At 36.4% G+C, this 71,942-nt stretch overlaps 4 protein-coding genes, 1 non-coding gene and 3 pseudogenes across 5 annotated transcripts; 2 read left to right on the forward strand and 6 right to left on the reverse strand.

The window, feature by feature from the left end:
- Positions 1-3,342: 3,342 nt before the first annotated feature.
- Positions 3,343-5,954, reverse strand: LOC120189958 (annotated as a pseudogene).
- Positions 5,955-7,543: 1,589 nt separating this feature from the next.
- LOC120190784 (anthocyanidin reductase ((2S)-flavan-3-ol-forming)-like) lies at positions 7,544-9,342 on the reverse strand. The gene is made up of 6 exons (XM_039193839.1): positions 9,156-9,342; positions 8,761-8,927; positions 8,472-8,672; positions 8,222-8,381; positions 7,905-8,118; positions 7,544-7,814 (listed from the first exon to the last, which is right to left on the reverse strand). The coding sequence occupies exons 1-6, from the start codon at positions 9,280-9,282 to the stop codon at positions 7,673-7,675; spliced, it is 1,011 nt and encodes a 336-aa protein (XP_039049770.1). The 5' UTR covers positions 9,283-9,342; the 3' UTR covers positions 7,544-7,672.
- A 1,216-nt stretch (positions 9,343-10,558) lies between these two features.
- On the reverse strand, positions 10,559-12,355 carry LOC120190552. Its single transcript, XM_039193616.1, has 3 exons — positions 12,281-12,355; positions 11,801-12,161; positions 10,559-11,549 (listed from the first exon to the last, which is right to left on the reverse strand). The coding sequence occupies exons 1-3, from the start codon at positions 12,353-12,355 to the stop codon at positions 10,924-10,926; spliced, it is 1,062 nt and encodes a 353-aa protein (XP_039049547.1). The 3' UTR covers positions 10,559-10,923.
- Positions 12,356-18,619: 6,264 nt separating this feature from the next.
- On the forward strand, positions 18,620-26,950 carry LOC120190785 (annotated as a pseudogene).
- Positions 26,951-45,811: 18,861 nt separating this feature from the next.
- LOC120190780 (transcription factor ILR3-like) lies at positions 45,812-47,804 on the forward strand. Its single transcript, XM_039193835.1, has 5 exons — positions 45,812-46,285; positions 46,612-46,674; positions 46,831-46,908; positions 46,984-47,146; positions 47,247-47,804. The coding sequence occupies exons 1-5, from the start codon at positions 46,122-46,124 to the stop codon at positions 47,511-47,513; spliced, it is 735 nt and encodes a 244-aa protein (XP_039049766.1). The 5' UTR covers positions 45,812-46,121; the 3' UTR covers positions 47,514-47,804.
- Positions 47,805-47,906: 102 nt separating this feature from the next.
- On the reverse strand, positions 47,907-49,964 carry LOC120190779 (sulfite exporter TauE/SafE family protein 5-like). The gene is made up of 4 exons (XM_039193834.1): positions 49,124-49,964; positions 48,532-48,666; positions 48,327-48,449; positions 47,907-48,224 (listed from the first exon to the last, which is right to left on the reverse strand). Exons 1-4 carry the CDS (start codon positions 49,928-49,930, stop codon positions 47,916-47,918), a joined length of 1,374 nt encoding a protein of 457 aa, XP_039049765.1. The 5' UTR covers positions 49,931-49,964; the 3' UTR covers positions 47,907-47,915.
- Positions 49,965-58,708: 8,744 nt separating this feature from the next.
- On the reverse strand, positions 58,709-59,603 carry LOC120190553 (annotated as a pseudogene).
- Positions 59,604-60,392: 789 nt separating this feature from the next.
- TRNAV-CAC lies at positions 60,393-60,466 on the reverse strand. Its single transcript has one exon. It is a non-coding gene; the product is annotated as a tRNA-Val (tRNA).
- Positions 60,467-71,942: the final 11,476 nt, after the last annotated feature.

Raw genomic sequence — 71,942 nt, forward strand, 5'->3', positions numbered from 1 at the left:
TTTGGATGAATTTGGGGTTAAAATTGGAATATTTAAAAGTTTGGGGACAAATTTAGAAAGGGGGATAGTTTATGGATGAAATTAGAATGTTGAAAAGTTTAAGGACTAATTTAAAATGAAAGTCGTAGTTTGAGGATGAAATTAAAATATTTAAAAGTTTAAGGACCAATTTAAAATAAAATATATAATTTGTGGACATATGATATAATTAACTCTAAAAATTTAAAGATATAAAATTCTAAAATTCTAAAAAATACGAACTTCAAACATCAATAAAAAATAAAAATAAAATATATAAACTATATAAAAATTAGAAAATTCCAAAAGACGTGGCCACGTCCAAACACTTATAGCTGCGTGGCAAGAACTCTCTCTTGAGCTTCTGATTGACATACCGAGTTTGATTCAATGAAAACCAAATATTCTAATTTTTAATGATATGATTCCAAGTAAGTTTAAATTCGAAAAGGTATATAAATTTAAAAATTAAAAAATTGAAATAGATCATATCTAATTATTATATTATATATTATGAAGTATGATCATGAGTCTGGTCGGGTTGAGTTTTTAATTTATTTAAATTCTACTTAAATACAATACTCATTTACCCGTCATCCAATCCGATTCAAATTTAAAAATGTTTCATCTGATCCAATTTTTAAGTTAAAGAAACACCCTACCAACCTAACAAGAGTATATATAAAAATATTTGGCAAAAAGGGTATGTAAGGCCTTGTATTTTTTTTAAAAAAACCAATGCGGCTTTAATCTTTTTTTTTTGAACCCAATATGGCCCTCAAACTTAGAAAACAAACTTAATGTAACCCTTTTACCAACGATTTCTGTTGTTAACCGTTATGATGCTGACGTGGTACTTTACAGTGTTGACATGGCGGTCCACAGTGGCTGGTGACGTCGCAGATGATGTGGTAGATGGGCTAAGTTGGTTTTTTTGGTCGAATTTGAGGGTCAAATTAGGGTTTTTTTCTAAAGTTAAAGAGATTATTTGATTTTTCAGAAGAAAACTATTTTAGATTTTAAATTTTAAATTTTAAATTTAAACTATACAAATATAGAAAAAATAAATATAAAATTACTAAAAATAAAAATCAAATTACTAAAAAAATTAAATATATTTATATTTAAATATTTTTAAAAATTACTAAGAAAATATTAAGAACAAAAATGAGCAACTTGACCCCTGATCAAATATACTTGCTCGAGAATATTTTTTTAAAATTATGATACTTAAATTATTTTAATCTCAACCTTTAAGTTAAAAATAATAAATTTACATGACCGTATTGAACAAGTATCAAGTCACTCATTTTTTTCATATTTCCTTAGTAATTTTATTTTTAAAATTTATATATATATATATATATATATACTTTTTAGTAATTTAATTTTTATTTTTAGTAGTTTTATATTTATTTTTTCTATATAGTTTAAATTCAAATTTTAAAATTTAAAATAATTTCTTTTGAAAAATCAAATAAGCCTTTGAACTTTAAAAAAGACCAAATTTGACTCTCGAACTCGACTAAAAAACTAATTTAGCCCATCAGTCACGTTATCAGCCACTGTGAATCGCCACATCAACACCTTGAAGCGTCACGTCAACACCGTAATAGTCAATGATGAAAACCGTTGGTCAAATGTCTATATTGAGTTTTTTTTTAGATTTGAGAGCCACATTGGGTGCAAAAAATGATAAGGGTCGAATTGATTTTTTTTTTTTTTTTAAAGTACGAGGGTCTCACAAACTCTTTTACCAAAAATATTTTTATTTTTATCAGGTAAAAGAAAATAATTGAATATAACAACTATTTCTAAATATATAAAAGTCAATTTTACTATTATTCATAGTTCATGTCAAGTCGAATATTTTTTATCCTAAATTCGAACTTGACCCAATATTATCTTTAAAATAAAAAGAAAACTAGAATCAAAATTCAATTTAGGTATCTAATTTAACCAAAAAAGTCTAAATACAAAATTAAATCTTGAAGTAAAAATCAAACACAATTAGACCAAAAGACTGCTAAATTAGACTTAAAAATCAAAATTTAAGTTCTAAAATAAATATTTATCCATTTATAGACTCAAAGCTTTGATTATGCTTTTAAAAATAAAATAACATATAAGAAATTCAACACCCGGATACAAGATATTGTTCTTGACATGGCATTCGTTAATGATCCCTGCATCATAGTGGTAAACTAAAAAAAAAGATCACAAATATCAAAATTGTTTGCAATTGTATCTAAAAGAGTGATGGCACTGCCTCTTTCATGGATGTTGGTCCAACCCATCACCAACCTTTGCATTTATGGCTCACAGTCACACAAACCATGGTTCATTAAGTTGCTGCATTTTCCTTAAAAAAAAAAACAGTACATTGAAAGTTGCATTGTATTTTGTCCATCTTTTGATGCCCTCGTTTATGGTTAATCATTAGTCCATTATTTAATTCTCATTCTCCAAGCTAAAGACAACCATGTTATCGAAACTTGAACTCCGAAGGCTAACTATTAGATGTCATATAGCTTACAAAAATCAACTCGGCGCATACTCCCTGGGGCTCCTAAATCAGCATTCCTGCTGCGAGCCCCGTAACCACGCGTGCACTTCGCCGCATACTTCGCAGCCTGCCTTGGCTGTGGGAGTGACTCAAAACGGATATTCCTTTAGAAACCTCCATTATTTTTCTTAATGCTTTCTCTCTCTTGTTCTATTCTTGGGTTAACAAATGACTTGGATATTGACATTTTCTCTATTTTTCTGGTATCTTCAACACTTCGTTTTTAATGCAGTTAGATGACGATGCAATTTCGATCATTCCTGTTATTTTATCATACCGGCTTATTTTGACTTTTGTTTAAGATGCTTTCTCAACTTCATAACAAGTACAATTGAACTTCCATTAAACAGTAATGGAAATGCTTTGCTCTGGTTTGCCACAAGCTGGCAGCAATTTTCTATCTGACGCAGTTGATTTTCTTGGAAATAAATGATAAAAGTGGCGACTGATAGAGTTTGAGATGTTCAACAAAGACTGCTTTGTTAACCACATTCCATTGACATTCTACAAACTGTTGTTAGTCGTTTGTTGGTAAGACCCTGAACCTAGAACTTCCTTTTTGACTTCTTTTCATATTTCATTTATATTTAATCTAGAAAAGAAACTAAATTGAACATCGTCGAATATAAAAAAATTCAATCCGCTGGTTACTCTTTTACAAAGAATTCTAACAAGAATAATCTGTCTTTACATTAATTGGCTTCAGGATGTACAGATATTTTCAAAAACAATTTAGGGGCAAACTATAAAAGACTTTGGAGCCTGGAGGCAAGGATATGTTTTCAAGAACATAGTTTTGGCAAGAATCTAGCGTTATTACCCAGGCTGGATAATCTTGTTCTTGGAATGTTTCCTATTTGAGAGCGTGCATTATTCCACAAAACTTCTCCCGTTCTGTTACCCTGCATTGCATTCCTTGCAGATGTACATCAAGTTGCTCAGCTTTCTCTGGAACACCGAATCGTTTTGCATACGCAAGGATTTGATCGGAATTCTCTCTCTTTGATACTTTCCTCGGTAGAGATGGAACCACTAAAGGTGCTGGTATGTTTTTGTCGTTCAAGTAAGTTTTCAAGCTTGGACTGCCGATTAAGGAAACCATGTATAGCTATTCTTGATGGAAATTTTGAGTTCCGAGCCAAGTCTCTCAATGCATCTGTCGAGAGCTTTGCGTAGTTAAGTGCACTACAGATTCTCATTTTCTGTGCTTCACATATTCCACCATGAATCTGTTCAGAAATTTCATCAGTCAATAAACTTTAGATATCAGTTTTAACTTTTGCCGTAATCGTTTGTTTATCCAATGAATTTACTTCAAAATTACAAGCCTGAATTAATTGAGCCCTAACAAATAGACATGCAACTTATAAGGGATACACTCAACCAATATCAATACTTCAATTGTAAGAAAAATAGAGAATCAGTTTTGCTATAAGATTTTACGCAAAGCAACTAATTTTATAACAAGGGCAAATATTTATAAGTTGATAGCAATACCTGTAGATAAATGTCTATGGCTTGGAAAAGCCTATCATGGGATTCTCTTGCAGAATCTGGCAGCAGAAGGACTAATGCTGCAAACTTTGAAGGGTTCAGGTACGAATCTGCTGAAACTTCCACAAGGTATGAGTCGAGTAAGCTAGCAACTTTTCTTAATCGAACCGAGGATAAGCGAGGACTTAGTTCATTGTGAAAAGCATTTACTAGCCTCAAAGAAGATTCACATCATACATGTAATTTGATAACAAAAGAGGAACTTAATTATTGTAGCATGATCAAAAGAAGATTCACATCAGTTGTAAACCAATAAGATTTTCCAAAATGGATTTGCAATGTCTGCTAATTTTCAAACTCGAAGCTACTCGGTATATATCAAATAAGAGCTTGCAAGAAAGGGAGCTCCTATCAAGCGAAGAAAGCAATTTGATTATGACCTCCATGATTCTGCACTTCTCGCTTGGGGTGGCAATAAGAAATCTCGATCTTTGATAACAAAAGAGGAACTTAATTATTGTAGCATGATCAAAATGTTGGGATACCATCATTTTCATTACCTTATCAATCAAATCAATATTCAAAAACAGAAGATCCTTAAACCACCAAGATACATGAGAGGGATTGCTTCTGATACTACAGTTGCTCCTTGTATTAGATGAACACCGGAAACTTGAGTTCTCTGAGGAAGATGTGTATGGACTTGCAACAACAGGAGAGACAAGCCTTCCTATAACACAATCCAGGACTTTATCAAGTATTAGCGAAGGTTTCGAAGGAGAAAGCAAATCTTGGCACTCTTTCAAAGCTACAAGGAGCTCAGACCAGGACCAGAAGCTAATGCCATCTAGAGACCTTTTGGTTTGGTTCAACAAGCTAGGCCTGGGGCCATCACTATCCATCTCCATAAATTGTGCTGCACAATTTAGTAAGACTATATTGGCAGGAGTTATCTCAGTTCTCCTGTTGTTATAACAAAACCTTGCTACGAGCTCAAACCCCTCGGCTCCCCCAGGACAGTCATCAAATACAACTTTCAGGTCCCTTTTATTATCCATCAAATTACCTAACAATTTGACGAATCTTTTTGAGAAAGATGCAAGAGTTTTCTGCTTTTAGAAACAAATTCAAGGGGAATTAATAGCACATTGTAGGATGATATGAAGAGAAACATTTTATGCACTTCATTTTTAACCCCAAAACGCCAAACGGTAACTAACTCAACAAAAAGCTATAAATGAACCTAAAAATGACAGAAATTTGTGTGGTAAGAAGTACCGTCAACAATAAATTTAAGAGTGCTCCTGTTTCTTCTGTAATCTAGAAGAGTGGCCAAGATCCTTGGTGATATTAATAACTTACAAGAAGAAGAAAAAAAACAGAAGAAATAAAGACGCATAGAGTAAACAAAACAGCAACACAATTGACTTCAAGTGAACACAATAAATCACAGAAGCTGAAAATTGGAGTTAAACACGCCGAAAGAAATTGATATTTATGATTTTCTCTACCGACAAAAACTTGAAGTTGATTTTACCTTGTCTACTATAAAAACCTCTCCACCGTCGACATCCACTTCAAGATCACAGCAGGCTTGCATTGTCTAGATAAACAAAAGGTGAAAATTGAAAACCAACAAAAAAGAAAGGTGGTGTTTTAAAAAAGGGGAGCACTTTTTTCTTCTTCTTGAGACTGAACCAAAAAAGAGAACAAAGGACGTCGAGAAGTTGCTTGTTGGAAGAAGATGGTGCTGTAGTAGTTGGTCAAATAGACAATTGAGCACAAGAGACAAGGTTTGTTAGTAGAGAGTCGATAGAGAAAGGCATGGAGGGAATCGGAAGCAAACTAGGCATTTTTAAAACAATATCGGAAGTTCTTATAGTTGCAGTTGCTATGGTAAAAGAAATTGCATGCTGCCATTAACTGTGCCACTAAAAAACACTTAAAATGTTTTTAGAAATGGGTAATTTGGTATAGGTTGGTATATGTTGTTTTACATAGTTGCATTGAAAGTGGGATATGAAATTTGGTATTTCCCACCCAAAAAAAGAAGTTGAAACCATGAAAGAGAAAGGAATAACATCCGATGACACTGTCAAACTAAAAACGTATAGATGCAATGTGCACGTCCCTTGTAAAAAAAATATTGCAAAAGTCATAGGGAAACAGGATATATAAAACTGGAGCTTGGAAACAATGTGAAGTATTTTTGATGAAGCACGCTATTCGAGGGCATTCTGCTTTCTTTTTCTTTCTTTTACATTTTAGTTGGGATAATTCTTGTTGACCAAAACCAAAGGATTGAGTTCTGTCATTTTCCGTTTCCATGGAGCCCGAGTGGGTAAAAAGAAGCCATAATGGGGCTGGATCTTTAATTTCTGTATCCCACCAAAAAAGAAACAGAGAAGTTGACCCAGACCAAGATTTTTATTATGCATAAAATCAAAGAAATCATAATTTCTTTTAGGATACTTTTTTATTATGTTTAAAGTTGAATTACTTTTGATAAATTTGAATAAAAAAAAATTCAGTTGCAGAATGAGTATGATAAAATTCTACATATTAATTTTTCTTTTTGTCATTGGTAAGCCCCTCGTCTCTTTTTTTATTAACGATGATATCAATTTTAATGTTAGTTGTCGATCGTCAGTAATTTTTATCATTCTTTTATTTTCTCTTGTTTTTTCTTTTCAATAAATCTGCTTGTATAATATGCTTTCATCTGCCTTTATGACATATTTTTTTTGGCACGATTTTTACCCGTTTGATCGTTATTTTCACTTATCTTTTTCAAAGAGTTGATTTGATATCGCTACGACTGATCAAAGTAACGCTTATTTGTTTTATTGTTGATCTTCCCTGCTGCAGACCTAGAATTAGATTTGGATACCCGTTATGCGTTCGTGGATAGCTTTTCACGTCACTCGAGTCTAATTTACGGTTTGCCTGTAGTCTTTTAATAACTTGATCCCCTTTTGTGGTTTATTTGCCGATGTGATTAGATATATTTGTATCTATTTTTGTTCGAGCTTTCTTTGTTAGATTTTATTCTTTCCATGTATGCTCCTTATATAATCTTAAGTTGTTAGTTTTGTTTCGATGATTATAGGAAACTGTCATATGTTTATTTACGATTATGATTATAAATATTTATTATAATTCAGGATATTTCATATTTTAAATAAAATTAACGATTTCTTTAAAAAAATTATTCTCAACCCCAAATTTTTAATAGTATTTTCTAGACCCAAATAAATCAATTCTGTTAAATCAATTAATAAACTAAATTAGATTAATTCAATTATTTTATTTTTTTCCTTAAAGTCGGTTCGTGTATTAGTTTCTCTTTTTCTTTTTTCTCATTATTATTAAGAACCGAACAGTTTATGTTTTGCTCTGAGCCCAGCTAAGTAATATTTTGTTTTGAGCCCACTAAAGAGTTGAGATATGCATGGAGTTTAGTCATAATAAAAACAGATGATACGATATTTGCTTAATTTGTAGGACACGAAGTTATTCCAATATCATCACCAAAACACAACATAGATCTCGAGCCACCAAACACCACAATCAGTAGGGAACTCTCACAACCCTTCACTTGAGCACCCCCTTCTCCTTCAAATATTCCACAGTTTGGTCGTAGATTTCCTCGATCCCAAACTTAAAGCTGAACCCTTCATTAATAAGCTTCTCCGAGGAAATGCTCAACTTGGCTTTGGACGGTAAATCTCCGAAACTGCAATCGATATAAAGTAAACAAACCATGTTAACCACAATTCTCCCTTAAAGAACTCAACTTTTTCAATGCATGCATATTGCCTCTTACTCAGTAGGGACTTTGAACTCGGGGTATCTCTTGTTGAGGAACTTAGCGAGTTCGGGCACACTGGAATTGAAAGAACAGCATATATATCGACCCGACGCGGATTCTTTTTCAGCCAGAAAGACATGGGCTCGACATACGTCTTCCACATGCGTGATAGAGATCGAACCCGACAGCATCTGCATACCTTTCAAGCCATTTATGAGGAACTCATTGCCTGCAATATGTTGAAATTCCATCAAATATAGTCTATGATGCTCCATCCACTTCTTTGTTTAAGCGGTTTTACAAAGCCAAAACATTAGGTTCTGATTTAGTACCCGAAATCAAAGCCGTAGAAAGGTTGATACTGCTGGGCACATCTGGGGTGAGGGAAGGACCGGTCATGAGAGAAGGGATAACTGTAATGAGATCGATGTTGTTTTCTTCCGCAAATTTCCAAGCTGCCTTTTCAGCCAGCGTCTTAGATGCAGGGTACCCCTGCATATATGGATACAGCTTACAAGTTACAACAGCTATCTTTTTGCTTGATCGTAAGATAGATATTATGTGTTAACATCAAATTGTTACCCAAGTTGGTGGCTTTGCAGATGATAAGAAGTCGGTATCGGTCCAGTCTTTCTCCGTCATGATCAGATCTGTCTTGGCTAAGGCATTGATTGAGACAGCCGCGGCTGACGATGTCAAGACGACACGTTTAACTGTTTTTGCTTTGGCACAAGCTTTCAAAACGTTCAGCACTCCTTGGATTGCCGGTTTTATCATGTCATTCTTAAAAAAAAAAACATAAAGCAAGCAACCTAGTTATATGATGAATGATCATCAATGAAAAAGCAGTTTAATGGTGTTAAGGTAACACCTCTGGATCTTGAGAAGCAAAATTAACGGGTGTTGCAACATGGAAGACGAGGTCACAACAAGCAACAGGGGCGTCAAAACTCCCTTCATCAGTTAAATCTGCAGGAAAGATTTTCAAGTCTCCCAACTTCTGAAGTGCTACAAGGTGAGGGATCTTCTTCTGGTTGGCTGCATGAAATTAACCCCATTGATGTATAATTAAAAACCAAACTAGTGTCCACCAAATCAAAGCAATAAATACAAGGGAGTTAGGTAGTTATAATCTGATCATAAGTAGTACAATAGTACTAAAAACATTACTTGTAAGAGGGACGGAGCAAATTTTCTTCCCGTAAGCAAGCCAAATGAAAAGGGACATGGATCAAAAAAGAAAAACAAAAATGAAGAAGATCTAACCAGGGTCCCTGACGGTAGTGTTGACGGCGTAACCCTTCTCAAGCAACAACTTGACTAGCAAAGATGCAATGAATCCAGTCCCACCCACGACACAAGCTTTCTTTGTTCCTACGATCTGGCTAGCCATTATGCTTTCCTATGTCTTAGTTTGTGTTATGTTTCTACTCCTCTCTTTCAGTTTATCGTGGTGGAGTGAGCTTTAGGCTTATATACACGTTGGTCTCTGGGGTGAAAGCGAGACTAGATATTAGGTGAGCATGTGACCTTGTGCATACCAAAGTCTCAAAAAGTCAACCTTTGTTGTAAAAAAAAAAAACTGTATCATTTGTTCATGTTGAAGAGAACTGAAATCTTAACCTCGAATCACTCTTTCCTTTTCCAACTTATAAAATTATAGAAAATAAATCCCTCTGACCTCTGTTGTAAAATAAGTACAACATGAAACATAAGTGGAAATTAACATTGGTGAAACCTAAAAATGCAAGTAGAAAGCAAAAGGGGGTAGCTGGGTGAATGGCTACCCAAAAATACAACCACCTCGATCTAACTTTCTTCCCTGGTTAGCTGGTTTACTGCTTTTAGTCACAGTAATTAGGTAAGGCACGAGTTATTTGTTTCTACGATTCGCATCCCCAATTATATCTTTCTTACGAGCTACATACTTGCTTGCACCCAAATTGTAACATTCCAAAAATGATAAAAAGATATAATGTCACAATTGCATATCTTTAATTGATTCTTAATATATTTTAAATCATAACTCCAAATACTATGAGATATAATTTTCTAAGTATTTTTTAGAGACATAAATATTATGATGAAATCACCCAAATCGCCTATTCCATATCATGGTATTGCTCTTTTATTGTGATATAACTTCTTCATACTTCTATATTCATGTCAAAACTTGTAGCTTTTATTTTTATGTTGAGCATCTCTTTGCTTTTTGTATCTTTGCAGTTTGAAGTTCTTCAATGATAATACTTGAAACATCTTTACAATCATTCAAAGAAGAAATTGTAGGTTCATAATTTTCAAGGTGTGTAACTAATTTCTACATTTTTGAATCCATTAAGTGGCCTCAGTGATCGAAGGGAATGTTGTTCTTCCTTGGAGAAAGGGAACCCAATATATAGGTGATTATGAGTTTCAGTTTCAGTAGAACACAAGTTGCGATCTTCATCAATCTCCATTCCCCTAACAAACAATCTATTCAGGGTTGGCAAACGATTAAGAATTACCATCCAAGCAACTAGCATGCTTTGGTACATGCAAAGGATACTAGACTAACTTATGGCAATCAACTTTGCTACTCTTCACACGAATACTCCCACAAAAATTAGCTTAGCCAAATGCACCCTTTTTCGTAAGCAACTTCTTTTATCAAATATTCAAGGGACGAGGGTTGCTCAAATAGCAGTATTGTTGATGTCCAAACTGACTTATTTGGCACCAACAATCCTCGAGGCAGTTTCACTATAAGAAACTACAAGCTGTTAAGCTGGAAATCAAAGCATGGCTAAGAATTCTAGAGTTGGTGCAGTATCATGACAATTCAGTATAATTGATGTTAGAGAGAAGAAAAATCTCAGAAAAGAAGAAACTAATAACTGTAAGAATGAATAATCACAAAGAAGGTTGAAGAAAGAAAATAGGCCTCAATGCACATAGATAATATGTTTAATCAGTCCAATATATTACTAAGATAAAATGAGCACTTATGTAGTGAATAGGGTTCTTTGAATATTTGAATGGGCAATCAATTTTTTCAAATGATTGCAACAAAGCAAGGGAGGAGAGCTTTAGGGCTTAGTGAATAGAGTTCATCGATATTCGAATGGCAATCAGATTTTCCAGCAAGTGAATCAAAGTTTGATTGACCTGCCATTTCCTGTAAATTTTCTGAAGGTTTAAGAACCCTACCGGCAATTACCCTGCACACGACCAGAGCTTTCCTTAAACTAAGGATTCCTTCATCAAGTTCAATAGAGTCCATAGCTCTTTTACTTGTGGAAGAAGTAAAAACACCCCAGTATCCCTTTGGTTCCTTCTTGCTGAAAAACCCACATCTTAGAATTTGACAGACACCACATTTCTCCAATGTGCATAGGCTTAGAGTGTTTTCCAAGCCAAGAGAGCATGCGACAGTTGTGCCATAGAACCTCAAAAGCTCATTCCCATCAGCCAGGCAGCGTGGATGTTGCTTGGATAGTTTATTTGCCTTGAGCTTTACCATTTCTCTGTAATCTTCGAATTGCGCAAGGGTTCTTTGCATGTTGTGAACCTTCAATATCCTTTCAATTTCACCAAATTGATTTTCAGATTCGGAAAAACCTGTTTGGCAAATTAATTCCACTATTTTCTTGGATGAGTCTCCTTCGGAAAGTGCTGTAACTGCACACATGAGATGACTATTAGGTTTTTCAATAACTTGAACTACATAATATAAAATAACCTGTTTGGTCTCAATATGAAAACCTTAAGAAATTAAAATACTAATCTAATCAAAGTGATAGAGGAAATCTACCCTTTAATTTCAGGTTTTTTAAAAAATCATTTAAACATTTGAAATTTCTTTCAGTTTTTCCTATAATTAACAGAGGAAAAATGCAGACACACATGCATACGTGAGTAATGAACTTTACCAGCATGCTTGGAGAGATGATGTGATTCTATGGCTTCCAAATTTTCAAAACTTTCGCTGCATTTCAGGCAAACATAGAATTGGTACTCCAAATCAAGGGATCTCCTGCTCTTCGAAGAGATGCCACAGCCACCTCCCAAAATGGAAGGACCCCTCGACCTCCTGCCACTGTAGGCTGCCTCCATAAAGCGGTCTCCAGGACCCGGTGTACCAGGGCTAAGGGTTCCCACAAAAGTTGAACTTCCCTTGCCACTATCATTACCAGAACCCCGAGTTTTAATCTCGAGAACACATTTAGAGCCTGTGAAAACTGTTTGATGTGTTATCGGATTGAGAATCTCAGCGCTCGCAATAGATATGGGCTGCCAATTGCCACAGGTGCCTTGTCCGTGTGTCTCTTGCTTCCATGAAGTCTATCTCTCAAATTTGATAAGGATCTTGAACACCCTGAACCGCATAAACTGCTGTTGTGGTTTCCAACGGGTTCCTTGACACCAGACAAGTTTGATTTACAGTCAACTGATTTCTTGAGACTAATTAACCAAGCTGAAGGCATCTTGTTCTACCTTATTTTAAACCCTTTTTTCTCTTTTCTCTGCCAAAATGCTTTTTTTTACGTCTCTAAAATTCTTAAAACAATCTCATCTTCAAACCCTATGGTTGTGCCGTCAGAATTACCATTACCAAGACAACCATAAAGGAAAGGTATATATTCTGTTTGCGCATATTGTTTCTGTTTTGGTGCACTACTCTCCATGTTTGGCTAATATTTTCTTGTTTGAACCAGCCATACAGATTACAAAATCTTGACGAGATTTCGCAAAGACCAAAAGAATTAGAAAAGGAAACTAATCTTAGCGAAGTTAAAAGATTGCAGATTTAGTGCCAAATAAATGCAGTCGTGAAGTTGCCATTTCCTTTTATTCTCCTTCGATTTCCCCCCTAAATAAACGACCCCGGTCAATGAAGAAGTAATTATGATCCGAGTGCCTTCATTGATTCTTAGGAATTTCAGACTTCTGAGAGATTTGACAGCATAATGATTTCTGGGAAACACGCAAAGAAACATTTGCCGTTACTCCCATGCCTTGGTTGGTCTCTTAAGCCTTTACAGTGCAACTCATTGAAGAAGAAACCAAGGCCTTTGTGATTTGATCCTAGGCTTTCTTCTTACGCGCTAAACGTAGCATGCGGGGGCAATAACAGCGGCAGAAATTCAGAAATGGAATTGTTGTCAGTTGTCACCCGACAACGTCTTTATTATATTTAGCATATGGATCTAGCCCGTAAGGCTTTTGTTTATAACTTGTTAATGTTGAAAAGTCAAAGCATAAATTGTTGAAAAATATTTGGCAGCCGGCGGCTAAATTGGTCCAAGTTAAGTAGTATGTTTTGGTTGAAAAATGGTATGGGAAAATTGTTTTTTAGTCCCTAGACTTTAGAATATTTATAAGATTAGTCTTTAAACTTCAACTATAAATATCCTAACCCATTTAGTTTTAAAACTATCATAAATTATTCTAGCTTTCTCTCAATACTAGAGAATTTAGAGAGTTTTTTTTAGAGTTGTTCTTTTTATCAAGAGATAATTTTCATTGTTTTCTCCTTATTAGATCGAAAAAAGTTGTAATTCCTATTTTCTCGTAGTGAAATTCTTCTACCGTTGTTCGTAGTTTTTACCCTATATTATTTAGGGGGTTTCCACGTAAAATTTGTGTCTTCTTTATCTTCATTTTTATTTTCTCAAATTATCAGTTGCAATTTTGCTCTATCCAATAGCCGTATTCCGCAACAATTGGCATCAGAGCCAGATTTGAGCGTGTAATATCTACTTATTGTCTTTGTGGTTGCCACCAAAAGGTAGATCCTCCAACATAAGAAAATAAGAAGTTATTACACATTCTTTGAATGTTCCAGAGAATTATTCATGATAATGAAATAATGGTGCTATTCGTAATAGAATCTATGGCAACGAAATTTGATATTAAAAAGTTCAATGGGAGAAATTTCTCATTGTTGAAATTGAAGATGAAGGCCGGTAGATTTCACAGATGACAACAAATGGAACGAGATAGACGGGAATGCTATGACAAACTTTCATCTAGCATTTCATCTAGCATTAGCAGATGAAGTATTGTCAAGCATTGAGGAGAAGAAGACAACTAAAGAGATATGAGATAAAAAAAAATCCAATAAATGCAAATTCTTGAGGTATGTTGATGAAATAAAGGAGTATCGCTTGTGGGATCCCACTGCCCGCAAAGTGATCATCAGTAAGATGTTATCTTTGTAGAAGATAAACTACAAAGAAAAGAAGACGATGATAGCGCTAAAAAGTCAAAGACTACACAGATACATGTGGAAAAGAAGTTTGAACAAGGAGATTCTTCTGAAGCAGAACCAACACATGATGAACAAGAACCAGAGAGTTCTGAAGCTCCAACAACTCGTCAATCAGATCATGTGAGAAGACGTCCCAATTGACACTCAAATTATGTTATAAAAGGAAATATTGCATACTGCCTTTTAACAAAGGACGGTGATCCATCAACATTCCAGGAGGCGATAAACAACTCAGATGCTTCACCATGGATGATGGCGATGCAAGAAAAAATTAAAGTCCTTCATAAAAATAATACATGGGACCTTGTGCCACCACCACAAGGAAGGAAGCCAATTGGTAACAAATGGGTCTTCAAAATCAAGCAAAATGGTAATGATAGTGGAGAGGTATCGTGCAAGACTGGTGGTCAAAGTATATGCTCAAAAAGAATGTATTAATTTCAATGAAATATTTTCTCCTGTGGTTCGACTAACAATAGTTCGAGTAGTCTTGACAATGTGTGCTACATTGAATTTACATCTAGAGGAGCTAGATGTTAAAACAGCTTTTCTTCATGGAAATCTTGAAGAAGAGATTTACATGCTCCAGCCTGAAGGTTTTGAAGAAAAAAAAAAGAAGAACTTGGTTTGTAGGTTGAACAAATCTCTGTACGGTCTAAAGCAAGCGTCGAGGTGTTGGTATAAGAGATTTGATTCCTTCATTATGTGCCTTGGATACAACAGACTTAATGCAGACCCTTGTGTTTATTTCAAGAGGTTTGGTGATAACGATTTTGTTATATTGTTGTTGTATGTGGATGACATGTTGGTTGTAGAACCTAACAAATATCATATTGAAGAATTGAAGGCAAAATTGGCTATGGAATTTGAAATAAAGGACTTGGGATCAACAAACAAGATTCTAGGGATGCAAATTCACCGAGACAGAAGTAATATGAAGATTTGACCTTCATAAAATAATTACTTGAAGAAGATCTTGTCACGATTCAAGATGCAAGATTGTAAGACAATTTCTACCCTTCTTCCTATTAACTTCAAATTATCCTCCAGTATGAGTCCTAGCAGTGAATAAGAGAGGATGGAGATGTCTCGAGTGTAGTATGCATCTATAGTGGGAAGTTTAATGTTCACTATGATATGCACAAGACCAGACATTGCACAAGCAGTGAGAATGGTTAGTCGGTATATGACGAATCCAGGCAAAGAGCATTGGAATACAACAAAGAGGTACAAGGTAGAAAGAATGGTGTGAAGATATGATTGTTCCAATCAAATCTTCAAGTGAGAGATTATTGAAAAGTCAAAGCAGAAATTATTGAAAAATATTTGGCAGCGCTAAATTGGTCCAAGTTAGGCAACATGTTTTGGTTGAAAATTGACATGGGAAAATTGCTCTTTTAGTCTCTAGACTTTAGGATATTTACAAGATTAGTCCTTAAGCTTCAACTATAAATAACCTAACCATTTAGGTTCAAAATCATCCCAAATCATTATAGTTTTCTCACAATACTAGAGAATTTAGAGAGTTTTCTTGAGAGTTGTTTTCTCCTTTTTATCAAGAGATAATTGTTATTGTTTTCTCCTTGTTAGATCGAGAGAAGTTGTAATTCCTATTTTCTCATTGTGAAATTCTTCTACCGTTGTCCGTGGTTTTTACCCTATATTATTTAGGGGGGTTTTCACGTAAAGTTTGTGTCTTCTTTATCTTCATTTTTATTTTCTCAAATTATCAATTACAATTTTACTCTATCCGATAGCCATATTCCGCAACAGTTAACATTAACAAATTATTTCATTTCATAATTTTAAATATATTTTCTAACTTTTGTATCCATTTTTTTCACTGTATGTGTATTCTCCGGTCCCCTAGGCAATCTTTCTAGAGCCTCAGCTATTAAATGTGAAGTTCACACTGTATTGTGTACTGTTCTGATAATAATTTTCCTTTTTAAAAAAGTTTTGTATTTTTAAAAGTTAAAACACTCGACACAAAAGAATGAAGTAGGTTAGAGTACTCCAAAAACATGAGAATAAAAATTTAAAAAGAATATATTAAAATTTTAGTGGTGTAAAATTAAAAAGAGAATGTTAAAATATTTTTCGAGTCTTTAATAGACTCTTTTACCCTTTAAGCCGCATGTTATGGAGTAGAGATGGATACAAGATCCGAACTCAACGGGTTTTGACTCGAAACTCGACTTGATTGAATTGATTTTTGTTTAAATTTTGGGTTCAAGTCGGGTCATATTTTTTTAGAGGAAAAGTTCGGGACGAATTCGGGTTTATGGTAAAAAATATCAAACCTAACCCAAAAATAATAGAATTATACATTATATATTATAGATAATTATAATAATACCCTTATTTATATTATTTATTTTCAATTAAGTTATTATTTTATTCAATAAAATCAATAATTTTATATTATTTAGAGTAGGGTCAGGGCCGGGTTTTATTTCAAAAGTTGAATCCAATTTCGAGTTAGATGAAATTACCCTAAACTAGGTCGGGTCAAATTTAGAGTGGAGAGTATACATTTTTTTCGGATCGAGTCAGGTTTGTCGGAAATCTAATCCCACCCTACCTATGCCCATCCCTATTATGGAGTGGGTGGTTGGAGGTAGAACTGGTTTTTGAATGGCAGATCAAGGTCTCTTCGCTCATCAGAATTTAGAGTTCTAGCCGCCAAAATAACCCATTCTTTGTGGAACATGGCCAACAAAGCAATCTCGAATTAGTAAAGTTGTGTATCTCCTTGTTTGTTTAACTTTGAAGATGTGTTTATGTTCCATTTATATTCAATTAAATTTTTAGTGTTGTATTCTTGTTCGTTTATTATTTTTGTAGGTATTTTTATTTGTTCATTTAAAGTTCACGAATATATTCGTTTAATGTTCGTGAACATGTTCGTTTAACATCTGTAAACATGTTCATTTAACGTTTGTTTAATATTTGATAATCAACATTCTCTTTTGCAAAAAATGGTGTAATTACTCCTTATATTTTATGGAGTTTATAATTTGAACTTCAAAGTTTACCTTATATTCAATTTAGTCCCTATATTTATCAATATTTAAAATGTAAAAAAATAAAAGAAAAAGGAGAACCGAATAAATAATCTTATAAAAGAATCGATAAACGAGTTTATAAATAAGCCAATAAACGATATTATAAACAAGATGATAAACAAACTTATAAATAAGACAATAAATGAGTTTATTCGTGAACATAAACGACTCAAATACACTTCTATTCACGTTTGTTTGTTTGTTTATTAGATAAATATAAACTTTTTATTTATACTCGTTTATTTAAATGCATAAAATATATAAATAAACATTACATTAATATAAAATAATTATACACCCCTATTATCGACTTAAGCAATCCACCTGATGAAGAGGGAGATGGGCCGACCTTGATACTTATTGAATCGAAAAGCACAGCATGAACAAAGGAACCTGTAGATTAATGGGCTAAACTACATGACCCAAATGGGTCCAATTCCAAAACACGTTAATTTTGTATTTTTTTAATTTGTGCTTTTCGAAGAGATGCAGCCAGATGTAATTTCATATCAATACAAATATCCAATTCCCATGCCTTACAGCGCTCTCTCCTTTTCGTTCTCCAAACCCTTTGGTTCGCTAAAATGTTTACGGAGGAATTGAAATCTGTAAAGTAATTAAAATCTGAATCTGAAACATATTTGGTTGGTAGAAAATTGAATTGAAATCCAATTTCATATTCTGTTTGGTTCGCAGACATGTCAGATGAATTTGATTTCAGTAATATAAAATGACATAATTGACCTTCTTATTTTTTACTTAATTTTAGTTTGTTTTATATAACTTACATGTAGTAATATATTATAAATATTTTAAAAATATTAAAATTTTATTTTATTAATTAATTATTCATTTAAATAAATTATAAAAATTATAAGTTAAAATCATTCTAATTAGGGATGGTCATGAGTCGGATTTTTGGTCCACCCGACATGACCCGATAACAAGAGAACCTCCACCCGAGACCCGACCCAACCAAAATAAAGTTTCACCCGACCCGACCCGAATATATGAATTAGAAACCTGATCCGACCCGACCCAAAATAATAAAAAAAATATTTTTATTTAATAAAAACAGTGACTTAATTGAAAAAAATTATATATAGATGAGTATTATTGTAATTATTTATAAATATATAAGGTAAAATTATATATTTTTTTCGGGTCAGATATTTTTCACACTAAACTCGACCCCGACCCGAATATCACACTTAAAAAAGCCTAACCCAAATATCAAACTTAAAAAACTAAACCAAAACTCAAACTATTTATAAAAAATCCAACTTAAATATCAAAAAATTAATAAGAATAATATGATCAAATTTCACATTATCTGTTCAAAAGTATTTCAATTCCATCGTTTTATGGATGATACCTTAAACCAGGGAAAGTGTAACGTTCCAATTTCTTTCCCCGTGACCATCCTCTCAAGAGAATCAAATCAAAAATCAAAATCGATTTTCTCTGATATCAACGGCCCATACGACATTACGAGAAACGAAACAACTCTCGGTAGCATCTTCGACTGAGTTTTTGATCGAGTTACAAATATGGCTTTCCGCAACCAGAACCGACCCCCTCGCAGCCCCACCAATGTAACCGATTTTTCATCCCTTATTTTAGCTCCTTCAATTTTATTTTGAATGTTTCAATCTGTTAGTTTTAATTATTAATACAAGAGGAAGGAACTTGGAGATGAAGCCCCGTTAGACAAACGGAGAAGGTTTGGAGCAGTAGGTAGAGGAGTGGGATCCACAGCAACTGGGCAAACCCGACGAGCCTTTTCCACTGTTAACAATCTCCAAGGAGATACAACAGCATCTAACGCTGAGGAATGTCATGAATTCACTAAAGAAGATTGAAGCAATACTGAATGAGAGGCCAAAAGCTAAAAAGTTCGATTTCAAGGTAGAATTATTATTGTAACTAATTTTGTTGTTTGTTTACAAATTTAATTTTGTCACTTATTTGTACTTTTTGGTGTAGGCTAAATATGAACACGCGGCTGAACATAATAAAAGGCTTAAGCTTTGTGTCAAATGGTTTCAACAGTGTGATGATAATCATGTACTTGATAAAGAGAAGCTTAAGAATTCATTAGAATCTGCTGAGAAAAAATGCACTGATACAGGTAATTTACTTCCGCCTAAAATTAATTTGCATTGCTGTGGTTTATGTTAATTAAATTTTGATTCTGCAGAGTTAGAGAAGAAAAACAAGGAGGAAGAACTGAATGCAATTATTTCCGAGTTAAGGGACAATAATGCGTCCTTACAGGAAAAGCTTTCCAAGGAAGTGTCTGAAAAGATGGTATGATATCAATCTTAAAAATATGTTGTGCATATATGCTCTTCTTTGATGGTTCTTTAATATACTTGTTTGGTTTTAATTACTAGGATGCTATTAACCGCCATAGAAGTGAAATTGAATCTAGGGTTACTGCTGAAAAGTCAGTTGCTACTTTGACAGAAGAGCTTCAAAAAGCTCAGCAGGATATAGCTGCTTCCAATGAGAGGGTATTATATATTGAATTTGTCGCTATTATTAAATTAGTATCTATTTGCGGGTTGACATTTATTGTATTCTGCAGGCTACCCCACTTGACAATACACAAGCGATTACAAGAGTACATCCTCAGTCTGCAACAGTACAATTCCAAATTAATCTCTGACCTTGAAACAGTCCGTGAGTCACTCAAACGTGTAGAAAATGAGAAATTGACAATAGTGGAGAATCTTAGCACTTTAATGGGCCATTATAGTTCGTTGCAAGAGCAATTAACCTTGTCAAGGGTATGATTTTTGTTTCAGCCTGTTGTAGTACTTTTCTTAACTAATACCATTTCAATAGATTTGAATCCTTTCATTGTTATTGTTTTCAGGCTTCTCAAGATGATGCTGTTAGTCAAAAGGAAACATTAGTTAATGAAGTTAAATGCCTAAGAGGGGAACTACAACAAGTGAGGGATGATCGTGAATGTCAAGTGTCAAAAGTGCAACCCTTACCTGCTGAAATAGAGAAATTTAAAGAAAGTGCTGGAAGGTCGTTTGCAGAATTAGATAACATGATTATAAAATCAAAATCCTTGGAGGTTGCTTGACTTTTTCCCCCTTCCAAGTAGTAATTCCATTTTGGCGAGCTTTACTACATTCTAGATTTCATTTGCAGGAGACATGCTCTTCTCAGCGGGAGCATATAAGAATACTGGAGATTCAGCTTGCAGCTGCAAATGAAAAGCTGAAGGTACCAAAAATGCCTTAATTGAAGACTGTTTTCTGTAATACTTTTTTCGCAAAAGATATCAGCAATCATCAATCTGTTTGTTGATGCCATAGTTTTTTCATTCTTTTCCCATCTCCAGATGACTGATTTATCAGCTTCAGAAACAATGGTGTCATATTTAGAACAAAAAAGAATCATACAAGAATTTGAGGAAAAAGCTGCATAATACTATTTTGGTACTGCTACTTCATTGCCCTTTCTTTGTTCATTATAATCATGTAATGATACTAAGTTATATTTAATTGCAGAAACTGAAAGGTAACATCCGAATTTTTTGTCAGGTACGTCCTTTAGTACCGGATGATGGTGCAAAAGAAGGTGTAGTGGTCTCTTATCCAACATCAACAGAATCGCTTGGCCGTGACGTTGACTTGATACAGAATGGTATGAGCGTATGCGTTCTTTCTTTGCTACTCAATTTCTGTTCAGTATCAAAAGCATCACCCTTTTTTATGTATATCTTACTGTCAACAGGGCAAAAGTATCCATTCACATTTGATACAATCCTGAGGCTTCATAGCTAGATGTTTTTGTGGAGATATCCCAATTGGCACAGAATGCCCTTGATGGATACAAGGTGATTTAGCTATTTTATACTCTTATTTTTGTAAATGTAAGCAAATACTTTTATCCTTTGAAGCTGAGTCTTGCCGTATCTGTTCTGATATTTGAATTATAAAATTGTCAGTGATTGTCTATCCCTCGTTGATTGCTATCTGATTTACATAATTGCTCTTTGAAATAAATATGAATTCATAGGCTGTTTGGTGGTTTGGTTTGTTTTCAGGTTTGTATATTTGCTTATGGACAGACAGGTTCAAGTAAGACTTACACCATGATGGGAAGGCCAGAAGCCTTAGAGCAAAAGGGGTTGATACCTCGTTCATTGGAGCAGATATTTCAAAGTAGCCGTCTCTGCAAGCACAAGGATGGAAATACAAAATGCAGGTGATTTAATATTTTATTTTGATTTTGATTTCTACTTGTTACGATGGCTAATCATGGTTTTAAATCACCCCTTTCTAAAAAAATTTAGGCTTCAATGTTGGAAATATACAACGATACTATCCGTGATTTGTTGTCAACCAATCGATCAATAGGTTCTGATCCTACACGTCCAGAAAGTGCGGTTTCTAGAAAGCAGTACACAATTAAACATGGCGCAAATGGTAATACATATGTCAGTGATCTGACCATTTGTCACAACCCCTTTTTAAAAATAAATAATTAAATATTATAAATTTATTTAATAAATTTAGGGACCAAATTATAAAGTTTCAAAATTGCAACCTAGTTTAGAATCTGGGGAAGTTCAGGGACTTAACCTTGGATTTTTCCTTTTTCTGTCGGCGAACATAAAAATAATAAAAATGCAGTTGGTGGCCTGTGGGGTTCGAATCCTTATCCCTAACATGGTCACCCATGCCATAACCGTTTAGGTTAGGTTACTATTGGTGATTTTTTTAGGTAAATATATATATGTTATTGTTTAAGGTCGGGTTAAACCCCCCAATTTCCCCAAAATCCCAATTTTTCCAAATCTCTATCCTTTAACTGCCTCGCCCCCCATCACCAATCTACCATCGTCCGGTCACCATTGAGAGCGTCGTCACCTCCCTTAGACTCCCCATCGACCGGCGACCAAGACCCGAGCACCATTGCATCGAGTAACGATGCCAGTTGTCGCGAATCGACGCTCGAACGTGCTACAAATACACGCCCCCAACACTCGGATTTTCATCGATTCCCGTCGATCCGACCGACCGTTCATTACACCGCTGCTTCCATTAGCCTTGTCGGCGTCATGCGAACAAAACCTGATCGGTTTTGCTCCTCGTCGTAGCGTCGCCATTGATTGTCGTTGAGGTAAGTTGTCGAACGCACTTTTAACGTGATTTTTCTGGCTTATTTTTTGTTGATGTGGGTAGATTTAAAGGCGTAATTGTTCAGGGAAAAATCGATCGCCTAAAACCACTCATGTCATCGTCATATGAGCCGCCAAGCGTCGGCAGTGCGCGTGGGACTCTTCTACTAGTCCAGGAGTCTTCTGGAACCGGTCCAGTCAGACCGAATCGACTCGATTTGACTCAAATCGAACAAAGTCAACGACTGACCGTTGACCTGTCCGTTAACTTTGACCAGAGTTTACTTTGACTTTTACCGTGTTAATTTTGACTTTGACAAAAAAGTCAAATTTTCTGAAGTCATTTTATGTTTTTGACGTTCTGAGTCTGAATTCGAAGTTCGATTTGTCAAATTCGAACATGGTAACTTGTTTTTCACTTATTAACCTCCCTATTCAATCTGTTTTTCTCAATTAAGCTGTTTTTGTTGTAATTTCTGTTGATATGTATTCGAGATATTTTTGGACGTTTAATTTCTGTTGGTATTGGCTAATGCATGCATGAATATATTTGGTCACACGTATGTAGTTAATCATCTCTAAACTCGATTCAAATACAATAAAAAGAATGTCAATTAATAAGACTCGAATGACTCTATCAGAAATTAGAAGTCTGGTAATAAATAATTCCAAGTTCAATGATTAATCAGTGCAACGATTAACCGTATAAACCTTAAATTCTGATTATCCCTTTAAAAGTTGTAATACTAAAAATACCTGGATAAGATATTACAAAATTGTCCTTGAGATGTAAAAAATGACATGAAATTGCTCTTGTTAGTGGATTTGGCATGAGAATTGGTTTTCCACCTGATAAAATTACTGATTTACTTGTTAATTTCATGATTTGTTCGGAGAATCATTGATAATCAGTTCATGACCTCCGTAAAGGCTCAAAACCTAGGATTCTCAATTTTTGAGCAGGTACTGAAAGACTAACACTATGGAAGTACTTCTTATGTTTAAATTGTCAGAAATGACTGAAATAAATGACAAGTCTGAATTAAATGAAAAAACTGGACGAAAGGAAAGGACAGAAATACCCTTGAACTGTAAAATGACCAAAATACCCCTGAATTGAGAAATAACCTAAAATACCCCCAAACCTTGGAATGACTGAATACCCTTAAGATTTGGAATGGATAATCTACCTCGAATACCAGAATGATCTAAATACCCTCATGACCTGGATTAAGCAAATACTTTTGGATAAATTCTGAAGATACCGATGAAGCTTTAAATGCTGTAACGCCCCTGAGGTTTTTAGAGTACGACCAAAAGTAGGTCAATCATCCCTAATACTATTACAATACGGGAAGTAAATAAATTCTGCTTAAATACCTGTTCGTCTCCTCAGATCACTCCAAAGAGGGTTCTAAAGGTGATCAGTTCAATTATGCAGTAATACATGTTCGTCTCCTTTTTGGGAATTGTACAGTGCGATTGGAATTGGAAACCTATTAAGATGCTTGAAATCCGCAAATTCTGTAAATCGCTGCATACCTTTATTAAATTTATTTATCAAATTTCTCAAGAATTAAATGGCTAAAATGCCCTTATAAGCCTGATTGATGGAATCACTTTAGGAATGTTTGAATCCTAAATAACTTTTGATGTAATAATTTTGGAATACCTTGTTGATATATCTGAATATTATATGATCTTGATAAATTACTTCTTTAATGACTGATGAATTCACTAGCTATCAAATCCCTTTTTTATGAGGATCTCGTTTATGAAATTCAATCAGTTTGCAGAAGTTTTGTGTTTCCCCTTCTTGATAATTGCTAAGTACTTCCGAAAAATAACTTGATCCTCTAGTATGTTCCTTATGTGCCATATAATTGTTTTACTTGTTTTAAAATGTGATTTTTCAAAAATTTGGATTTACTAATGTATTGATTTACTGTTTATGAACTATGGCTACATGATATGTGTTCTCTTGTTTCCTGTTTTTACTGGAAAATATAATCGTTTCTAATTTATAGATGATGGAATCTACTATTTACTGTATGAACCAATTATTATGATACTGCCCTGGGTAGGATTCTAGAGTATGTAGGTTCAGCTTCAATCAAGTTGGTAATTCCTCATGCAGGTTCAACACCAATCAAGCTAGTAATTCCTTATGGACCAAGGCAACCCTTGGGTGGGCTCCAAGGCCTAATAGGCCTAGTGATTAGACCTTATGGACCCTAAGGTGCTCCCTTAGGTGGCTTCTTTGCTGTGTGCATTAGGTAAGTTCTTATGGGCCTGAGGGCACACCCCTCAGGTGGGCACCTATGCTTCGGCTAAGGTAAGACCTTATTGTCCCAAGGTGCTCCCTTAGGTTGACACCTATACCCAATAGGCCTAGGGTAAGTCCTTATGGATATAGTTCTTGGGAACTGCATATCGGTGTTCGATTAGTGGGTATTACTGTGGTTTTAAAATATGTTTTAAACTACTAATGTTTTTAAAGGATCTATACACATCTATCTGTTTTGTTGGAACACACTAGACTCCTCAATTCAATCTTCTGAATCTGTCTCTCCCTGAATACTTCCATCAGATCGTAAATTCCTATTTGTAACTGAAGACTCAGCTAATGGAATCTGAATTCACCGTTATAATCTGATGATGTCTGTTCTGCTAAGGAAGTTATGTTTTACCATATACCTGATGACCTATTGCATTCATCTGGTAGTTTTGTATCACTGAGCTTTCCAAAGTTTACACTGTTACTTATCATTTCAGGTTAAAGAGTTTGATCCTGTACTTTTACCGACTTTAGTAAAGGAGTTCCACCGGCGTTGCTTGCAGAGTACGGTCCATGTAATTAAGGGGCATATAGTTTGTGTTCTGCTTTTATATTCGAGTCTGAAACTTGTGTTACTACTGAATTGGATTTTATTTTAATATATAAATGACTTTCTGAACTTGTATTTTATATATATAAATTATTTTACGTTTTAAATAGATTAACAAAAATTTTAAAGTTTTTCTGGATTTTTACCGTGGGTCGCTCCTGTGGCCCTAATGTGACACCTCGGATCGGATCGGGTCACCTGCATTGGTCCGAGGGTGTTACACCATTCTCGATGTTAGCACCATAACAGAGATTTCCTCGCTTTTAAGGCAGGTTGCTCAAAGCAGGTAAAATTGCTTAGATTCCTAAGATTTATGTCAATGTTGTACAGATTATTCTTGCATCATGCATCTACCTAAGTTTGATGAAGTTTCTAAGTGTAAGTTGGTATTATAATTGTTCCTGAAATTTCCAATCGAAGCATTTTTTAAGGAAATACTTGGGTCTTTTAAATTAGTTAATATTGAAAACTATGAAATGTTTTGTGAATGATGAGGTAGTTGTCTAGTGTGGGTGCAACAAAATTTAAAAGCAAAAAAAAAAAAAAAACCTTGTCTCTGATGTACAATTCCTCATGAGTTTTCTTCTCAATGCCAATGTTATAGAACAATTTGGGGATATTAAAGGGGTTGTAATTCTGTTTTCTAGGTCTATGGGTAGAACTCAGATGAATGAACAATCTTCTATAAGTCACATGGTTTTCACATTAAGGATCTCGGGTTTGAATGAGGTAAATATACTTCCTCTGAGAGCTTTTTTTATTGTCGAGTCTCTTGATGACCCTCTTTCATATCGAGACTGACATTTCTTTACTTTAATTTGTTAGGGCACTGAGCAACAAGTACAGGGTGTCTTGAACCTCATTGATCTTGCAGGAAGTGAATGACTGTCAAAGAGTTGTGCGATCGGGGATCGGTTGAAGGAGACTCAGGTATTTAATGCTCTACTGGATTTGTCTATTCCATAAATTGTTGTTTAAAATTATTATACTGATGTATTCCCGGGCAAACTAGGCTATTAACAAGAGCTTATCACGTTTGAGTGATGTGATATTTGCCTTGGCCAAAAAGGAGTATCATGTACCATTTAGGAATTCCAAGCTGACATATCTTCTCCGGGTAAAGTGCTCTTGAATAATTTGTCCTCTTTCATGCGTTGTTTGGTTGATGCTAACTCCATGTTTGCTGATATCAAATTTTGACAAACATCTCGTTTTCCAATACATCACATGCGGCCTAAATGGTATTATAGCATTAGTTCTTCTGTTGTATCATTTTGTATCAAATACATCCTTGTCTTGGTGGAGATTCGAAAACCCTCATGTTTGTCAATGTATCACCAAATCCATATTCCGTGGGTGAGTCTCTATGCTCCCTCCGCTTTGCTGCAATAGTGAATGCTTGCGAAATCGGAGTTCCCCGCCATCAGATGACATTGCGGGCAGCTGATTCTCGGTTGAGCTGTGGCTAAACTGATGTTATGATTATTATCAAATTCTCTGTAAAAGCGATGACTACATTTTGTAATTGAGCTTGGGTTTTTGTATCATCTGTAGAGCTTCTGCTTGAGCTGCCACTACTAATCATCCGTGTTCTTAGATTAACGGGTCTTACGATAGAGGAAAAAAATGTAACTCCCTCATTGTTGTATGGTAAAAGTTCATCATTTGATGAATACATAAACAAATGAATTCTATGTTTTATCAAAGTTACACCGTTTATTGAAATTGTCGAGATTGAAAAGTCTAGTAAGTTTAGAGGGTTCCTTTTGTCTTTTCATTTGAGATTCCTCTTACAATTTTGATGAAGATAACGAGGGCCTGTCGTAGTCTAAAGGACAAGGCATCGAAAGAGAATTGACCAGGGAAGTGAAAGACAAGGAAGGAAAATAAACCATTGCAACTCTATGATCTCTTGATACATACAAATCCCGATAGAACTGTTCATTATGTCTTCTTCCTGACATTTTGAAACACTTTGCAATTTATTTTGCTTGATCTGGTGAAGGTGTGCTAGACTGATAGGATCAACTTCAGAAAGATATGTTTAGGGTTTAAGTTATAGAGTTTAAAATATGTGCTAAGCCCTGGTGAATCCAATAGATTAGGGGGTTAAAAACCATTGCGAATTTCTGCACATGTTTGAATTCTGTTGCCATAAAAAAAAACCCCAGACAATATAATTATGTTATATGGCACTTGATGTGAGTGGATTATCGAGGAGGTGGCAACGAGGACGGAGATCAAGGCAATGCCTTGACACGGTTTTGATTTCAGGTATTAAATCAGAACCTAATGTTATGGATTTGTAAAACTGATCAAAAAATTTCTTTTCGAAACTAAGTGATCAAAATTAAATAAAGTTTAAAATAAAAGTCATCAATATTATAATTTATTTAATACGAATTAAATGATTTTCACGGTTAAAAAATTTGTTATCTTCTGAGCCCTTAAATTAGATCATTGCAAATGATAAAAGCACAAGTATTCGTTATTAAAAAAATTGAAATTCTTTATGTAGACACCCGTTATATATATTTTATTATTATTAATTATTATTAACTATTATTATTATTATTATTAATTTTACATATTACACTTTTGCAGGCTTAGAAGCCCAATTCAGATTACAAAGGCCCAATCCCGGAGCCCAACAACCCAAACCAGAAGCCCACTGGAACCCAAATCACTGGCCCAATCCAGTAGATAACCTAAACCCTAAACTTGATTCACCCTAGGGTTTTGAAACCCTAAAAGTTATCATCCAACAGCCAACCACTGCCGCCGTTTGGCCTTCAATTTCCCAGCCGCTCAAGCCGACTGCTTCCCTCACCGCCGCTGTCATCGGAGCTGTGAGGAGTCCATCCATCAAACAGTGACCGGTTCCTGTAAAAAAACAGTAACCAAATCAAAGAACAGTGGCATAAACTTACCCCAAATCTAAAAACCCATTAAAATAACACCCAAAAATCCCGAAAAATCTGGATTTTATTCACCCAAATCAGAGAAATCAAATCCTATCTACCTAGATATCATCATCATCTCACCAGAAATCCAGATGGAAGCAAACATAAAAGAGAAAAGAAGAGTAATCCGTGGGGGGAGAGGAAAAAGAAAAAAAAAACCAAGCAAAGAGAAAGAGAAAAAGACGGAAAGGTCTTACCTTCCGAGCTATCACCGTCGTGAGCTTCACTGGACCAAACCCCTTTTGTTTCGAAGGTAAAGATTTAGTTGTTTTAGTTTGGTTGTGGGAAAAGGGGCTCTGTTTCTATGTGGTTTTTAGGAAAGTAGAGGAGAAAGAAAGAGAGGAGGGGCTTTTATGGCGTTTAACCCCGTGGCCACGTTCGCGGTGGCCGGGGCTTTGGTTTGCCACATACGACGGCGTGAGGGTTGTAGCAGAGAACTCTCTCTTTTGTTTGTGATATTTGCTGAAAGAAGAGCAAATGAAATGGTTAAAGGGAGAGATGAAACCTATTTGGGTTTTAATCAATACGACACCATTAAGGGTTAAAGGGAGGTCTACGGTTTCATATTTAGGGTTAATATCAGAATAGGTCACCGTAATTCTGTAATCTCACGCGTTTTTTTTTTCATTTTGGGGTAAATTACATTTTAAATCCCTTTAGCTTTGTAATGTTTGTAATATGATCCTTAATGAAATTTCATCTTTCTATTTTGAGCTCTTTATTTATTTCTTGTTTCGTTTAATCCTATATGATTAGTATTATATTTTCTAAGTGTTTAGATTTTGGTTGCTTGTTTTGTATAGTGTTCGTTTTAGTCCTCATTTAATGTTTTGTGTAATTATTTGATTTTGAGCCTTAGAGTTTAGATTGCTTCATTCCAGTCCTTATTTCATGTGTTTCTTATTTTTTACGTCATTTAATTTCGTGCATATTATTTTGTAGATCTCCATTTTAATCTTATTGGTATTGGTTTTATTTGATTCTAGTGCATGTTTCTTTTCTGAAATTTATTATCAGGTCCTTGTTCTTTCTCATCATGGTTGTATAATCTTAAGGCTGATTATTTCTTTAGATCTGGTCAACATGATGTAATATTTATTTTATATATATATATATATATATATATATATATATATATATATATATATATATATTCCCTTATATTTTCTACAACTCACGCATAGTACTTTGTGTAAATCATTATTTATAGATAACGTATATATATATACTAAATATGTTTTATTTGTGTTATATTATGCGCATATTTATTATCTATTTCAATTTATATTCTTATTTTATAATCTCTTTACATGTTTAAATATGTATTAGCTATTAATTTTACTCATTTATGTGTTGTTTTCGAATGTATTTCAAGAACACTATTTGTAGAATGGGCGTGGAGAGTATCACTTGATCGAAGTGGTACAATCGAATACGACGTTCAAAACAAGAATGATAAAAAAAATGCAAATTCTTCCTTTTACAAGCTTATAGAAATTATTTTTATTGTTATTCTATTTTTTATTTGATGTTCATATTGTTTAATATTTAAATTTTAATCTTTATTATTATTTCTTCATTGAATCTTAATATGAGTGATGTATGTTTTGGAAAAATAAAATGCATTTTGTCAATTTTCGATATTATTTTTTTTTAATTTAAAGAGAAAATATTCTTTACAAGTAAGAAATAGACGAGGTAGCTTTCCCGACGGAGGATTGCAAATCTCGGGATTTCTTGTCAAGAAAAGGTTTTTTCTTTTATTTTAACTAATATTCAATAAATAGATCATAATTTATTTATTATTCTATTTTATAATTTATTGTATTAGTGGTTTTTATGTTAATATTAACGATACATGTTTTAGATAAATTAAGCATATTTTATTTTCTACTCATGTCGATATTATTTGGTGGTAATTCAAAGATAGAATATACTTTATAGATAAGAAATAGATGAGATAGCTTTCCCGTTGGAGGATTGCAAATCTTGAGATTTCTTACCAAGTGAAGTATTTCTATTATTTTAACAAATATTCAATAAATAGATCATATTTTTACTTCTGATTCAAACTTTAAGTTCTACCATTTATGACGATATATAAGCGACTAAGTACCGATTGTGGGCGTTGTGGATGTTTATCTTTTCCACAGACGTAACCGACTTCCGAACCCCTAAATTTTCTTCTGATAACGCAGACTTGTATTTGTATAAAAAATGATTTTCCTTAAAATTGTTTTTTAAATTAAAAACGTTTTTTAGGTATTCGACCTACCTAACCCAAAGGTCGATGGCGACTCATTTTCAATTTAATTTTAATTAATCCATAATCTCTAATTTTTTAAATTAAAGTCATAATCGTTTTTTAAAAATAATATTTAATTGTTTTACAAAAAAAATGGTTATGATAGCTTGGCGACTCTGCTGGGGACTCTAGAGAGTCAGGCTGTCGGTCGCTTATATATGGTCGTTAGGGTGGAAATTAAGTTCGAATCTTTAGTTAAACTATGATCTATGTATTGATTTTATTTATTATTTTATACTAACATTAATTGTTTTCATTTTTTTCCAGATTTTCTTAGTTCTCGTTGGGTTTTATTTTTTTTATTTTTTCCATGTTTTTTTGAGTCAAAGGTTTGTTTGTTTCTCCTCACACACATCACTTTCATTGGCATAACATGATCTCTAGACATGAGCTTCGATCCAAATTAGTTAGGGTGATTGCTTTACTCTCGTAAGAATTTATTTTTCGTATGAGTTTTAGCAAAAACCATGGGATACATACCTTATACCTTCGTAGGAATTTATTCCTCGTATGGGTATAAGGCAGTGAATCCCTCGAATTGAACTCGTTCCGTTTGAAACCTGTAATGGGTGAGGATGAGGGTTTGGCAGCCCAAGGGGGCACTAACATCAAGGACAATTCGAGTCCCTTTTTCCTGTTAGAGCCGAAACCATGCATAGCCGAAACCATGCATATAATGAACCATAGAACGGTCACACTAGGTAGAGTCATACTGAACCTCTGTCCGTCAATAGGTACCCAAAATAGGCGTACACAATGGAGAAATACTCTAACCTTTTTATTTTTATTTTATTTATTTTTTTGAGTGTGTAGAATAAATTTATTCTTTTAAAGCATGTGAAATAGAATTTAGGTGCAGTTAGAATTTAATTAAATAAATTTAGGAGGGTAGAAAGCATGTTTGGGTAGGACCCTTTTTGAGGAATATTATTCGGGTAGATAATACATAATTGGAGTAGATTTATTTCCCGTTTTACATATATTTTTATGTTAAATTTATACAATTGTTTTGACTAACTGTTTTGTTTGTTTTGTTTATTTTTTTCATACTGCATAGACATATCATTAGAAAAGGCGATTGATCTGTGAGTATCGATAAAGTGAAAAGACTTTCACGATGGAAAGGAGTTTCCTAAACAAAGAAGTGAATCCAGCAGATGTAAGGAACTGGTCTGAAGCCAAGCAGAAAGAGCAGGGAGATAGTCTATCAGGGAACTACGTGTCGGATCTGTCTGATTATACGCCAGCTTCTTTAAAATAGAATGAGCTTCAGGGATTGAAAACAATTTGGGAAAGTTGGAATCTTATTGAGAGGCAAGCTTTTCAGCAGACTTATGGAGATATATTTCATCTGATATACGTGAAGGTAGATCCGGTTCTCATGCGAAGCATAATACAGTTTTGGAATCCGGCCTATAGTTGTTTCACATTCAACTGAGAGGACATGACTCCAACCCTCGAGGAATACCAATTTCTGTTGAATTTGCCAAGCGTTAAAGTGGACAAAGTTTACTCCCGATCGATAAAAGGGCCTTCTTTTAAGTCAAAGCTTGCAAAGATCTCGGGCACAAGCGACAAATGGGTAAATGATCGCTTGCAACGCAAGGGAGAAAGTGAGGGAGTGCCGTGGTCTCACTTACAAAAGATAGCTGAAGCGCACGTAGATGAAAACGTGCGTAGAGATGTATTTACTTTGGGTATATATGGTTTGGTAATCTTTCCAAAATGTTTGGGGCTGATCGAGCTAGCAGTAGTCGATTTGGTTGAGAAGTTAGGAAGAGAGGTGAATCCAGTCCATGCGATTCTTGCTGAAACTTTCCGATCTTTGAATATATGTAGAAGGTTGGGGGGAGGACGTTTTATGGGCTGTGCTCAATTGCTTACTGTGTGGATCAGGAGCCATTTCTGGAAGGAGGAAAAAGTCAACTATAATCGTTTTTTGAAAGATTATTCTCCTATTGCTGAGTACCTTACGAAGGAGTAGCCTGAAGTATCTCAGAAAGATCAATGGATTGATTTCTTCCGGAATCTACAGAGTCAAAACATAGCATGGCGAACACCGTGGCTGATGCATACGCAAATCTTGTTCAAGTGTGGAGATTTGGACTGGATTATATTACTGGGACTATGGGGAGGAGTGGGATACGCTCCTTTGTTGATATTGAGACAGTACGGTGCCCGACAGTTTGTTCCTGTGACTCATGGGTTGACTGGTGCTGAATTTGATTATAAAGAAGGCAATTATAGAAAGAAAATCAAAGATGTGGCTGATTCTGGAGGATGACTTTTAGGACTAAAGTAATTGGAGCGGATTTATCTGACGCCTGATTATGAAGCCTGGAGAATCAGGAGGGTAAATGATAAGATACCTTTAACATCTGGAGAGGGATCAAGGTCAATAGAAGAACAAATCAGAAATATCCCTTCGAATTTGGAAATCCAAAGAATTGAGTTTGAAATGGAAAAGGCTAAAGATTCCAAGAAAATAGAAGAGATGGAGAGAGAAAACTCATGTTGACTATCGAGGCTGAATTTCATGCCAGACAGTTTATAATGATGAGAGAGCGGAAAGAGGAGGTGGAAGCCGATTTAGAAGACTTAAAAAAGGATTATCAAATGGTGCAGCAAGTGAGAAAGAGACTTGGATCCAGAGAATTAGCAGCAGCAAGGCGACGAATCAAAAGTCTGGAAATTGAGAACAAGTGTCAGATCAAGAAGATAGAAGCTGGAAAAGCAAAAGTATGCGAGCTAGAGGCCGATAAAAAGGAATTGATCAAGCAGTATAAAGCTGAGGCTCGTAGCGCTCAAAAACTCCAGGAAGAAAGAGAAGTCAGCTTGAAAGAATTAGAAGAAGAAAAGAATCAAGTCCAGGGGTTAAAAATTGAGATGAACAGTATAATTGAGGACTTTGAGGACAAAGATCGAAAAATTTTAGAGCTCGAAGAAGAAAGAAAGCAAAAGAAAGAAGAGATGTGGTCTGAGAGACAGGGATGGAATCGAATCCTTGATAGAAAGCAGGCAGAGATTGGATCGTGGATGCAGAGATTCTCTACAAAAAGTCAGCAAGTAGATGAGCTCACGGGAGAAATGGGAGAATTACAGATGAGATTCGAACAGGAGATGAACCAATCTCGAGCTATGAATGATGAGCTCAAAAGTCATGTATCGAACCTTGAGCAATCCCTTCTGCAAGTGCAAGTTCCTCCCGCTTCAGTGGACCTAAGAGCTGCTCTCGAAGAAAACAAATCCTTCCAGAAGGAAATCAGAGAATTAAAGGGTGAACTCCAGAAATGTCGAATTCATATTAGCAATCTAGAAAAAGAGATCAAACGCATCAATAAGGGATGGGAAAATACATATGAGCATTATCGATCCTTGGTAGAAGAACGCGAGCGCATGATGGGGGAAGCTATTGCTCAAATGGGTGAAGTGGCTCGGTACATGAACGAATTAGCCAATAGAGCGGAGATCATCCAACTGCGCACAAATCTGGTTTCTGAATATACAAGGGAGATCATCGCCATTATGAATGAAATTGTAGAGCTGAGTCTGAGGGCTAGGCCTTATATATAATAGAACTCCTTTGTAATGAGTGAAACTTTTTATCCAATGAAAGTATTTCCGAATGGTTACTGCTTGGGTCAACGCCTTTTATTTCCATTTCATACTTGCATCATTCATTATGCATAAGTAAATTCATCATTTATAATGCATCACCAATAAAATGTATCATTTATAGCACATTACCAATAATATGCATTCGAATTTAAAAGAACAATAAAATTAATTTCCGAAGGGTTATGTGACAGACGATTCTGGCAAGTAAAAACTCCAATCCTTATCACACGCGAAGTAGAGCCATGGAGGCCAAGCTTGATCAATTAAAGAAAGAAATGCAAGAAGATTTACTAAGAATACAACAAGAATGGCAGGCAAAGATGGATCAGTCACAAAAGTCAATTATAGATCAAATCCTGCAAAGCCAGGCTAATATGATGAATGAGATGATGACCAAGATGTCTGGGTTACATACTGAAACAGTTAAAGAACCAAGCACTGCCCCTGTTGAAGTTTCTAGGTAGGAGTCTACCCCGAGACTAGTTATCTCACCTGAAAAGCTAGTTGAACATCCTGCAGGGTCTTCAGCTGTAAAGGTTCAAATGGCCACGACTAACCCTCAAAACAGTCCTCATGAGTATATTGATGTAGATCCTGAGGAAATGGAGAAACCTAAAACGGAAGTACCAGAGCATTTAAAGGACTGGTGCAAAGGGTTTTTTAAAGAAATGTGAAAGCAGGGTTCTCAAGACGGAATGAATGCAGAGGAATTGAGTCTTGTGCCAGACCTAGTATTACCACCAAAGTTCAAAATGCCGGAATTTGAAAAGTATGATGGGAAAACTTGTCTTGTTGCTCACTTGACCATGTTTTGTCGAAGAATGACAGGATTTGTGAAGGATGATGGGCTATTAATTCACTGTTTCCAGGCCAGCTTGACGGGGTCAGCTGTCAGATGGTATAACCAATTAACCCGAGCTAAAATAGGGTCTTGGAAGGATTTGGCCAATGCGTTTAAATAACAATATCAACACGTTACCGATATGATGCCTGATCGTGTTACTCTCCAAAATATGGAGATGAAGCATAATGAGACCTTCCGACAATACGCTCAGCACTGGAGGGATATTGCTGCTCAAGTGCACCCACCGCTTATTGAGAGGGAGTTTATAACCATGTTTATAGATACATTAAAATCTCCTTATATTGATCATATGTTAGGAGTGGCAACTAAGAGCTTCTCTGATATCGTGATGTGCGGAGAGATGATCGAGAGAGCATTAAAGAAGGGGCAGATTGTCGGTAGCCAAACTCCTGCAAAGAAACCCTATGTGAAAAGGAAAGAAGGAGAGGTGAATAATGTAAATTTCTCTGTGAGTAAGCCGAAGATGGGAAATTCTTCTTCATTCCAAGGAGAGACTAAGCGCGAGCATAACAATGAAAGGATGACGTTCACTCCCATACCAATGACTTACAGTGAGCTCTTCCATGGATTAGTCCAAGCTCACGTAGTGTCACCAAAATTCATTGATCCAATTAAACCACCTTATCCAAAATGGTTCAACGAAAATGAGACATGCGAATATCATGCAAATCTCAGAGGACATAACATTGAAAAATGTCTCGCTTTTAAAAGAGTGGTTGAAGATCTGATCAAGAGAAAGGTGGTGTCCTTTAATGATTCTGAAGCACCCTGTGTTGCTGCAAACCCGCTTCCAAATCATCAGAATCAGGGAGTGAACGCTATTGAGAAAAATCAGAAAATTAAAAGGAGAATTGAAGAAATAAGAACACCACTGAAATGGGTATATGCTCAAATAAAGGAGAGAGGGTTATTGAGCCCTAGAAATGAATGCTCAACGGAAAAGACAGAGAACTTTTGTGAATACCATGGTGAAAATGGTCATCAAATTCAGGACTGTCAAGAATTCAGGCAAATAGTCCAAGAATTAATGAACAAGCAGGAGTTGCAGTTCTATGAAGAAAGGATGAGTGAGAATGAAAGATATATCTGCGCTTCTGAGGAAAATTCAAGGGAAGCTGAAAAGAATTTAAAAAAGCCTGTCCTGGTCATATCGAAACCAAATTACGAGGCCAGCAGTGGAAGTATAACATCTAGGGTGGTGATCAAAACCCCTGTGCCTTTTACCTACAAGAGTAACAAGAGTGTTCCCTGGGACTATACATACCAAATTAATACTCCTGAGAGTAAGGAGGAAGAAGTTGCTGAAGTTGGATTTTTCACCAGGAGTGGAAGATGCTATGCTCCTGGAAAGGCTGATAAAGCAAGAGATGTGGTTATTAAAGATCCTGATGATAATTGAATGAGCCTGTTAATTGAGGAGGCTCAGGAATTTTTAAAGTTTCTGAAACACAGCGAGTATAATATTGTGGAACAGCTTCATAAGACCCCAGCGCGGATTTCAATGTTATCTCTACTATTGCATTCGGAAGTACATCGAAATACTCTGATCAAAGTGCTGAATGAAACTTTTGTAGGGAAGGATATACCAGTGGAACGTGTGGACAGGATGGTAAATCATATTAATGCAGATAATTTTATTTATTTTTATGATGACGAAATACCTGAAGAAGGAAAAGGCAGGGGCAAGGCTTTACACATTACGACTCATTGCAAAGGAGTCATCGTCTCTGGGGTGTTAATTGACAACGGATCGGCCTTGAATGTTATGCCATTCGCCACTCTAAATAGACTTCCTATGGATATATCACAAATGAGGGTTTGTGGCAATGCTGTAAGGGCATTTGATGGGACAGAACGCAAAATAATGGGGAAGATGATTATCCCTCTCAGAATTGGCCCTACAACTTTTGAAGTAGATTTTGTTGTCATGGATATCCATCCGAGTTATAGTTGCTTGCTGGGGAGACCCTGGATTCACATGGCTGGGGCAATTCCTTCCTCCCTTCACCAAAAGCTCCGATTCATTGTTGATGGGACTCTAGTGACCATCAAAGCGGAAGAAGACATCATTGCCTCTATCACTACAGATGCACCATATGTAGGGGCAGACGAAAATGCACTAGAGTCCTCTTTCCAGTCCTTGGAATTTGTTAATGCTACTTTTATCTCTGAAGGCAAAAGAATTCCCATTCCTCATCTTTCAAAAAATACAAAGATGCAATTAAAGGAGACATTAGCTAGAGGAGCAAAGGTAGGGAAAGGCTTGGGAAAGAAACTGCAAGGCATCACTGAAGGGCCGGCTCCAGTTCCTAAAAGAAATTATTTTGGTCTCGGATACAAACCAACGTACCATGATAAAGTCAAGGATGCACAAAAGCTTAAGGAAAGGAGGAAGGCAAGAGTAAAGGGAGAAGACCTTGTTTGGGGACCCATGGTCATTCCGCCTCTCTCCAAATCTTTTGTGTTTGGAGGATTTGTGATTGACACGCTGAAACAGTCAGAGGATATTGAAGATACAGAATTTGTTGAAGATTTATTGGGAAGCATGAGCATCAACGTTATCACAGAAGATTCTACTGGAGAGTGTTCATTGGCATCAATTCGTCCGTGTCCTCCTGGCTATGTTTTGAACAATTACACTGTTGAAGAACTCCCTGTGTTCTATAAGCACTTTTCAAAGTAATGCATAATAACAAATCTGTCTCCTTTTGACCCAAATATAATAGGGCTTTTGTAAAAGGACAAATTGTTATTTTTCATTGCTTTAATGAAACAGTGTTCTTCTTTCATTCTAATCTTAGCAAGTATTTTATTCATCTCTTGAGTATTCTTTATTCTTTATTGATAATTATTCTCTCGATAAATATTAGATAAAATTTTGTCCACAGCCAAATATAATCCTTTTTGATTCGCAGGTCTTCAGATATCAACTGTTCGAGTAATGGTACTTTTGAACCACAAATTGATTTTGAAAATGACATGTGTCTCGAAGAATCTGAGGGTTATAAAGATGAAGAGGAATGTGAGTTAAACTCTGAGCTTGTTAGAATGATGGAGCAAGAAGATAGACAAATATTGCCCCACAAAGAGACAACTGAAACAATAAATTTGGGAACAGAAGAGGATATAAAGGAAGTTAAAATTGGCACTTCACTCTCACCAAAAATAAGAGATGGTCTTATAAGCCTTCTTCGGGAATATAGGGATGTGTTTGCTTGGTCTTATCAAGATATGCCGGGGTTGGAGACTAACATTGTGATGCACAAGCTACCAATAAAGCCGAAATACAAACCTGTTCAGCAAAAACTTCGAAGAATGAGACCAGATATGCTATTAAAAATCAAGGAAGAAGTGAAGAAACAATTCGATGCTGGATTTTTACAAGTGGCCAAGTACCCTGAATGGGTAGCAAACATAGTGCCAGTTCCAAAGAAAGATGGAAAAGTTCGGATGTGCGTTGACTACAGGGATCTCAATCGAGCGATCCCCAAAGATAATTTTCCACTCCCACATATCGATACTTTGGTTGACAATACGGTTGGTCATGCTCTTTTCTCTTTCATAGATGGTTTCTCAGGTTACAATCAAATTAAGATGGACCCAGAAGACATGGAAAAGACAACTTTTGTGACAATGTGGGGTACATTTTGTTACAAGGTGATGCCCTTCGGACTTAAGAACGCCGGGGCAACATATCAAAGAGCAATGGTTACGTTGTTCCACGATATGATGCACAAGGAGATAGAAGTGTACGTGGATGATATGATTGCTAAATCACAAACCGAAGAAGAATATGTAAAGGTCTTAAGGAAGCTATTTTTAAGATTAAGAAAATACCAGCTCAAGCTTAACCCAACCAAGTGCACATTTGGAGCTACTTCAGGGAAGTTATTGGGATTTGTAGTCAGTGAGAATGGGATAGAAATAGATCCTGATAAAGTCAAAGCAATTTTGGAGTTACCTCCCCCTAGAACGCAAAAAGAAGTACGAGGTTTTCTGGGGAGGTTAAATTATATTGCCAGATTCATCTCTCAGTTGACCGAGAAATGTGATCCAATATTCCGATTACTGAGAAAGCGAAACCCAGGAGAATGGGATGATAGTTGCCAAGAATGCTTCGATAGAATTAAGGGTTACTTAATTAATGCTCATGTCTTGATGCCACCAATCCCAAACAAAACACTGATTTTATATTTGACTGTCTTTGAGAAGTCAATGGGATGTGTGTTGGCCCAACATGACGAAACTGGAAGAAGAGAACGAGCTATTTACTATCTCATTAAGAAATTCACTGACTGTGAGACTCGATACTCCTCTATCAAAAAGCTGTGTTGTGCTTTAGTATGGACTACTAAGAGGTTGAGACAGTATTTGTTGTATCATACTACCTGGTTGATATCAAGACTGGATCCGTTAAAGTACCTTATGGAATCAACGGCTCTAACTGGAAGGATGGCGAGATGGCAAATGTTGTTGTCCGAATTTGATATAGTCTACATGAACCAGAAATCAGTTAAAGGAAGTGCTATTGCAGATTTCCTGGAAAGCAGAGCATTAGAAGACTATGAGCCAGTAAAATTTGATTTTCCGAATGAGGACTTGATGAGTATATTTGTTACTGAAGAAGATACTCCGAAAAATGAAGCATGGAAAATGAACTTCGATGGCGCTTCTAATGCTGTGGGACATGGAATTGGGGCAATACTAGTTTCACCTGAGGGAGATCATTATCCTTGTACTAGTAGGCTCGCCTTTGAATGCACTAACAATATGGCAGAATATGAAGCATGTATCTTAGGTATTCAAGCTGCAATTGAGCGCAAAGTTAAAAGCCTGGAAGTATTCGGCGATTCTGCTCTGGTTATTTATCAGCTTCGCGGGGAATGGATGACTCGAGACTCCAAGTTAATAGAATACAAGAACTTGGTGATGGAGTTGATCAAAGAGTTTGAAGAAATTTCTTTTACTTATCATCCTCGTGAAGAAAATCAAATGGCAGATGCCTTGGCTACGTTGGCAGCTATGTTTAAGGCCGATGATCAATCTCGAATGATGCCTATTCGGATGAGTATAAGAGAAATGCCAGCTCATTGTTGCGACATAGAGGAAGAGGAGAATGATGGTCTCCCATGGTATTATGATATTCTCCAGTATGTGAAGTATCGGGCTTACCCGGCAGAGGCAGCTGAGAATGATAAACGGACCTTAAGAAGATTAGCAATGGGGTATGTCCTTGATGGAGATATATTGTATAAAAAGGGCAAGGATCAGGTGCTTTTGAGATGTGTGGATAGAATCGAGGCCAAGAAAATACTTGAGGAAGTCCATGAAGGAGTTTGTGGAACACATGCTAATGGATTCACAATGGTTAGAAAAATCATGAGGTTTGGGTACTATTGGTCCACTATGGAAGGAGATTGTATCAGATTTGCTCGAAGATGTCATAAATGCCAGATTCATGATAACCAAATACATGTTCCTCCTTCACCACTCCATGTAATGAACGCACCTTGGCCATTCTCAATGTGGGGCATCGATGTCATTGGGGCAATTTCACCGAAGGCCTCAAATGGACATCGTTTTATCTTAGTGGCTATAGATTACTTCACCAAATGGGTTGAAGCTGCCTCTTATGCTAATGTCACAAAAGGAGCAGTGTGTAGATTTCTAAAAAGAGAAATCATTTGTAGATATGGAACACCTGAAAGGATCATCACAGATAATGCATTGAATTTGAACAACGATTTAATGAAGGAAGTTTGCACAAAGTTAAAGATCAAACATCACAATTCGGCTCCTTATCGCCCAAAAATGAATGGGGCAGTAGAGGCAGCGAATAAAAACATCAAGAAGATCATCACAAAAGCAACTGAAACATATAGAGACTGGCATGAAAAATTACCTTTTGCGTTGCTTGCTTATCGCACGTCCGTTCGTACATCTACTGGGGCAACACCATTCTCTTTGGTATATGGGATGGAAGCAGTTTTACCTGTTGAGGTGGAAATACCTTCTTTTGAGAGTATTGATGGAGTTGAAACTGGACGAGGCTGATTGGGTACAAAGTCGGTTTGATCAATTAAATTTGATTGAGGAGAAAAGGCTGAGAGCTATCTGCCATGGCCAAATGTACCAGAAAAGGATGATACGAGCATATGACAAGAAAGTCAGACCTCGAGAATTTCGTGAAGGCGATTTGGTACTAAAAAAGATCCTACCTATGCAAAAAGACTTTCGAGGGAAGTGGATGCTGAACTGGGAAGGTCCCTATGTTGTAAAAAAGGCATTCTCAGGAGGAGCTTTGGTGTTAACAGAAATGGATGGAGAAGATTTGCCTAATCCCGTGAATTCCGATTCGGTCAAACGATATTACACTTAAAAAAAAAATTAAATAAATGAGGGTTCAAGATGAAAACCCAAAATGGGCGTCTTGAAACCAAAGGAGGATTCGAGTTGAAAATCCATAATGGACGGCTCGAATAGCCAGAAGTTGAAATGGCAGATTCCCTCGGAAGCCTGACAGTTCAGGGAAAGACTCTTATACTCACACATCTTTTGTACGATCTGAATCTTCGAAACACATGTCAACTTTCAAGAAAGATTTGGGGTGAAGAAGCAAAAGGATTCAGCATTTGATATTCACTATATTTGTCCTTTGATCTTCCTTTGTACTTACTTGTTTCTTGTCCCCAAAAGATTATAATTTCTCATTGTCTCTTTTCCAGGAAACTTGTCAAATTTGATTCATTGTCCTTGTATATATTCACCAAATTATTGATTATTATGCCTTACTCTGAAAAGTGTCAGAGTATGGGGATTTTGAAACAGGTGTGCGCCAGAGAACACATACAAAGGCACGCTCCCATCAATCATTAAACAAATCATTGAGAAAAAAAGAGGGTTTAAATCAAAGAAATCAGTTTCAACATAATCATACTTTTCCCAAAACAAAGAAGTCCCAATTTAAAGGCATGCAACAAGGAGAGGCCATTCTGAATGAATTTTCTCTGAAAAATCAATCAATGACCAAAGAATCAAAGAGGCAGGATAAACTCTCTCGAGGTAGATCAGAGGGACAAAGTCACAGAATATTTAATGAGAGGTCAAGAAAGTAACCAGGCATGGATAAACGCATAAATATCGCATATTCTGATCAAAGAGCATGAGAGATTCCCAATGCCAGGATCGAACTGAGCATAACCCTTTAAACATGCATTTAGATCATTCTTAGAGCATATTGACAGCATGAAATCATGTCATATGACCATTTTTTTTACAGGGTTTTCAAGATCTATTTCATTAGCAAAGCAATGAATCAGTCAACATCAGCTGACCAGCCGTCCTCATTACGTAGGAACTATGTTATCACTATAAAATGGCCAAGAACTCTTCATCACGTAGGAGCAGTGTCATCCCCTGACTAGATATCCTCATCACGTAGGAGTCGTGTCACCCTTAGATAACCAGCCGTCCTCATCGCGTAGGAACCGAGTTATCACCCTTCCTAAAGATGGCCAAGAACTCTTCATCACGTATGAGTCGTGTCATCCTTCGACCAGATTTCCTCATCACGTATGAACCGTGTCACCCTTAGACGACCCGAACTCTTCATCACGTATGAGCAGTGTCGTCCCCAACAACCAACATTATTCAATTTCTAAGTTTGAAAGGGAGAACCAGACAAAAACGTGTTGGCTTGTCGTCTTTGCACTGTTCTTGTTAACACAAGTATGTGCAAAGAGGGGCAGCTGTAGACACCCGTTTTTGTCCGGGTCTTTTATATATATATTTTTATTATTATTAATTATTATTAACTATTATTATTATTATTATTATTATTAATTTTACATATTACACTTTTGCAGGCTTAGAAGCCCAATTCAGATTACAAAGGCCCAATCCCGGAGCCCAACAACCCAAACCAGAAGCCCACTGGAACCCAAATCACTGGCCCAATCTAGTAGATAACCTAAACCCTAAACTTGATTCACCCTAGGGTTTTGAAACCCTAAAAGTTATCATCCAACAGCCAACCACTGCCGCCGTTTGGCCTTCAATTTCCCAGTCGCTCAAGCCGACTGCTTCCCTCACCGCCGCTGTCATCGGAGCTGTGAGGAGTCCATCCATCAAACAGTGACCGGTTCCTGTAAAAAAATAGTAACCAAATCAAAGAACAGTGGCCTAAACTTACCCCAAATCTAAAAACCCATTAAAATAACACCCAAAAATCCCGAAAAATCTGGATTTTATTCACCCAAATCAGAGAAATCAAATCCTATCTACCTAGATGTCATCATCATCTCACCAGAAATCCAGATGGAAGCAAACATAAAAGAGAAAAGAAGAGTAATCCGTGGGGGGAGAGGAAAAAGAAAAAAGAAAAAAAAATAAAAACCAAGCAAAGAGAAAGAGAAAAAGACGGAAAGGTCTTACCTTCCGAGCTATCACCGTCGTGAGCTTCACTGGACCAAACCCCTTTTGTTTCGAAGGTAAAGATTTAGTTGTTTTAGTTTGGTTGTGGGAAAAGGGGCTCTGTTTCTATGTTGGGTTTTTAGGAAAGTAGAGGAGAAAGAAAGAGAGGAGGGGCTTTTATGGCGTTTAACCCCGTGGCCACCGTTCGCGGTGGCCGGGGCTTTGGTTTGCCACATACGGCGGCGTGAGGGTTGTAGCAGAGAGAACTCTCTCTTTCTGTTTGTGATATTTTGCTGAAAGAAGAGCAAATGAAATGGTTAAAGGGAGAGATGAAACCCTATTTTGGGTTTTAATCAATACGACACCATTTAAGGGTTAAAGGGAGGTCTATGTGTTTCATATTTAGGGTTAATATCAGAATAGGTCACCGTAATTCTGTAATCTCACGCGTTTTTTTTTTCATTTTTGGGGTAAATTACATTTTAAATCCCTTTAGCTTTGTAATGTTTGTAATATGATCCTTAATGAAATTTCATCTTTCTATTTTGAGCTCTTTATTTATTTCTTGTTTCGTTTTAATCCTATATGATTAGTATTATATTTTCTAAGTGTTTAGATTTTTGGTTGCTTGTTTTGTATAGTGTTCGTTTTAGTCCTCATTTACATGTTTTGTGTAATTATTTGATTTTGAGCCTTAGAGTTTAGATTTGCTTCATTCCAGTCCTTATTTCATGTTGTTTCTTATTTTTTACGTCATTTAATTTCGTGCATATTATTTTGTAGATCTCCATTTTAATCTTATTGGTATTGGTTTTATTTGATTCTAGTGCATGTTTCTTTTCTGAAATTTATTATCAGGTCCTTGTTCTTTCTCATCATGGTTGTATAATCTTAAGGCTGATTATTTCTTTAGATCTGGTCAACATGATGTAATATTTATTTTATATTATATATATATATATATTCCCTTATATTTTCTACAACTCACGCATAGTACTTTGTGTAATAAATCATTATTTTATAGATAACGTATATATATATACTAAATATGTTTTATTTTGTGTTATATTATGCGCATATTTATTTATCTATTTCAATTTATATTCTTATTTTTATAATCTCTTTACATGTTTAAATATGTATTTAGCTATTAATTTTTACTCTTTTATGTGTTGTTATTCGAATGTATTTCAAGAACACGTATTTGTAGAATGGGCGTGGAGAGTATCACTTAATCGAAGTGGTACAATCTAATACGACGTTCAAACAAGAATGATAAAAAAAAATGCAAATTCTTCCTTTTACAAGCTTATAGAAATTATTTTTATTGTTATTCTATTTTTTATTTGATGTTCATATTGTTTAATATTTAAATTTTAATCTTTATTATTATTTCTTCATTGAATCTTAATATGAGTGATGTATGTTTTGGAAAAATAAAATGCATTTTATGTCAATTTTCGATATTATTTTTTTTAATTTAAAGAGAAAATATTCTTTACAAGTAAGAAATAGACGAGGTAGCTTTCCCGACGGAGGATTGCAAATCTCGGGATTTCTTGTCAAGAAAAGGGTTTTTTTCTTTTATTTTAACTAATATTCAATAAATAGATCATAATTTATTTATTATTCTATTTTTATAATTTTTATTGTATTAATGGTTTTTATGTTAATATTAACGATAAATGTTTTAGATAAATTAAGCATATTTTATTTTCTACTCATGTCGATATTATTTGGTGGTAATTCAAAGATAGAATATACTTTATAGATAAGAAATAGATGAGATAGCTTTCCCGTTGGAGGATTACAAATCTTGAGATTTCTTACCAAGTGAAGTATTTCTATTATTTTAACAAATATTCAATAAATAGATCATATTTTTACTTCTGATTCAAACTTTAAGTTCTACCATTTATGACGATATATAAGCGACTAAGTACCGATTGTGGGCGTTGTGGATGTTTATCTTTTCCACAGACGTAACCGACTTCCGAACCCCTAAATTTTCTTCTGATAACGCAGACTTGTATTTGTATAAAAAATGATTTTCCTTAAAATTGTTTTTTAAATTAAAAACGTTTTTTAGGTATTCGACCTACCTAACCCAAAGGTCGATGGCGACTCATTTTTAATTTAATTTTAATTAATCCATAATCTCTAATTTTTTAAATTAAAGTCATAATCGTTTTTTAAAAATAATATTTAATTGTTTTACAAAAAAAATAGTTATGACATAAATATTAATTCATATTAACTTCATAATTATAAAAAAAATTTATTCGACATAAGCCCAGTTTAGAAAGGTTTGCCGTCTGTGTCATTCTTGCGTAGCCGAAACCGAAAGAAAGTGCGAATCTAGACTCTCTCTCTCTGTCTCTCTTTGCGCGTTATGGCATTGTTTGTGACGGTGGTGGACTGGAAGTGGAAAAAAAAAGAATCTCTTTGAAAAAGGTAAAAGAAAAAAATGTGGATTTTCTCTCTCCAATGATAAATCCATTTCGATTCGCAAAACCAAATCCCAAGAAAATATTCCCTACGTTTCCCCACCATCACAATCTTCCCACCCGAAATTTCTTCAAATCAACCAAATTCACTCGTTCCATATCTCTGTAATCTCTCCGCCTTTTCTTCTTTTGTTTTCTTTACTTTTGCGCGCACACACACAAAAACCTCTTCCGGTTCTCTGACATAACCGAATCCTTGCCGGGAAAATGATGTCCCGGCGGCAACAGCCTGCGGAGGATCTGGTTTCCCTTGAAAATTCCAACGAATGGGTTTTTGATGAATATGGTTTATTAGAAAACATTCCTGTCCCTGGTGGCGATCTTCACTCACTTGACCCTTCAGCCCCAATCTGGTCCTCTAATCCTCTCAGGTTCCTCTTTTCTTCATTGCTTATGAATTTTAAGTTGACATGGAATTCAATGGTAGGTGTAAATCTCATGTTTGATAAGCTGAACTTCCAAGTCGGCAGCAGTTCCAAGTTGGGATTTTTCCAAAATTGTGCTGCTCAAAGCTATTGCTTTTCACTTTCATAGTTATATTTAAGTTGGCCGTTTTTTTAGCCTTTCTAGACTGTTATGTTTAGCAATGGATTTGGGTACAAAACTAAGTGGGTGGCAGCAAGCTATAATGGTCCCAGCTGCTCCTTTAAGCTAGGCCATGTTAATTGCTCATTAACCTTTCTTAAAACCTCTGCAGTGTTGAATTTACTGATTTGTTTGGGAATTCCGACAATCTTAATGAGACAGGCTCCCGAAAACGGTAAGCAGCTACTCAAGCATTACTTTTTTTTATTGTATTCGACTTCTCTATTTCTATAATGCAGTTTCTGGTCTGCTTCTGCACCATTTAATACTGAATTGTGCTTGGTTTTCATACCTGGTTTGCTTTAGTAATCTCTTCACTATTCTATCTCAGGATGAGGTCTGGATATTGCAGTGCATCTGGGTCAAAAGCTTGCAGAGAAAAGATGCGAAGGGATAAGCTAAATGACAGGCATTTTTGTTGTCCCTTGTTTCTCTCCCTTAGCCCACTTTGCCTCCTCTGATGTTTGTATTTCACTTTCTCAAGGTTCCTAGAATTGGGTTCTATCCTAGATCCTGGAAGGTCTTCCAAAATGGACAAGGCTGTAATATTGGTTGACGCATTACGGATGGTTACTCAGTTACGGGATGAAGCCCAGAAACTGAGGGAATCGAATGAGAGTCTGCAGGAGAAGATTAATGAGCTTAAGGTGAGAGCTTGGGACAAGTGTTGCATGTTAAAAGTTTTACTTTATGCATCAGTTCGCATGTTTGTTTGTTGGTTATGCTGAGTGGAGTTCTATTTTGAAGGCCGAAAAGAATGAACTTCGCAATGAGAAGCAGAGGCTAAAGACCGAGAAAGATGCCCTTGAGCGGCAAGTAAAGGCATTAGGTTCTCGGCCAGGATTTGCACCTCAAGCTCCTGCTATTCCTACTCCATTTTCTACCCCAAGCCAAGTTGTTGGTGGCAAGCTGGTGCCCTTCGTTGGGTATCCTGGAGTTTCCATGTGGCAATTCTTGCCTCCTTCTGCTGTTGATACATCACAGGATCATATTCTCCGCCCTCCTGTCGCATAAGCTGGCAGCTTGTTATTTTGAGGTTGCCTTCCTTTGAACAAAGAACCATTGTTCATCATTATATTTGCCATCGATGCTTTGCGTTTTAGTCTCTACTTTTTACTTTTTACTTTTACTCACCTTCTTTGAAAGAATATGAGAAGTGAGAACTGAAAGCAATGTTTGAAGCTACATTGATTTGCTCGGATAACTTCTGACTTTTGTACGACTAAATTTTGGTCAATTATTGTTGTCAAATCTTTGACGCTAGGTATCCTAAAAGTTGGAAAGCATTTATTACAATGGAGTTAAGCAGCTTGTGTTTCCTGAAATCAAGTAAAATCAGCTTATTTGCTGCAATCTTTGATAGCATCAGCCATTTGACGATATTCTACTATTAAACCGAGTTCACAAAATTTGATTTTAACAAGGTAGTTTGAATCCCATATAATTTCCTGATGAGTAGTCGTCCCAAACATCAAGGGCTCCATAGCTAGTCATCAAAATGGCACTCAGAGCCATCACTATACCAACAGAGAACACGATAAGGGATGCCCTTCCAAACCGTTTTATGGCCTTCTGCACCACCACCAATCCAAGAAGCGACGCGACGAAACAAATGACGGAGAACACAAGGGCAGTGCTAATGTGGTCCATGCCCAACAGTAAGTACTGGAATGCAGACATTGTGGATGAGAAGAAAACCATGAAAGAACAAGTAGCTGCAGTTACCTGGAGCAAATGGTTAAAATCATTGGTTTTTGGCTTTTGTCACAGATAAAACTATGTAACTCGAGAATGGTCAAAACAGGGACATGTGACAGGCATACTTACCTCAGGAGCTACTCCAACTTGAAGTAGAAGTGGGCTTATAAGCATTCCCCCTCCAATTCCAAAAAGACCGCCCAACCCTCCAGCCATTAGAGCCATTAAGGGGAAAATTAGCTTCTTAACACCCTTCAAATAAAGGAAAAAAAGGTTAATTTTTAATTAGGTCTCAAACAGGCTGCTAATTTTGGAAATAGATTTTGTTAAGCACCTGTTTATTTGGATCTTGGCATGCAATGAGCTCTTGTTTGCGAAGGATCCATGCAGTAAAAGCTATGGCGAGAGGGATTTGAAACAGTGAGAGAGCCCAATATTCTATTCCACAAGGCTTCAGTGATATGACACCCTGCATATTTCTTGAATAGTTATAAACATTGAAGATCATCCCCATCGTTCCATGCTATTCAAATTATTACATAATACTGAAAATCCTCGTATTCTAATTTTATAAAATTAATGCAGGGAACTTTTCCAAGAATATTCATTGTATTAAAAATATAAGATTAATACAAAAAGGGGGCAGATAATCTCAAAGCTCATTTTATCATTTTGATACGTCCAAAATAAGGTAGCTTTCGCTTTGCTTCTTTAAATGAAAAAGAAAAGAAAAAAGGACTTTGTCTTATACTCGATCCTGGACCATCTTCGGTTCTACCTAATTAAATTAATTTTAGATTAACAATAAGATAATCATTTAAAACCGGGTATTACATGAGAAAGACATACTGAAATTGAAACAGTCCAAAAGGCATGCAAAAATGTATTCCAAAGAAAGATCGGGCAACCAGACAAGAAAACATTACCTGTCCATAGCGATTCCCACGAAGGAGATAGATGATAAAGAAGGAAAACCAGAACATAATCAAGACCACCAATTTCTTCCATGGAAACCTGGGACTTTCTTTCCCTTCCATGGAAACCAAAGGTTCTTCCAGACTCTTAGCTTCCCCACTTTCACCATTTTCCAAGTTTCCATATCCGTTTCTAGTTCCTAGATGTCGATCCGATTCCAGTTTCCAAAACTCGATCCCGTTACTACAAGTCTTACTCGTAGACCAAACAAGAAAAATGGCAAACATGATGGTGATCAGCCACTCTGGTAACACAAGGTTGCAAACTACTCCCACACTTACGCCTAATAACATGCAAGGCTCCGACAAAAGTGCTATATCATAGTCAATCAGCGTCTTACCCCCGAACTTGGCACTTTTGGCTATCAAGTTATACATAACATTTGCAATCGACCCTCCCGTGACCATGAAAGCCGAGAAACTCGTGGCGGTTTTGAGGTCTAAACATCCCACAATCGTGAGAATGGGAATGAACAAACCTCCACCACCGACACCTCCCGCACTGGATATGGAAGAAGCCATGAAGCTCAACACTCCTGCTACCACTGAAGAGGTTGATAACTTCATGTTTCCATGTGATTTCAACATATGTCGGGTACTTCTTCTCAATTGGAGAGTTCTGTTGATGAAGTTCTCGAGTGTGGGATTGTCTAAAATGGGTTGCGTTTGTGTTGTTGCATGGGATTGACTTTGGATGGTGAGGAGGATGAAAATTGGAAGGGTGCGAGAAATCCAACTTAGCAAACTCTGGTTCTTCATTTTTGTTAATGGGTGATGTTTGGTGTCGAAAGAAGAGTTCTATTAAACGTTCTTATATCAGGATGAGAACCTGGAATTGCATGACAGTAAGTGGGGGAGGGGAAAAGAACGAGGTAAAAAGCACAGGAAGTTTCCCTTCCAATAAAAAGTGGGACACAGTTTAATGGCAGAAACCTCTGATGTATACTTTAACTGAAATTAAAACAAGACAAAAGAAGAAAAAGAAAAAACATTTATGACACTGGCAGGTAATATCCGTTTGTGGTTTAATAACAAAATATGTATTAAACATGCCTCATTTTGTTAATCGAATTTAAACGTGTCGTGACTGTGGATTAGAAATTCAGGTACAAAGAGACCTTGCAATTGCTTCTCAACAAGTGGATGGGGATATGGAGATATTATTTATTTTAGAAACAACTAGTAAGACTTGATGGATAGTATTTTTGGGTTATATCTATCTAAATTGCATCTAGATAATGTATTAAATATCTCTTTTTATTTTTATATAATTAGGTTCTTGTTTGTTTTTTGTTGTACATGAGGTATTGTTGTCAAGTTGAAGGTACCATACAAATGAAACTAAAAGACAATATTTGATTTGGACATGGATGACAAGGAAGAAAATTGTCACTTTCATTTTAGGCTAATCAGGCTCGAGATTTTTGATGTTAAAAAATCCATTTGCTTTTCCCAAGTTGATTTCATTGCTGGCGTCCATAAATTAAAAAAAATCATAGTTTTCATCATGGAAAACACAGATTGATGTTAAACGCCTCCAAGTAAGTAGCTGACATGTTCCTGGGTTTCCGATTGATTATTGGTTTACATTTCCACACCAAATTAATTTAACCAGTGGATTCTCTAAATTCAAAGCAAAGCTGATTCTGAATAAAACAATTATAGATTCATAAGCTAGAAAGATTCAGTGGTTGAAGATTGGTCATATGTAACAGTATTGCTGCAGAATATGGAGATGTTGAAGGCTGTTGGGAGATTAACTGATTTGCTCTAAAGCATGAGAATAACAGATGACATTGCTGGCCTATGTGCAGGGTCACCCTGAACACACAACAATGCAATGTGCATGTATCCATCTCACAACCTCATCCGGTGATGTTTGGATTTATCAACTCCAGTGCTCTGCCTTCATTCCATAGCAGCCATGCCTGCTGAGGACCATATGTTTACGTACAAGAAGCCTTAAGTTTAGGTACGAGAAAGAGATAAAGAAGAGAGGATGCCTATAGCACTAGAACTCCGAAACTGTAAACATCGGACTTGTTTGAAAACAACCCTTCTAGTGCGTATTCCGGTGCGATGTAGCCACTGCACATTAAACTAAAACACCGAGAATAGGACCATATAAAGAGGAGTCCATAAGCAAAATAAATGTTGGCACCATACGTTCTCACAGTGTTGGCTTCGATTTGATTGCCTCCAAATATTATCTTAGCTAGGGTTCACATCATCATCTAACAAGAAGCATTTATGGTGTTTCAAGTCTAGCTGGACTTTGGTATCGATTTTAAAATTAAAATTCATTATGTACGAAGTTGTTGCTAAATAAGGTTTGAACAAATTCATTAAGATTGATCATTCACTTTAGCTTCTATATCTTCGTTTTCCACATACAATATCATATTTTTTGACAAATACAATGACGGTCGAGCCCTTGTCCACCAGTTTCAATTTTTTAATTCTATTTTTCATACGAGTGAACTTAAATTATGCAAAAAATGATATCTATTTAAAATAAATTATATTTATTCATTCTCTTTGTTCAATTAGATAAGATTAGTAAGCAAAATTAATTTATTATTAATCTATGTATTAAAATAGAAGAATAATCAATAGGGGTTGATTCAAGTGGTAAGTTGCTTGATATCGCTTAAGTAAGGTCTTAGGTTTAAGTCATTGTGTATGTAGAAAATTCATACCTACCAAAGTCAAGTGTGCGACATGAGTTGGTCTGAATATAGAAAATTTGTTCCGGGAGGCTCACCCACCAAAGTCAAGTGTACAACGTGAGTCAGTCTGAATTAGTTAAGGCAAAGCCTTGAAATCGAAAAGACAACAAAAAAATTGTATATATATATGAGAATAAAATATTTTTACCCGAAAATGAGAAAAGTATTTTTAATGCATTTGCAAAAATTATTATTAAATAATTTCTTAAATAATAGTTTTGGAATAGAAATGTAAAAATAGTATCAAACCCAAAACTCTCAGTTATTGAATGTCATCTTCTAAACGTAGTTGTATAAATTAATTAAATAAAATCTTTTTATTACAATGGGCTTGTACTTTTCAGGTTTGGGGGAATATTGATGTCATTTGCATAGTGTCACGGGGCTAGACTGCTGCTAGAAAGCTCGTGCGACCTTAGACGTTTTCTAAGTCAAAAATCGCTAAGTAACCCGAACCTTCACTAAGCAAGAAAGCTTAGAACGTTGGAAAACCCAAAGGAAATGGGGAAACAAAGAGATGGGCGAGCTAAAGGAAAAAGAGAGATTTGAGAGTGAATACTAGTTTGTATTTCTCAACTTGAGGTGTGTAAATGAAGGGGGTTGAGCCTCCTTTTATAGTTGGAGTCCCCTAGAATCAATGGTTAGGATTAAAATACATCAATGGCTAGGATGAGAGCTCTACACTATTTACAACAAGTGGGCAATGAGTTGGCATCATTATCTTCTAAGATAATGCTAAATAATTATCATGTCTCCAAGGTGGATTGAGTCAGCTCACTTGGGTCTTCTAGAAGGCCCAAAATGTGGAAAAGATAGTCCCTGGCAGCCTTGAATGAATTTAGCTCGGTCATGGGCTGGCGGTCCGTGACATTCTCCCCCACTAGTTCTAGCGACGCCCTCGTCACGCGGCTATAGTGAAACTGATCTATCTTATCTCGGAATTGCCATAAGTCTTCGGAAGGCTCCCAACTTCCTTCACTCTCTGAAAATCCCTTACACTGAACAAGGTATTCATGCCTTAGTCGATGTCCCACTCGATGAACGACTCTCTCCGCATGGATGGCTTCTACTTCCTTCTCGTAAGAGACTTTTACACCGACTGGTGCTCGGTGCGATTTGCCTCGATCTAGCTCCTCCTCATCTTGATGATATGGCTTCAGCAAACTCACATGGAACACAGGATGAGCTTTGATGGTCAGAGGCAACTCCAATCTGTAGGCCATGTTGCCTACTCGCTTTAGAACTTTGAACGGCCCCTCGTATCTTCGCACAAGCCCTTTGTGATATGGGTTGCGCAAGATGCCACTTAATTTGGCAAGGACTAAGTCACCAACCTCAAAATTGATATCCCGACGCTTTCGATCCGCCCACTTCTTGGTTCGCTTACCTGCCTTGTGCAAACAAGCTCGGGCTAGTTCATGTTGTTCTTGCCACTCCTTGGAAAATTGGTATGCTGTTGGATTAGGCCCCTTGTACCCGGTCGCAATTGCATTCGGTGTGAGCGGTTGTTGCCCGGTATCGATCTCAAATGGACTTTGATTGGTCGCTTCACTCATCTGCAAATTGTAGGAAAATTACGCTATATCCAATAACTTTGGCCAGTCACGTTGTGTGGCACCCACATAGTGCCTCAAGTATGTCTCTACGAGTGCATTCACTCTCTCGGTCTGCCCATCCGTCTGTGGATGAACACTTGTTGAGAAGTTCAAGCTTGATCCCATCAACTTGAACAACTCCTTCTAAAACCTCCCAGTGAACCTTGTGTCCTGATTACTGATGATCATTTTTTGAACTCCCCAGTACTTCACCACGTGCTTAAGAAAAAGACGAGCGGCTTCCTCGGCTGGGCATACTTTGGATGCTGGGATAAAGGTACCATACTTGGAAAATCTATCGATCACTACCATGATGCTAGAAAATCCATCGGTAACCGGCAGACCGACAATAAAATCCATGGAAAGACTCTCCCATTGTCTTTCAGGGATTGGCAAAGGTTGCAACAATCCAGCTGGTTTCTTTTGCTCTATCTTTTCTTGTTGGCACACAAGACATGTCTTCACATAGGCCTCAACATCATTGCTCATGTGCGACCAGTAATAGTGTTCGGCTATTAAGGCCAAAGTCTGGTGGATCCCCGGATGTCCCGCCCACTTGGAATCATGACATTCCTTCATGAGCTCCTTTCGCAATCTTTCAAATTGCGGCACATAGAGGTGGTGTCCTCGAGCATACAATAAGCCTCTCTCGAGCCAAAACTTTCGAGTTTTACCCTCAGTGGCAAGCTCAATCAACGAAGTGGCCATTGGATCATGTGACAACCCCTCCTTGATGCGTTCTCGTATCTATCCCATCGACATACTGACAAACTCTATGTCGTACCTTCGGCTTAAGGCATCGACTACGAAATTTACCTTCCCTGATTTGTGCTCGAAGGACAAATCAAACTCGGCAAGAAACTCTTGCCATCGAGCCTGCTTCGATGACAACTTCTTCTGAGTTAAGAAGTAGCTATTAGCAACATTGTCGGTAAACACTATGAACTTGGACCCAAGTAAATAATGTCGTCATGTGCGTAAACAGTGCACCACCGCAGTCATCTCCTTTTCATGGACCGTGTATCGCCTTTCGATCTCATTGAGTTTTCGGCTTTCATAAGCAACCGGATATCATTCTTGCATCAGGACCCCACCAATAGCAACATCGGATGCATCAGTGAACACTTCAAAGGGATTGGTGTGATCTGGCAACACCAAGACTGACTCGCTTATCATAGCAAGCTTGAGTTCTTCAAAGGCACTTTGACACTTCGGGCTCCAATCCCATCATTTTTCTTTCTTCAATAACTCGGTCAAGGGGGCATCGATTTTATAGTAACCTTTGACAAATCGTCGGTAATAGTTGGCCAAGCCCAAGAATGACCTTAGCTCTGTCACCTTGGTTGGTACTTTCCATTCTTCAATGACTCGAATCTTGTCCTGATCCATCCAGATCTTGCCATCTCCAACAATGTGACCAAGGAAAAGGACCTCCGTCTGGGCAAATGAGCATTTCTCTTCTTTAACATAGAGCTCATTGTCTCGCAACACCAAGAACACTTGCTTCAGGTGTTCGACATGCTCCTCTAACGCCTTGCTGTAGATGACGATGTCGTCGAGATAAACTACAACAAATCGATCCAAAAATGGTTGCAATACCTTGTTATCAAGGTGCAGAAAGTGGCTGGAGCATTCGTGAGGCCAAAGGGCATCACAAGGTATTCATACGAACCGTACCTGGTCACGCAGGCTATCTTTGGTTCATATCCCTCGGCTATCCTTACTTGGTAATAGCCTGATTGCAAGTCTAACTTGGTGAACCATCTTGCACCACCAAGCTGATCGAACAAGTCCGCAATGAAAGGGATCGGGTAATTGTTCTTCACCGTGAGCTTATTCAAAGCCCGATAGTCGATGCATATCCGTAAAGAACCATCGTGTTTCTTCTGAAACAATACTAGGGCACCATATAGGGACTTTGATGGTCGGATGTAACCAGCATCGAGGAGATCCTTCAACTGTCTGCGCATCTCCTTTAACTCGGGTGGAGCCATTCGGTAAGGGGCTCAAGCGGGTGGCTCCGCATTCGACACAAGCTCAATCTTGTGATCTACCTCCCTCTTTGGAGGTAACTTCTTGGGCAATTCGGCGGGCATCATGTCTTTGAATTTCGCCAAAACGTGGCTCACCACGTCGGGAACATCCTTGGTTGTGGCTGACTCATCACACACTAAGACAGCTAGGAATGTTGGTTCCTCCTTGCGCACCACCTTCGAGAATTGAATCGCGGACAAAACTTTAGCTCTGACTCCGGACCCTCGGCTTACTGGAACAATGCATTGTTGCTTTGTATCCAGGATGCATAAGCAATCGAAAAATGGTATTGGGAAAACATTGATCTTGTCCAAGAAACTTAACCCAAGTACAAAATCAAAATCATCAAGAGGAATTACCTTAATGGTTTCTCTTCCGGACCATCCTCCAACGGTTAGCTCAATTCCTTTTGCAACCCCCGCAATCGGAACCTCTTTGGCGTTCACGGTTTTGATGGAACCATTCGCCTTCTCCACATGAAGGCCAAGTCTCTTGGCCACTGGTTCGGACATGAACAATTCTGAGGCACCAGTGTCCACTGGTGCACTCAATTTTTGGCCAGTAACGTTGACGTCCACGAACATCAACCCCTTATTCTTTCGACCCTTCTTGACCTCCATGGTGCTCAGAATGGAGCCAAGTTTAAGAGTCTCACTCTCTTCCCCATATTTATCCTTGATGGCTGAAAGTTTATTCCTCTGCGGACAATCCCTCGCCAAGTGCCCTTGGCCCTTGCAGTTGTAACACTGGATAATCGACTTATCATTCTTATCCAAGTGATTACTATTTGATGGCCTTCCACTGCCACTCGAATATTTGTCGGATCTGGATGCCTTATCCCTATCACCAATGCTACCTCGAAACTTTGGCTTTGGTTTGGAGTCCACACTCTTGACGCCAAGCTCTATGACTGACTCGGCTGTCGTCAAGGCAGTCGAGAGATCTTTGACCCCTCGTTGCCTTAGCTCGTTCTTCGTCCATGGTTTTAGCCCATCCATGAAGGTGAAGAACCCGCCCTCTTCACTCAAACTTGGGACTTGGAGCCTTAGTTCGACGAACTTTCGAACATGCTCCCTTAACGACCCTTCTTGCTTGAGATGCCTCAACTTGGACTGCGCCTCATCTTCGGAATACTCCGGGTAGAACTATTCCTTGAACACCACTTAGAACTCTTCCCATGTTGCGATGACAGCGTTACCATGCTTCACATCGTTGTATCTAAGTCGCCACCACATGAGTGTAACCTCGGACAAGTAAACGCTAGCGATGATTACTTTCTTGGCATCCTCCGTGATGGCTAGGGCCGTAAAGTATTAGTCTAGCTCCCAAAGGAAATTCTCGACATCTTGGGCTGACCTGGACCCTTTGAACTTTTTTGGTTTAGGGATGTTACCCAAGGCTTTGGGTACAATCGTGGCCATGCCACTTCCGAACGCCGCTTTGCACACCAGTAGCTCGGTCTTGAGCAACTCGACCTCCCTCTTTAGCTTTGCCACCTCAGAATCAGAACCCTCGCTCTTGAGTTCCTCGACTTCCTTCTTTAAAGCCACGACCATGGCTTCTAAGGAATCACCACGATCGGTTGTCCTTACATCCAACTCATTGAGTTAATCCTGAACCTCCTCCTTGATAGAATCCAAGGAGTCTAGCTTATTGAGATACAATAATCCCAGCCTTTCAAGGTCTATGGACTCCAGCATTTCCAGTACTCCATTGGCATCTGCCATGGAACCTTCGAGCCTGGTAACCTTCTCTTGGAGGGATGCAAGAACATCTCTTGATGGTGCTCTCTTCTTTCCAGCATTTCGGGATTCATTTCCCTCGGAACTTCCCACATTGCCATGTGTTGGTGCCATCTCGAACCAATGAAAATTGATAAAAATACGCTCTGATACCACTTGTCACGGGGCTAAACTATTGCTAGCAAGCTCGTGCGGCCTTAGACGTTTTCTAAGTCGAAAATCGCTAAGTAACCTGAACCTTCACTAAGCAAGAAAGCTTAGAGCGTTAGAAAACCCAAAGGAAATGGGGAAACAAAGAGATGGGCGAGCTACAGGAAGAAGATATATTTGAGAGTGAATACTAGTTTGTATTTCTCAACTTGAGGTGTATAAATGAAGGGGGCGAGCCTCCTTTTATAGTTGGAGTCCCTACAATCAATGGTTAGGATTAAAATACATCAATGGCTAGGATGAGAGCTCTATACTATTTACAATAAGTGGGCAATGAGTTGGCATCATTATCTTCTAAGATAATGCTAAATAATTATCATGTCTCCAAGGTGGATTAGGTCAGCTCCCTTTGGTCTTCTAGAAGGCCCAAAATATGGCAAAGATAGTCCATGGCAGCCTTGAATGGATTTAGCTCGGTCATGGGCTGGCGGTCCGTGACATAGCAATGACCTAACTAAATATGATAAAAAGAGGCAATTGATTTTTTTTTTACTTAGTGATGAGATTTAGAGTAAACTACATACAATACTGTTAGGCTTTAGGTTTAGTATTGATTTTATCATCAAACTTTAAATTGATTCAATTGTAGTATTAAATTTTGATTTAACTTTCAATTATAACGTTGGGTTGTTAATCCATTAATAGTTAGCTAGATGTTGTGACAGTTTGATGTTGATTCAGTGCTGATGTCGAAGTCAAAAAATTATTTTTTATCCACTTCATCATCAAAATTAGGATTTCACTCATTTTTAGTCACTACTTTTCCAATTCAGATTCCAAGACCTTTTTAGAATAATATATCATGAAACATCCAGCCTTTAGAAGGATTTTCGTCAATTTTAAGTAGGTTTCGTAGAAAACTAATTCGAAGAAAATAAAGAGGGGGTGAAATGTGAATATTTTGATAATAATCTTGTCGCGAAAGGCAACTAATGACGGATGGCGACAAACTTACAATAATTGTCACATTATTTGTAGGGACCAAAATGATACGCAAACTAAAATTCAGTGCCTAAAAATGAACCGTCATAAATTTTAGTAAAAAAATTATACAAAAACTAAAATTTAAAAGAACAAATACAACTACTTTATCATATCGTCAACGATTTAACTACTCAATATTTATATTGAAGCCATAATCAAAGTCACTAAAATTGAACAATTTTAAGATTAAGTGGTACAAACTCTAAAATTTAATACTAATATTTAAAATAGTTTACCCTAATATTTATACAAGAAACCTGGGGAGCCCTACTTTATAACCATATCTTTGAACATCCTCCTGGACTTTCTGCTTATATTCGCTAAAGCTAAATTTGGTATAAACCGAGGGCAGGTTGCAACTCTCTATCACCGTCTCATACGATGGGCAAAGGAAATATGCAGCCGAAAACCTTTCTTTCGTTGGATGCGTCACCTCACAATGTTCAACACTATTATAGAAATCATTGCTCCAAGCCTGCACAAATATCAATCAATAAGTATCCAATCGGTAGCTCTTCAAGAAGGGTTTTCGAAGCGGTAAAGAAGTTTATATGAGATTGCTAACCTGAAATAAATCTCCAATGTTGATGATTAAAGCTTCGGGATTGGGTTTAACATCAATCCATTTACCATCTTTTACTAATTGCAATCCTCCAACTTGATCTTAGTTCCATATAGTGAAGAAGTCGCTGTTGGTGTGTGGCATTAGACCATAAATGTCTAAAGGAATGAGGCTGGGTGGGTATCTGTTCAGCCGGGGATAACAAGTGCTGGCAAACAACTTTCCTGGAAAAAGCTGACTTGTGACCTAACTTGTTTGGCAAAATTTCAGCTAGTTTCTGAGCAAGACTGGCAGCCTTTGTAGCATACGGTTCCGCTGATGATCTGGTTAACACATAACCAGATGGTTAACATATGTATGGTTTGAAGAAAAGAAAATAGAAAAAGAATCTCCCAACTACGTGGAAGTAGGTCTAATATTCATCAAGAAGACGAAATCATCCACATGAAGTTTTTCATCCTTGTCAAGACTGAAATATTTGACTGTGTTTCTAGCTCGTCTAAATAAAAAAAATGTGACCTTGACGTCAGGAGGGAAGTTGCCTACGCGGGCTGATACAAGCCGATCTCCATACATAAAAATAGGGGTGTTCAAATTTTTGAAATAATTCGGTTAACCGACCGAACCGAATTAGTTCGGTTAATTCGGTCAGCCATCGAATTAGTTCGGTCGGTTAACGGTTAAGAAAATTTTTAGAATTTGGTTAACGGTTAATTCGGTTCGAAATCAGTTAATTAACCGAAATAAATTTTTAAATTTTAAATATATTATATATAACATATGAGCTCAGCCCAAACTATTTAAAACCCAATTAATAATTTAAGATCAAATAATTTTTAAACCTAAATTAATATTAATTAATTAAAAATTTATATAAAATTTCTATTTAATAATAATATATTATTTAAATTAATTGTAAACTATTTTTTTGAATTAAATTTTTTTAAATATATTATATATAACATATGGGCTCAGTTCAAACCATTTAAAACCCAATTAATAATTTAAGATCCAATAATTTTTAAACCTAAATCAATATTAATTAATTAAAAATTTATATTTTATAATTATATATTATTTAAATTAATTATAAACTATTTTTTTAATTATAAAATATTTAATTTTTTTATATAAATTAGAAAATTTTAAAAAAATTTGGTTAATTCGAAAATTAGCCGAATTAACCGAAATTTATTCATTTCGATTAATATTTTTGAAAAAAAAAGTTCGGTTCGATTTATGGTTAAAAAAAAGTTCGGTCGGTTCGCCTAACGAATTAACCGAATGAAGAACCCTGCATGAAAACGAGCAGAAACATGCATGGAATTGCAAGGCAAGGAAACCCTAAAAAATTATTTAGAAACATGTCTGAGCCCGGGTTTGAACCGGGGACGTCTAGTGTGTGAGACTAGCGTGATAACCAACTACACCACCCAGACAACAAGCTAATAATTTAGTTTCATCAATAATATTTAAAAACAAAAAAGAAAAGAAACGAAATTCTGTTACTTTGACGTGATGTCTTACGAAGACAACACGACAAGGTGTTTTTGTTGCTTTTGATGAGAGGTTTAGTTCACGGAGTATAGGGATATTTTTGAAAATATGGTTATTGAAATGTAATATTATTCTAGTAATGTTATATTATGTTGTTTCGTTTGTTTAGTATAAATATAAAGTTATAATGTTTGGGTGAAAGAATATAAGATTACTTGAATATTTGTTTTAATAAATTGACCTTATTATATATATTATTTTCAAGTTAAACTTTAATACTAAATTATAAATATTTGACTTTGGGGGAGGGGAATACATTTAACATATAATATCATATTTATTTATATAAAAAATAATATTGTGATCTCTAGTGGATAAAGATATTATTTTTCAATGTATAAGATCCATTTTTTAATAACTCAAAGTTAGATAGTCTTTTAAATACATACTTCTTTTACAATAATATCATTTTTCTTTCGACTCATAAATTTATAAATGATTAATATATTAAAAATAAAAAAATTAAAATTTTTATTTATTTAGATTTATTAATGTTTCACTAAATCAAACTCTTTGAATATTATTATTATGTTTATAATTTTGAGTAAAACACGAAGAATAAGAATTGATAATGATCGATATGAAAATAACTCATTATTTTAGGGGTATTCTTATCTAAAATTACATGAATTGTACAATATCTAAAAATCGTTATGACATTTTCATTATTTTTACCAAAAATGCTAATCATCGTAATAATTTATTACTTAATAATTTTTTTACGAACCAAATATGATAATACAATTTTGAAAAAAAAATATTTCTTCAAATAATAATTTTTTCTGTGAACTAAACTTCACACGAGAATTTATTATTTTAAAGAGGAGAGGGAATACACTAAACAAAGAAAAAGAAACAAAATTTAGTATATCTTTCAATTTATTTTTCATATGATGAAATATTATAACTTTTATTTTTCTGTTTGATATTAAATATATTTATATTTTAGTTTTAAATATCATTAATATAAATATAGTTTTTCTGTTGCTAAGAAAATTGATCCCTAACTAATATAAGACATACTTTAGCAACGTTTGTATGTATCATAGGCTGCTACATACTGATATAAGCATTATATCTCTGTTAATGCTAAAAGTTGTTAATACAGCTTAAATTTTTTCCCAAAAGATTGATTTAACACTTGTTTTTTCTTTTTAACAAATGAAAACTATCTAATTAAGCATTCAAGCTACTGTTGCAATCCTCCTGTAGCTCCGGCAACACCATGGCAGGAGACTCAGTGAACCACATACAATCATAACTCGTCCTATCTGCGAGTTTTAAAATGGTTTATAATATAATGTACCCATTTAAGCATATCTGCTCCCATGTCACAATTAACAACACAGTAATCTCTAACCTATAAGCTCTGCTAATCAAGCTTTAAGCCTGAGTTCTATTAAGAGATCATTTTACAATTGAAAACAAATATATATATATATTGGCTAGTAATTCTCATAAGCATATATAGTTTCTCGTTTGTATACTCCTTAATTGTTTAAAATATGTTATGCCTGAATATTTTTGAAAAGAAGAAGAAGCACTTCTTAGGTTTAATTATAAGTACGTACTTAATTACTTCAAAATTTTATACAATCTTAACTCTTAAGCTTAGACACAATTAAGTTTTTTTTTTAAATTTATTAATATTGCGGGAATTTCCGAATTGGAGACCAAATTGATAATAACCAATGGAAGAACAAAATGATTTGGTTGCAGAGGCATTTGCGGATCACTACTTCTACTACCATCTTTTCGATAAAGACCGACCCACTTGTGCTTTGCAGATGATCACTACTACCACTATTGATTCAATTGTAGGGGTGTGTTCTTGGGAAGTTTTATGAGTTTCAGGACTGAGGTTAAATGCTGCTAAGTCTGAATTATTTGCCTCAGGAGTTGCAGAGGATCAGCTGGGGTTAATTCAAAGGGAGACTGGTTTCCAGCTTGGACAATTACCTGTTAGGTACTTGGGGTGCCTCTCTCCCCTAGGAAGCTGTCTGTCAAAGACCGTGACAGTCTTGTGGAGAAGGTGAAGGCAAAGTTGGGACAGTGGGCTAATAGATTTCTCAGTTATGCAGGCAGATTGCAGCTCATTGGTGTTGTGCTGTTCAATGTAGCTAACTTTTGGTGCAGACAGCATGTTTTGCCTGCAGCTGTGGTGAGCAGGGTTGAGCAGCTATGTGCTAGGTTCCAGTGGAAGGGAAAGGATGTCCCTGCGAGAGGAGCCAGAGTGTGCACACCTAAAGCTGGGAAAGAATGTGCTGGGACAAGGTTTGTACACCTAAAGCTGAAGGAGGGCTGGGAATTAAGAGCTTGAAATGTTGGAATAAGGCTTGTATGCTTACCTTGTTGAAAAAGATTCTTGCTGGAGAGGGATCTTTGTGGGTAGTTTGGATCCGGGAGTATGTTCTCAAGGGTGATGATGTTTGGCAGGTGATTAGTAGGCCAAATTTTAGTTGGAGATTGAGGAAAGTTTTGAAACTTAGAAGGGAGTTTACATGCTATTTGCTGGTGCAAACTGGTTAATGAAGCAGACTAGGGAGTATTGGAGTGAGATTAGAGAGAAAAGGGATAAGGTGGCATGGCACAGGCTGTTGTGTTTTTTATTGAATGTTCCTAAGCATTCAATCATTGGATGGATGGCTTTTCTGACAAGTTGCCCACTGCTGATAGAATGGTGAGGATGGGCATTCCAGTTGATGAAGTTTGTCAGAACTGTGGCTGTATGCTGGAAACTAGAAACCGTATTTTCTTTGAATGTGTTTTTGCAAAGGAAGTGTGGAGGGCCATTCTTAGGCTCTGCAATGTTAATAGGGAAGTGAGGGATTGGGAGGGTGAGATGATTTGGGCTGTGTCAGTTTTGAAAGGCAGGTCCTTGATTGTTTTCATTCTCAAGGTTGCTTTAAGTGCATGCATTTACTATTTATGGGAGGAGAGGAACTATAAAAGATTTAGGAGAGCTGTTAGAAGTGGAGGGGACATTGTTGCCTGTATCAAAGATGTGATTAAGATTAAAATATATAGTAAAGATCATGTTAATATGCTCCTGTGTAATGCTTGGGGGATTGAGAGTTGATGTCTCATGGTAATGTTGCTTTGTACTTTGTAGTAGCAGGTTATGTTGTTTTTTTACAAACGGAATTTATCCACACACACACACACACAAAAGAAATTGATGATTGTTGGTGATGACATGAATTCGACGACTATCACCGGTAGCTCAAATGTTTTAGATGGATCCACAACCTTCAATTCATCAACCATTGATAAAGATGTTTTCTACTTTTTGAATAATCAGAATAAATTTATTATCCTACATTATGCATGCATAGAATCGTATTTCCCTGCTGATACCAATGGGCATTTCTTACTTTCAACAAAGCAGCGGCTGGGCCACAAAAGCAGAAGTTGTGGCTCTCCGATTCGGAGCCGATCAATCAGTTTTAAACCGCTGCAAGATTGATGCTTACCAAGACACTCTTAATGCCCACTCAAACCGCGAATTCTACAGAGATTCCTCGGTGCCCTTCATATTTGGTAAGGCAGCAGTTGTGTTCCAGAACAGCAAACGCGTGGCCCGAAAGCCCATGAACCCAAAATCAAATATGGTCACAGCCTCGAACCAAAACACTGGGACTTCGATCCAAAGCTGTAATATGACAGCAAGTGCTGATCTTGAGCCCGTTAAAGCCTCCATCAAGTCATATTTAGGCCGAGCCTGGAAAGAATATTCACGAACTGTCGTGATTCAATCCTACATCGAGTAAAATGGCCAGGATTTCATGTCATTACTAGCGCCGAAGAGCTTCTACAAGGAGGGTCTTGGACTCTTGATTGAGATCTACTGGGATGACTTTTAAAGATTAGCTGTAAAAATTGGTACAAAAATGCAGAATTCATCAACCAAGAAGAAAGGCTGTGTTCCATTGGAAGAGACAGCTGCTCCTAAACGTTGCTGCAACAATCAATTACATTTACAAGATATTGTGATTTAAAAAAACATGCATAAAAAATTTAGCTGTATCAGATTCCAAGATGATGTGGTTCACAAGCAGTTCGAATATTACAATAAGCCCCTAGAAAAATAAAAAATTGTTAGAAATTTGAGAGGAAGACACTGTTGAAAATCAGATTAAATGCAAGAAATATTTTAAAGATATGACTATCCATGAAATATCCATCATAGTTGCCTGACAGTTATGAAAAGATACGTTTCTGTTAATGAACCAAATACAATGAATGACTCTGGTGTTTGACTTTTGATTTCTCCACTGATGAACCATCCTCGAAGAATTAGCTTAGTAGTAATAAGGTGAAAAAAGAATGGGGAAAGTTTACATTGTTTTTAGGGAAGATTAGAAAAAATGAATGGAGAGTAAAAGCATATATCTTTGTCTTTCTCAAGTCTTCTGGTTTTTTTACCCGCAACTTAAAAGCACTGTTGGGTAGCCTAGCCTTAAAACATACATATAAAGTACCCGCGTTCCGCACTTTGCCCACTCTCAATAACAAATATTGTCCCAAGTCTCAATCTTGTGCTTCTCGACCAAACTAAAAAAGCCACCACCCGGTTGTTTTTTTTAATATCTTGACTCGATTATTTGTTGTTTTGTTTGTATTTCATCTCACCTTTCGCTTTGGGAGGTTCTCATTGGTTTCATTTCATGGCCCTCTTCCATTATCTCTTCCATTCCCTTTAGAACCCTCTTATTTCATTCTCTTGAAGCCGCCATCTGCATTTTTTCCCCTTTTCTCTTTTTTGTTTGTTTCTTTTAAAAGGATTTGTTTGCATCTGTGTTGGGTTTTTTGCTCTTTTTCCTTTTCATATTAATTTATCCATTGTAAAAGAAAAAAAAAAGCGATGACAAACAAGATGAAGCATGGAACCTTGCATCAATGCCTGGAGGAGATGGAGGGAATTTTGTAGGTACATTAAAGTTGTTTATTTTTTACACCTAAAAGATCTAGCTTTCATCTATTTATCATCATAATAGTTTTTATTTCCAAGGATAGATACCAACCTTGTTCCACGGGTAATAATAGAGTTCCTCAAATTACATGTAATTGATAAGCTGCAACTTTTTGTCCTTTTGTCTTGTTTTTTGAGTTTTTGGTGATGATATTAAAAAAAAGGTGCTAAAGCAACAAAACTCATATTAACTACAGCTACTTTTCCAGCAGGCAAAAGTACAGTCTCTTCTCATTTATCTAGAGGTTCCTTCAACACTCAATCATTCTTTGAACCGGCTGCTCAATTGTGTTCCTAGCCCACCATGGTTACGAAGATGAAAGGGATCTACAAAGGCTTCAATTTCATTTCCCAGATCTTTGGTGAGGCCTTTCTGTCTCTTCCTCTATACATTCCAAAAATGTATTAAATATGTATGTATTTATTTGAGCATGTTTCCTGGGGTTCTGATTGCTTTGGAACTGAGGTAGGAAATGGTATTATTGTTGTAGTTGTTAAGGAACGAGAGATGGAAATTGGGTATCCGACAGATGTTAAACGTGTGGCTCGCATTGGATGAGATGGCCTGTTGCGAAAGACGGTTATTGGATAGAGCAAAATCATAACTGATAATTTGAGAAAATAAAAATGAAGATAAAAGAGACACAAAATTTACGTGAAAAATCCCTAAAAAATTTAGGGTAAAAACCACGGGCAACGGTAGAAGAATTTCACTATGAGAAAATAAGAATTACAACCTCTCTCGATCTACCAAGGAGAAAACAATGATAATTCTCTCTTGATAAAAATGAGAAAACAACTCTCAAGAAACTCTCTAAATTCTCTCTAGTATTGAAAAAAAGCTAGAATGCTTTGGGATGGTTTTGAAGCTAAATGAGCTAGTGTATTTATAGTTGAAGCTTTAAGGACTAATCTTGAAAATACCTTAAATTACAATGACTAAATTGTAATTATATTTTTAATTTTTTCCACAAAAGTTGGCTGCCTAAATTTTTTAATTTAGCAGCCGGCTGCTCTGCCAAATTTTCCAGCCGCCCTTTGTTTACTTTCAACAATCTCCCACTTGAAGATTTGATTGGAACAATCATATCTTCACATCATTCTTTCTACCTTATACCTTTATGTTGCTTATATTTCCGTCAAGCCACAAGAGGATCGACACCAAGTAAATTTATCAGTATTTACCGCTTTCTTCATGAAATTGCTATGTTGTCTTTGGTATGGATCTTCTGCATATCTACCGTTCCTTCTTCCACCTTTTCACGAATGAAATGGTATTGAACTCGTATGTGCTTTGTCCTTGAATGAAATGCTGGATTCCTTGCCAGATGCAAGGCGCTTTGACTGTCACAAAATAGAGAGACATATTCTTGATTGTGCCCAAGCTCCTCCAATAACATCTTCAACCAAATTGCTTCTTTACTGGCTTGTGTAACTGCTACATATTCTGCTTCTGTTGTGGATGTAGCCACAATTGACTGCAATTTTGAAACCCAGCTTACAGCTCCACCAACAACTTTGAACACATATCATGTAGTAGATTTGTTTTTATCCAAATCCCATGCATAGTCAGAATCTACATACCCATTGATTAGTAAGTTTGATCCTTCGTAACATAATGCAACATTTGAGGTCCCTTTGATGTATATCAGGATCCTCTTTACTGTATTCCAATGATCTTTTCCTGGCTTCGCCATGTACCGACTAACCACTCCCACTGCTTGTGCAATGTCTGGTCTTGTGCATATCATAGCGAACATCAAACTTCCCACTGCTGATGCATACGGTACTCGAGACATCTCCATCATCTCTTCTTCATTGCTAGGACTCATACTGGAGGATAATTTGAAGTTAATAGGAATAGGGGTAAAAATTGGCTTACAATCTTGCATGTTGAATCGTGACAAGATTTTCTTCAAGTAATTCTTTTGTGAAAGCCAAATCTTCCTATTACTTCTATCTCGGTGAATTTGCATCCCTAGAATCTTGTTTGCTGATCCCAAGTCCTTCATTTCAAATTCCCTAGCCAGTTGTGCCTTCAATTCTTCAATATGATCTTTGTTGGGTCTTGCAACCAACATGTCATCCACATACAACAGCAAAATAACAAAATCGTTATCACCATACCTCTTGAAATAAGCACAAGGATCTGCATTAAGTCTGTTGTATCTAAGGCACATAATGAAGGAATCAAATCTCTTATACCAACACCTCGGCGCCTGCTTTAGACCGTATAGAGATTTGTTCAACCTGCAAACCAAGTTCTTCTTTTCTTTTTCTTCAAAACCTTCAGGCTGGAGCATATAAATTATACATTTTGTTTTCTTTCGATCATTTTAATTTTGCAAAGAAAGCAAGTTAGTAAGTTATACATTTTTGATCAGGTTACGAACTACTTCCTCAAACGTTTGAATCAATGCTTCAAGATTTGCGGGCGAAAAATGAGGAAGGATACGATTACATCAGCCTCATCGATAAAGAAATGTGGACGAACGCATATGATAGTGGATATCGATATAGACACATGACGACCAACTTGGCTGAGGCAATCAATTTAACCTTAAAGGGTGCACGTCACTTACTTGTAGCGGCTTTGGTAAAAACTACATATTTTTGTTTAGGGGCACTTTTTGCAAAGCTCGGGGGACAAGCTCAAACCTGGATGCAAGGCGGTCATATCTATCACCCTAGATTAGTTGCAGATCTATAAAAAAATTGTTGCATCTAATGAATGTCTGTAACAAGCTTTTTTAGAAGACATGAAATGTTTCGTGTCACAGAGTTGTCGCGACCTCTTCAAGGGATTGAAGTTGTGTCGTTAAGAGTAAATATGGGATAGAACATGCGACTGCGGGTTTTTTCAAGCTCTGAAGTATCCATGCTCTCATGTGATAGCAGCTTACTCGCATACACGTCAAGACTATAACTGTTTTGTGGATCCCGTATACCTACTATCTGAATTTTTTAAGGTATACGAATTTGAGTTCCCCCTATAGGTAATGACAAAGACCCTGATGAGGTTCAAGATTGGCTTCCGATTGTACCAAATCCAACTTTATTGAGGGAGCGTGGTCATCCAAAATCCAATCAAATTCATATGACATGGATATTCGAGAAAGATCTAGACAAGACAGAAGGTTGGGCATTGTAGAAACCCAGGACACACTAGAAAAACATGTCCACTTCTGCTGTCATCAAGTAACAATTGATGAGGAACTGATGTAGTTGTTTATCAAATAAGAATTCATGTACTTTAATTTGCATTTACTTCAAGTTAATGTCATTCGATCTTACAATAAGTGACAAACTAAAGAAAGTTATCGAACACAATTATTAAATTTTATCAAAACAATAACAATTTGGTATTTGAATATAATTTTAAATACAAACAAACTTACAATAAGTATTAAATGGTAATGATAAACAAATTACAATAACTGATATTAAATGATAATAAACAAAATTAATCAAAATACATTAACAAAAAGTCCAACAAATTTAACAAAATAAATTAAAATAAATCCAACCAAATTAATGAAATAAAGTAAGTATTAAATGATAAATAATAAAAAATTACAATAAAAAAGTCCAATAAACAACTAAATACAAATATAATAAAAAACAAAATTTATCGATGTCTGCGACGCGAATGTGTTCCGCAGGGCGGTGACTGTCGGTGTCGAGGATGATTTCTTTATATCAGTGGTTGTGACTCTTCGTTGTCATCATCATCACTATCATCATCGTCGTCGTCGTCGTCGTGAGCAGCTACATTAGTTGATGAGGAGCTGATGACGATGAAGCATCTCCATAGAATAAGGACCCTGAGGTGTATGATTGACTATCCCACCGGCCTACGAAAACTGGGAAAACTCATAAAACCCAGACATCTCTGAGTGTGAAAACTATACAAGAGGTGTTTGTGATGCGGCCATGGGTGATGAGGCTAAACCCGCCAAATATGGGCATATGAACCCTAAGTCAGATCTACAAACATAGACCCATAATATCCTCTAGGAGGGGGTCATAAAACTTGTGACAGTGGCGGCGGTGGGTCATAAAACCAGGTGATAGTGGCGGCAGCGGCATCGGGTAAGGGAACGGCGATGGTGGCATCACATATGGCTGCGGAAGGTAAGTCGCTGTAGATGGTGGTTGCTGTGAAGGTCATGTTGGTGCAGCTGAGGATGAACCGGAAGCACCTGCTCTCCGTCCACAAGTCAGGGGACGATGGTGCTGTGTCAGTGAACGTCTCTGTCGACGTCGCTAAAAGGTCTGCCCTCGTACAACCTCGAAAAGCAAAAACGGTTTTCCGTTACTGTTGAACCACTTGTAATAACCGTCAGTAACTATCAAGAGGTTAGTAAAAATGGGCTCTCTACGGGAAAGGCGCGATGTCGATCCTCCCACAACACGACCCACTCGTGATGTCTCACCAGCCAATCTGTATTGGTCTTGTCGCGTCTATCTGTGCTATGCAACTCGTCCATATTGCGAGGTACTTCCAGAATTGGTTGAAAACAACTAAATTGTCGGAGCACACGATCATTGGAGTGACACTCGACGATCGCATAACAGATCAAAGGGATCATCGCCATCCAAATATCTAATAGACCCCTCAACTCAGGTGGGATCATCATCCTCACATCATCATTAGAATATGTCACCCATTCAAACTAAAATAAATATATATAATTTTTATCAAAATAATAATCTAATTATACAACTATAATCTAAAATCGATTTTTAAACATTAAAAGGCATACCTATGTGCCAGCTTTCTGATCGATTAACATCCTAATTTTTTTCTAAATCATCAGGTAGCTCCTGATGATTTTTCCTATCAGTAGACCACCTATTCAAGGAAAACAAAATTTATTATACACTGTATAAAATGATTAATATACGAAATCAGTTTTATAATTACCTCAAGAGTAGCGGAAATACGAATGGGTTCTTGACAATGGGACATAAAAAGGGTAATCGATACCATGCCCAAGACTGCAGCAGCAGAGACATCCGCCGATAGCATTTTTCTTATAGTCAGTGGCTCGACACATCTCCTTGTGCAGGAAAGCCAAAACTGCGAGCCCCAACTAAGTGATCCGGCTAGACGAAAGTCGCCAAGATGTCGCAACTACATACAGTGAACTTGGTTGTGCGATTTTCCGGCATCAGCAACCCTCCTATCAGCTGCAGTATGCATGCCCGTGCATACATTTTAACTTCATCATCAGAGGCTTCCTTGCTCAACTCCCAAAAATTGGCATCTAACTAATTTAACGGTATCCGACCACCGTTAAAACTTTCCGGGACACGTCCTAGATAGTCCCGACACAAAGCAGTCCATGAACCGTGGGCCATCCCCGATATCACATCTCCATCCACCGGAAGCCCCAGGTGCATAGAAACATCTTCAAGTGTAATTGTGCACTCTCCGAACGGAAGATGGAATGTGTGGGTCTCCGGCCTCCACTGCTCCACTAAGGTAGAAATAAGGTTTGGTTCTATCTTACAGTGACCCTCATATCTACCTATGTGACCGAATCCAACCTCTACTAAATACGGCAAGACACGGCTAGGTATCACTAACTTAATGTTCCTAATAAAAGGATCCAATGCACGGTATCTCTCCTAAAATTAAATAATTATAAAAATTATTTTTAAACTAATAATCATGCATTAAATAAATAAATAAATTATTACTAAAAATTAAAATATATTAAAACGTTAAAATGTTATCATATTAGCAATATGTCGCGATATATGATTTCCATCCAAGCGAAGTAGACCTCCTTTTATTTTATATCTGTAAAAAAATTAATTAAATAAAATATTTAAAAATTTAAATAATTAAATAAATTAAAAACAAAATATTAAAAATAATAAAATATACCTTAAACAGTTAAAATAGAATATAAGAGTATTTGAGAGAAGTTAAGAGTATTTGAGAGAAGTTGAGAGGATTTGGTGTGATGAAAGTGATTGTGAATGGGGGTATTTATAGGGAGAGGGTGGGGTGTGAATAGCCGGGGGTAGGTGGGTAATTAAACGTAAGGCTCGCGGCAGGGGGCGCGCCTTACTGACGCGTGACAGATTTAAAGGTAAAACGCATCCCCTGCCCCGCGCTATACCCCACGTGGCACCAACTCAGCATAAAGCGCGCTGCAGGGGGCACGTCTTACCCCACGTGGTGTCAGATTAACGTAAAGCGCGTTGCGGGGGGGCGTCTTACTACAACGGGAATTAAATCGAGAAAAATAGTCTGAAGGGTGCCTGACAGTGAAATATAAAGTCAAAGGGTGATATATCGAGAAAAACGCCTAGATTATTATAATTAAAAGAAAAACAACATTTTAGATTATTATATGATTTGGAATTTAATA

Source organism: Hibiscus syriacus, unplaced genomic scaffold, assembly GCF_006381635.1.
Source record: "Hibiscus syriacus cultivar Baekdansim isolate YM2019G1 unplaced genomic scaffold, ASM638163v2 tig00116962_pilon, whole genome shotgun sequence".
Taxonomy (NCBI): Eukaryota; Viridiplantae; Streptophyta; class Magnoliopsida; order Malvales; family Malvaceae; genus Hibiscus; species Hibiscus syriacus.

What these genes read in the sequence shown, in the direction of transcription:
- LOC120190780 (XM_039193835.1), top strand. Translation starts at nt 46,122, where the DNA reads ATGATGTCCCGGCGGCAACAGCCTGCGGAGGATCTGGTTTCCCTTGAA. An exon ending in AGGGATAAGCTAAATGACAG is followed by an intron (nt 46,909 to 46,983) that starts GCATTTTTGTTG and finishes CACTTTCTCAAG; the next exon opens with GTTCCTAGAATTGGGTTCTA. An exon ending in AGAAGATTAATGAGCTTAAG is followed by an intron (nt 47,147 to 47,246) that starts GTGAGAGCTTGG and finishes TCTATTTTGAAG; the next exon opens with GCCGAAAAGAATGAACTTCG.
- LOC120190779 (XM_039193834.1), bottom strand. Translation starts at nt 49,930, where the DNA reads ATGAAGAACCAGAGTTTGCTAAGTTGGATTTCTCGCACCCTTCCAATT. An exon ending in GCCAAGATCCAAATAAACAG is followed by an intron (nt 48,450 to 48,531) that starts GTGCTTAACAAA and finishes CTTTATTTGAAG; the next exon opens with GGTGTTAAGAAGCTAATTTT. An exon ending in AAGTTGGAGTAGCTCCTGAG is followed by an intron (nt 48,225 to 48,326) that starts GTAAGTATGCCT and finishes CATTTGCTCCAG; the next exon opens with GTAACTGCAGCTACTTGTTC.
- LOC120190784 (XM_039193839.1), bottom strand. Translation starts at nt 9,282, where the DNA reads ATGGCTAGCCAGATCGTAGGAACAAAGAAAGCTTGTGTCGTGGGTGGG. An exon ending in CTGCAAAGCCACCAACTTGG is followed by an intron (nt 8,382 to 8,471) that starts GTAACAATTTGA and finishes CCATATATGCAG; the next exon opens with GGGTACCCTGCATCTAAGAC. An exon ending in TTCTACGGCTTTGATTTCGG is followed by an intron (nt 8,119 to 8,221) that starts GTACTAAATCAG and finishes AACATATTGCAG; the next exon opens with GCAATGAGTTCCTCATAAAT.
- LOC120190552 (XM_039193616.1), bottom strand. Translation starts at nt 12,355, where the DNA reads ATGCCTTCAGCTTGGTTAATTAGTCTCAAGAAATCAGTTGACTGTAAA. An exon ending in TGTCTGGTGTCAAGGAACCC is followed by an intron (nt 12,162 to 12,280) that starts GTTGGAAACCAC and finishes GGCAATTGGCAG; the next exon opens with CCCATATCTATTGCGAGCGC. An exon ending in TCATCTCTCCAAGCATGCTG is followed by an intron (nt 11,550 to 11,800) that starts GTAAAGTTCATT and finishes TCATGTGTGCAG; the next exon opens with TTACAGCACTTTCCGAAGGA.